This window comes from Plodia interpunctella, chromosome 8, assembly GCF_027563975.2.
Source record: "Plodia interpunctella isolate USDA-ARS_2022_Savannah chromosome 8, ilPloInte3.2, whole genome shotgun sequence".
In the NCBI taxonomy this organism is placed as follows: domain Eukaryota; kingdom Metazoa; phylum Arthropoda; class Insecta; order Lepidoptera; family Pyralidae; genus Plodia; species Plodia interpunctella.
Genome location: NC_071301.1, coordinates 9084280 through 9148359, shown reverse-complemented (window position 1 = coordinate 9148359; position 64080 = coordinate 9084280). Strand labels below are relative to the sequence as shown.

General features: G+C 32.6%; 1 protein-coding gene across 2 annotated transcripts; it reads left to right on the top strand.

Annotated features, from left to right (window-relative positions):
* The first annotated feature begins 4363 nt into the window (after window positions 1-4363).
* Window positions 4364-57136, top strand: mspo (M-spondin). Of its 2 annotated transcripts, none has more exons than XM_053748769.1 (8): window positions 4364-4589; window positions 20083-20351; window positions 47633-47832; window positions 51330-51434; window positions 52088-52267; window positions 52709-52926; window positions 54153-54337; window positions 54695-57136. In XM_053748769.1, exons 2-8 carry the CDS (start codon window positions 20162-20164, stop codon window positions 54904-54906), a joined length of 1290 nt encoding a protein of 429 aa, XP_053604744.1. In that variant the 5' UTR covers window positions 4364-4589; window positions 20083-20161; the 3' UTR covers window positions 54907-57136. The 2 variants fall into 2 exon arrangements, with proteins under 2 accessions (XP_053604744.1, XP_053604745.1); XM_053748770.1 differs by having other exon boundaries at window positions 4364-4616.
* Window positions 57137-64080: the final 6944 nt, after the last annotated feature.

Sequence of the window (64080 nt, the reverse complement as noted above, 5' to 3'; positions counted from 1 at the left end):
GACATTTTGTTTAAGATGGAGAAGCTAATTTTAAAATAAAATTGTATAATAATTTTTAACATGTTTTTAGATTTGGTACCTTGACATCCGACGTCGATAAATAATAATAAGTGTTTGCATAATGTTTAACAATTATTGTGTACTAGCTGCGCCTTGGGGAGCTCCTGTGGGAAATTCGGGATAAAAAGTATGTAGGTATATGTTATTCCAGGTTTTATTCTAACCGTGTCCAAAATTTCTGATTATAATATTAGTAGCATTTGTTTATTCACTAGTATAGTAGAGTGCAGATGTAGCTGATATCCTATCCTATGTCCTATGTGACTGGTGGATTGGTTAGCTTAATTGGTCCCCGATTGTACAATGGCCAAATTATCGTTTGCCTGAACTATAATGTCCGTAAAATTAAAAAGTGAATTGTCTAGACCAGTCTTTATAATAGATAAGTATAACAGTATATGTCAATAGTAAAAATGTAATTTGTATATAGCTATAGAAATTACTTGTTGAATTCAAATTGTCAGTAAAATCGTAATATTTTGATTGAACATTCAAACTTAGAACCTCAATCCGTTCTAATAAAAAGTCAGCCCAACAGTCGAAAAGAAATCTCCAATTCGGTAGAACATAAATCGACATTGGAAGGTCGCATCATACGGTCCATTTCGTTCAGTCGTTCGTTCATTGTGGCTGCGTTTTATTTCGGCTATAAAAAGGCGGGACACGTATCTCACTTATTAATATGTATGAATTTCTGTCGGTTTTATTAAGGCCCGCGAACACGTATTGATAAACTTCTCGTATGTATATGGAGTGCTGAAATTACGAAATGACATGTGTTACGTCATATTGAAATTGTGTGAAGAAAAACAAAGTAACACAAGTCAAAGTAACAGCTTACTTTGTTTTAGTGTTACTTTGTCATTTGACAACTTCGTTCGGGGTTGAGAAGCCGCGAAGCCTGGGGCCCGAGGTCAGCGTAACAAAAAACCTTATAATTTTGAAGATTCAAATATTTTCTCGCACTGGGAATCGAACTCAGGACCTCCAGATAGCGAGCGGAAGTGGTGACCCCTATACGTTGATTATACGTGATGGTCTATACTACCTGTTATATATGAGTCAGATTGATAACAAGTATGATTAGGATTCGAACCTGAGACATTACGATCACAGTCGAGCGTCTTAACCACTGCACTACCACGACTTTTGTACAAAGTCTACCAGGAAGTACAATAGCTTCTAATTCTCCTAATTTCGTAAATGATAGCGGCGTAGAATTAATACTTATGCGTGTCGTGTGCTTCTCTTGATTAATTTAAGGTGAAATTGTCTCTAATAAGGTATTATGAGGAGATGGTACAGACAACAGCACATCAACCTACACAAATTCATCGCTTAGGGTAACTTGATGAGCTGTTGAATATTTGTAGGTATTTTCTGTTAATAATATGTACTGCGATGGAAGACGTGATATAGATTATTAATTACCACCCTTATATTTAGGCCCGTTTCAAATATTTTCTAATTAATACGGCACCCATTTTTCAAGAAATATTTATGGACGCTGCGGCCGCGCTGTCAAAGAGAAAAATTAGTTTTACTATCCTGACTTTAAAATAATTAATCAATTCTATGAATGATTGATTTTGGAAATGATTCTTTTCTCATGAAAATTGACGGATTGTAATGACAGTGCGGCTCCAACGGTCGAAACCACAGAACTTTTTTTTCTATATTGACTTCTGTCAGGTGGAAACATTAGGTACGTAATGACAAGGGAATCTCACTTTCTTCCTCTATAGAATATACGTCTGGTTCAGTCAATTTTATAGTTGTAGAATCAGTATTGTTTACAATTAGTCACTCGACTAATTGAAGTTTATATTGGTTTATTCATTAATTACGTATCTGTTGTTGTTGTTTAATCGTTTGACTCACGATTCTAAAAATGCGTAGGAGTGTACCATGTACAGTTTGCCACAGAGAAATCTGACCCGCCCGGAATTTGAACGCCATCTCTTAGATTCTCTCAGATTTATCTGTGGCAGACTGTACGTACACTCCTCAACAGCGCAACAAGTTGTCCAAATTCATGGCAAATTAGTCCCTATTACAGTGACTTAGAGATGAATGCAGGGCAAAACTGGACATGCTGTAATATACTGCACTTCCTGTATTGCACAGAAAATATGATGTGACTTAATATATTTAACTGTACTTTATCACTACTTGTCTTACTGCTGAGTATTTTGTATATTAAGGGTACCCTTGATATACAAAATACTGCACCAGACAATTTTGACGTTAATTTAACCTGCGCAGATAAACGCAAAATACGCTATCTTAAGGTTTGAAGCAAACGTCAACGTTGAATGGTAGAACCTCTAAGGAAACAATATAAAATTAGTATAAATGAAAATAGCATTGCGATAATTATAAGGTTGCTGTACAAGAATTATCGACCACCTCTGTTTACTGTTCACTTAGCCAGACTGTTCACAGACCAGAGACCACCGATGTAGCAACATCGGAGGTCTCTGGTTCCATTCCCAATCAAGTCAAAATGAAAAATGATAACTTTAGATTGACCTACGTGTGGAATTTCTAAAGTTAGCAAACCTGTCGAACCATTCTTTACAAAAACCGTCTCATCACAGAAATTTCAATTTTTTCACCCCCGATTAAAAATAACACCCACGCGAATTCTCGAATATTCCCCTAATTAATTTGATTAAAAAACAGCATCCCAATTGACATTCATGAACAGAGCATAGAAAGGAACAAGTAATGACGCGCTCGTAAAAATATACGTGTCCCATAATCACACGGTGATCATTATTAGTCGATGGTGTGACAAAATTGCTGACTGGCCCTAGAACTAGGTGTGTTTAATCTAAATTTTTTATTATGTATTTTGTTTAGATTACATTTTTATTACTCCGGGAAACTTGTTTTTGTCATTTTTTGAAAGTAAATTTTATTATTTTGTATTTGTATAGTTTGTTACAGCAAAAGTAGAAATACATTATCTGTGAAAATTTCAACTGTCTATCACAGTTCATGAGATACAGCCTGATGACAGACAGATAGCCATACGAACGGACAGCTATAAAATTCCCGTAAATTTGTTGTTCATTGCAACATAGAAATATGTATAAAAGCTCAATATTTATTCAATTAAGTACCGATAACGCGTAAATTGAGAGTAGGAATAGAATTTCGGAGAATTTCCCGGAAAGCCGGAAACACTTCCCACAGACTGTTTATTTTATGCATTCCGCCCGACTGATTTACAGAATCTGTTAATATTGTGTACAAAACATGGGCGATCACAGATGTTAGGTTTCTATAAAAAATTGGCTTATTATTAACTTATATGTGAAATGGAGAAGGGTATGGCAAACCAATCTATTGGAAGTACCAAGAACGTTGTGTGTGTTTTATTCCACCTAATGACCACCACTCTCAGCCATTAGGAAATTACGACTATGAAGAAGAGATTTTTTTCTAATATTGATATAGGATATAGACAGTTTTTAGTTGATAGCTTTTCGAACTCAAAATTCTTGATTTATCTAATGCTATATATATCAAAATAATTCCCACTCATCCTCGCATGTTCTCGGTTACTTTCTTGGCTGTGACGCTTCCGGTTTCGGGTCACAGTACCAACAATAAATGAAAATGAATATACCTTAAAATTATTGGCATAAAGGTCAATTTCCGTAAAATCATTACTGTATAAAGCCATCCCATTACTCCTAGTTTGCAGATATATTCACCAGTATCTTTTTGTAAACGATACGAATTTCTTTTATCGAATTTGTCAGGACAGCTTTTTAATGGCGGACTTGCCTTAATTTTATTTAGACTTTTAAAAAATGCCTCGTTTTTGTCAGTTTTGAAGTTAATTTATCAGTTCCTTTTATATTATAATTAATAATTTAAAACATTAGCAATTTTTGTAGATAGATATTGAAAATTTTATAGATTTGGAATATTCTTTGATTTAATGAGTAATAATTTAACCGAAATAAACATCCTTTCATTTTGATTGAGCTGAAAAAATGTAATTCCACTACATACATTTATTAGGAATTCTGGAAAAGTTTCTGTAATCATGAATTTAGGAAACACCGATACCAGGCTCACAAAAAGAGCAAGAGCTTCAAAATACCTATTCTTGAAACTAATGAAGGCGATACTTGAATAGAAAACCTCACGCACAGCTTCTGTTATCCCATTACATGTAGCCCAAATAAACATCTAATTCTTTCCTGCGCACCTCTGCACCCTACTCTATCCCGTTCCCACAAATGTATCTATCCTTGTCCAGCTCAATTCGGGTTTGTAGCAAACCACTGAGCTCCTAGTTTCGCCCGAGAGCTCGCGGCGATCGCATGTGTTGATCGCATTCGAATTTCAAAATAATACGATACAGGCGTATTTTTGCCGGAACATTAATGAAAAAATTATGAAAACGCAGGTTTAAAAATCTATTGGGAACACCGAGACGTAGTTAACTGTGTTTTTAATTAAACTTTGTGCATTGAGATACTGAGTGATGTAGAGAGAGCGGCAGTACGGTGAGTGCGTTACAGTGCCAATTTCAGGTAGATATAAGGTGGCTGAAAATTGTAATTTTGAGGCCTTGGGGCGAATATAACTCTTTTATTGTTGCTTCGAGACTTTGAGTGCCCTTCTTTATGTTTCATCTTTATTATTCTGGATTACAAACTTTTTTGTTTGAATTTTTAATCAGGTTTCTCAGGAGAATTTCGCTTTTGTTCGTTGTTTAGTTAATTCCTATTTAATTTAATGTATTTAATATGATTTTCACAATTTTATTTATTAAAAAAACAGTTCTTGTCTGAGTTGAAATTTGGAAATGGGTATTTTACTGTACATATTATAATATTTTCTATTACACAAGATAAGTTTTAATGTTTATGTTTGATTAAATTATTATTATTCTTGTTGAGATTAAAATGTTAAATTTCATAATTTAATATTTTAATCTCAACAAGAAGGTACTATATATTGGCTATAATAATAAAAAATAGTACCTTCCATTCAAGTTCGATTCATATGTTCAAAAATGTTTGTATTTATTTCGAAATTTTAAACAATATAATAAAATTCGACAAACCATTTTCTAGACAAGAATATTCGTTTATATAATAATAGAGCCTTATTATCACAATACTAAAAAGGGTTGAATATTCATAACCCGTACAAATTGCGACGCCCTCATAAACTAAGCAATTACTTATTCAAATTGCACAACATTACTTTGCCAGTATAAATATTACATACCCTTCAGGCTTCATACAATTTCGTAGATGTTTACTCTACGAGCTACGGCTACGATCGTAGCGGTCGTAGCACTCGTAGCAATATCTTTGTGAATTGTTTTTTTTTTTCGTAGCGCTTATCTTATAGAATATCCCAACTATACAAAGTCTCTCTCTCATCTGAACGTATTCCCGGCTGCTTTTGCAGCCATTGAGCATCGGAGCCCAGGATCCCCTTCCCTACTTTTTTGTCCCAATTATCCCAATTATTATTAATGCGAAAGTCAGTTTTTTTGTTACCTCTTCACGTTTTATTTACTCAACTAATCTTCTTGATATTTCTCATACTTATAGTAGGCAGTACGGGGAAAGACATTTTATAAGAAAAAGCACATTTCTCGTGGTCAATTCTCGGAGGCGAAACCGCGGATTGAAGTTTGTCTGTCCCATCCTATACTAATATTATAAATGCGACAGTTTGTGAGGATAGGTGTGTATGTATGTTTATCACTTTTTCACGCAAAATCGACTGGACGCATTGTTATGAAATTTGGCACATGGGTAAAATGTAACCTGGAACTTCCTACGCAAGCACAATATGAAGTAGACAGAGCAAAGTGTCGTGAAAATAGAATAGAAGATTGCCTTGGCCTAAATAAAATACCCAGTTTAGCCCTTTATTTAGCCCTTTATGTACAATCTCCATATGAGAAGACTAAGCAAACTCGCATATTTTGCTTTTATTTCGCCCCCATTAAATATTTTGTTATTTAAAAATTTTACTTTAAATTCCACGAATTTTCAATATTATATTTTTTTTTTCACTTGCTTTTTTGAATATATTGGGAGAAAATTATAGCCATTATTTTTTTTTTAATTAGCTCTCAGGTCCCACTTCTGGGCAAAAGCCTCCCCTATTTGTTTCCATGTTAAATACATTTGATTTGCTGAAATAAGTATATCTATTTATTGAATAATGACCTATTTATTTTTTATAAATCCTATACATATGCTTACACAAATAGATTGTGACATTAATTTTGAATTACGAGTATGTTTAATAAACTAAATACGTAATTTAAAAACTGAGTGAGTGAGTTTGTAGGAACTTCGAAATTGTATGTATCCTCTATTATAGAGACTAGAGAACATAGCATTCTTAATATATGGGAAAATACCGCTATAGCTTCACAGACAAATAGTCACGTCGAAATACAAATCTTGCTTTAAATACCTGGGCTTATCGCATTAATGAAACCATTTTGTGACATGTAAATGACATCGTGAGAGCCGGGACAAAACCAACAGTGAAACAAATGACAGTCACAAATAAAGGTACCTACTGCCGGCGACGTCCAAACAGCAATTAACGAAGTGAAAATATTTTTTCAATTGTGAAATGAACAATTTTGAACGGTTTTAAACAATGATTACAAAGCGTCGAAAGTAGCGTTGTGTTAAAACATATTTTTTTCGTCAAATGAAGTGGAATTTATAGTTATTTCTTATTATTTGAGATATAAAATCAACTTCAAATATAGTTCTGATAACACAGTTTTTGATGACCTTTAGAGTTATTTATTACTAGCCGTTGCTCGCAGCTCCGCTCGCTATAGCCTTTGTATATAAAAATATACAAAGGTTAATAATATAATACTATGTATTGTGTAGTGCTAGAGTAGAGACCATATACCCGTACGAGGACGCAATGAAGACATTTATAATAATTTAAGACGATGTAATTTTCTACACGCAAGACGGGATTGGACAACGATAACTAGAAGATTGGAAGAGGTCTATGTCCAAAATTGAATATAGAATTATAGGTGCTGTTATAAATATATTAATAAATTGATCGTCTATGCTCTATATACCCTGATATAGAAATATAGTTTACTAGCAGCCCGTACCGACTTTGCTCGGATAAAAATATGATAATTTACACACATAAACCTTCCTCAGCAATCACACTATCTAGTGGTGAAAACTGCATGAAAATCCGCGGAGCAGTATTTGAGTTTATCAGCGAATAGACAGACAGATGCGCCAGAGCACTTTGAAAGTCAGTGCCTAAATAAAATTTATACCACGCGTATATGGTATAACAGATCCTATATTTAAATTCAGTCGTAAATAAAAAAATAGTACCATTTTTAAATCTTAAAAGCTTTCAGTAATGTAAAGTTTTAAAGCTTCTTGCAACAAGGTAACATCTGTTAAGCAAAAAATGGACCTGGCTTCGAAGATTAAGATATTTTCTTCAACACTTATCTGTAAAATATACTGTATTCGATAAGGGATATGGTTGGAAATTGCTTGGTGTGGATTTGAAGGATTGGCCAATCCCGCGGCTTGCATAGATGGAGACAAGTCGAGGCATTCTCTGGAGGTTTATGCCCGTCACGATCGCAGCAAACCATAAAGCGCTTTACGTTGAAAATTGAAAGTGACTTTAGCTGTAAAACGTACCCGGCGAACTGCTGAAACGCTCGAGGAAATATCAATTTCAGCGCTTACTCCGCTTTATGTTTATTTTCTTAGGGTAAGTAGGTTATTCGCAGTCAGGTAGCAGTGTGTGCTCAGGATCTTTGAACATTGGGGTGTATGTACAATCGTTACAATCGAGGAATTGTTTTTTTAGGCGCATGAGGCTGATAATCTCTAAAATTTGCATGTACCTACGCGACGAAAATTGCTGCACGATTCTGGAATAATGTTATATGGAGTTATGCATACGTATTTCATTGATCCGGATTATTTTCTCACCTGAACGAAATTTTCTAATTGCAGAATATTAAAAAAATAATATTCCATACTTCCATATGAATGTTATAAGTCTATCTGTTATGCTTTCACACTTAAAACGTCGAAACAATTTCGTTGAAGATTATATTATTCGTATAGTAACTAAAGATTAGAGTTTAAATATTTATTTTTCTCTACCCCCAGAGACCAGAAACTGGCGGTGAAAGTTTAACGCGCCCATTCGCAGGCGAGGTTACAGGAAACAGCTAGTCTCGCAAGCTTCATTTTAACATCAGATTATACTAAACATAGCGAGATCTAAGCATTATTTACGGTCAATTTGTGATCAAAGGGATAAAATATTGTCCCAACATTTAAACTTGTTTGTACATTATAGCATAACCGACTGCACGAAAGCATTATACTCGTAAACGTCACAGTGAGAGTTTCTTTGATAAAGTAAGACGAGACGGGTGCGGAGTGTGGTTCAAATGTCTGGTCCAAGTTACGAAAGATTGACGTTTGAGCTATGGCACTGCTTATAAAATATACAGCGTCCCCCAATCCGTTGTCGGAGCATCTTCCATCTGGATATAGTCTACCATTGCTGAGAGATAAATTAACCTGCTAGATGAATCTGACTGATCTCGTTGGTCAGTTAGACGTATCAATCACTTGTGAAACACAATTATTAACGCAATTTATTTCATGTGATACTAGATTGACTATCAGATACTTTATCAGTAAGTGGTGAAACAGGCCCATATAGTTGACATTGCAGCGGTCCTTTATAGCGGAACCACGTACAGTTTATGTTTATAGTTCTATTCAAGTAGTATCCTGCTAATATTATAAATGCGAAAGTTTGTATGTATGTATGTATGTATGTATGTATGTATGTATGTATGTATGTATGTATGTATGTATGTATGTATGTATGTATGTATGTATGTATGTATGTATGTATGTATGTATGTATGTATGTATGTACATACATACAAACTTTCGCAATACACACATACATACATACATTACATACATACATATGTATGTATGTATATATAGTATATATATATGTATTGTTATGACATTTGATACACGGGTATAACCTGGAATAACACGTAGGGTACTTTTTATCCCCAAATTCCCATGGAAGCGAAGTCCCGGGGCGCAGCTAGTAAAGTAGACATTTAGCATCCCCGCTACCTTCTATGCCCGATGTCTGATTTATCTTAGCCGCACTCAGGAAGATTTATTCGCGGCGTGCCTCTGACACCATTCTTCAAGAAGTTGCACCTGTAAGTGCATAATGCAATCTGCACTTTGTTACGTGAGAAGGAATAAACTATACTGATTTAAGTGCATACTTACGTTTATTATTATATGCATAAATTTACTTCAAATAATACTAAACTTAATATATATATATATAGTGCCAGCTGCTTCTCCTCCCGCGTAGATTGTAAAAGTCAATCAAGGAAATAAATTGGAGATTCTTCTCATAGTCACGTCACGTCTAGCTGTATAGCTAGACGAGTCATCTCGAGAGCGAAGGCTCTAGACAACTTCGCAGTTTGCCAAAAAATATACAAAAACACTTAAAACTTCGATTCTTGTAAATACTCTGTGTTTGCAAAAAAAACCGAATACACGGCATAAATTAATCATGCATTCGAGTGGAGTTTACAAACAAACGAAGATCGAGAGGCGGGAAAAACGTTCTAGAGCTCGCACGAGTGAGCGCAGCGTGAGTCGAGTGGTGGTGAATTCTGTAAAATCGATCAACAACTCGACAATCGCTCATTATATATACTGGGTGAGCCAGCGTTCGCATTGAGCGACTGAACGATGTTCGATGCAATTCTTTTAACTTGCTGCCCGCAGCTCCGACCGCTGTAGCCTATGTTTGACCCTGACAATATTAATTTCATACATTACCAAAATTGGCTTTAGTCGTAAAAATGTGACAGACAGATAGATAGAATTTCCTATTTATAATACTAGTTGTTCGCCGCGAACCTAGACCTCGCGAACTCAATAAATGCTCATTAACATTTTACAAAATTGTGAATATTTCGAAAACGACTTAACCGATTAAACCCACAAACGACTTAACCCCACTAACTAAAAAATTCTATTGACAGCTCCTAAATACATTTTAAATTTCATCAAAATCAGAGCTACTGTTCGAAAGTCGAAAGTTATCGTGTTACAAACATACCTGTACATACAAAAAATCTATCTATTTTTGCCCCAAGTTGAATTGTCGAATTCGTTCGAATAAAAACCTAAGCTGCGCATCGTGTAAAACTTAGAGAACGTGTGGACGCAATGACGGGCTACGTGTTTCATGGTAGCCCCCCTATTTTTGCACACCAAAGGCAAATGATGAGACAATTTTGTAAAATCGAATGTCAGCCCGTCAGCTATTTACAAAGAAAAGAATTCTTATTCTACACTTTCTTAGTTCTTTTTAATTCTTCAAGATAAAAAAATGGCTTTGAAAGTTAGTCAATTTGTAAGTTCCTTGCAGGCAACACTGCACCGTGATTGGTTTTGTAAACGTTAATCGCATCAATTTTCCTTGAAGTGTCTTTTATCGAGCTTGCGTTCTTGGCAACTGTTCCAAGAATAGTGATTAATTAAGGAAAAATTTCTTTATTACTTTCTTTTCTGCATTATTTCTTTCAAAACGTTAAACATTTTTTCTATTAGAAAAGCGCAAAAGTTGAAGCGCACGTTTAAAACTTATCCAAAGAAAGAGTATAAAGCCAACTAAACCAAAATATTGCAATATTCTGATATTCCATATCGTAAAATTATGTGAAAATATATCTCAATATATGAATCTTTCAGCCAAGAGGCTGAGGAACCACGCGCATTAAAATATAAAAAACGATATCCGTGTATGTATTTGTAAATCTATATTTTAGGTACAGAGCATGATGTTATTAACGACGACGCAGATGCAATATACAATCTACTTTTTTATATTTTTTAAATAGCATGTTTAAGTCTCCCACTGCTGGCAAAGACCTCCCCTTTCTGCTTCCAACCTAATATAACAAGATAATAAAACTTTGAACGATTCAAGGTGAAAATTGAAATTAATTATTTTTATAAATAAACATCGTATAAAATGTAAACAGAGTTTTTTTTACAGAAACGATTTAGTAATCAAATACATACAAACACTCTAATCATTTTCCTAAAAATCACAGAAGCCTAAAAGTAAATATAACGCTTCGCGAATGGATCACACCGATATTCCGTTAAAACCCATACAACCTTTGATGTAGGGGGTTTTTAATATACAAAGCCCTTGTATGTTCAACACATGCACCAGTAAGCTTAGAATACACGTGCCGTTTATTTTGACAAAGCCCTCTGCTGCTGGCGTTTCGCTGCCGATATTACGAAATGTGACCATGTCTAAATGAATATATTGGGTATATTATTACTGTTTATTGGTATTTTATTACACTACACACTAAGGTTGCACCGTCAATTTTGAGATTAACTTTAACGTGCACAGAAAGACGCAAAGTACGCCATTTTGTCTAGACTACAGCCACGCGTCGGTTAAAGTCATTGTTAAATATCATAGGGAATATTTTTACGTTGCTATAGTTACAGAGTGCAGAATTAAATTAAAATGTTAACAGCATAATTAGATATCGACAATGACAGTCTTCCATGATATATTGACTTGTGCACCATGGCAACGGGTGATTTGTATTTATGCTGTTCCCGGCACCGGAATACAATAATAAAAATACATATTAAAGAAGAGATCTTCCCTTTACAGAATAAAAAAAAAACAACAAACTTTTTAAAATCCAGGTGTCCCTCGGCAAAGCACGCTAGCTCATCCAAGCGACACTCGCTCGATGTTTGTCCACCCAAAATAGACGTGAAATAGGTCATCGCACGTTGACAAACCACAGTCTCCGTGGACCACATCATATATAACACACAACTAAATCCATTTTAGTCCATATTCCCAAGCAACAAGGCGCTAATTCAATTTCAGAACTGAAAATTCAATTTGTATTCGCTTTGTAGGTTATAATTGTAGTATTGAGGTTTGAGACCAAAGATCAGTCTTCCGTATAGTTTATGTTGAATTCATTCACTTGTTAGCATTATCTATGGCTTGTTTATGGTTTGAGTTTATGACCAAAGTAGATCAGAATCTAATAATATAGTTTTACTGCCTCCTTTACCTCATTGCTTAGAAATCTAGGCCGGGTGATATTTGTAGGATGAAACAAAATGAGTTGTGGTCGACAGGTATAGTTTTTGAAAATAATTTTTTGGAACTTAATTTTTTTTTATATGAGTAACCGAATAAAATCGTTCCTTGATTCAGTATTCTGTACCTAAAGTATTTCAGAATGTTGAAATTGGCTACAATTTCCACTACTTATATTATTGACAGTTCACAATGAAATTTTTAAAATCAAAAATTATTAAAAAATATGACTAACACTGTTCAGCCGTCACTTGGTAACATAGGCTATGTTACTAAGCATAACGTATAGGTTCCTACACAAAAACTTTTTATATCTTGGAACTTACACATCAGTATCTGTCAAGACGCTTACTATATTGAGAAGTGGTAAAAGATATAAATTTGGGTAAATTTCAAAAAGGAATTTTGTATATCCAGGGTCCCATGAATATACAACATTTCTTTTTGAGTTAGTCGTGTGAAGCGAAACCGGGGGCAAAATCTATTATTATTACGTCAGCTAATGATGCATACCAAGATATTTACGCAAATGTAGCTTAATTTTTAGCACGACTTACATTAATTACATGCTAATGTTTTGTTTTTCCGTTGCTAAGGTATTTAAAAATAATTTCGCTCGGCGTCCGCATTAAAGTTTGTGTCTCATAACTCCTGAAATAAACCGGCTTCTTCTCAGGTTAGTATGCCAAAGTACTCCAAGGTTACACTTTTGTAATTCTTTAGAATGCAATGCTCCGCAAAATGTATAACAAAATAAAATTTAAACTGAAATACGACTAATGCAGATTTATTTACGTATCTGATTGGGGGTCAACCAAGTTATGTAGTGTGATTGTTAAATTGGTTACAGGTCACAGGTTCTATTCCCGATTGATGAATATACCTAATGATACCAAACTTTTAAAGCTTTTCAAGCGCAGCACTCGTGTAAACTGAATATATGTTGGGAGGATGTATATCCTTCGTTGATGTTATTGTATACCCTTTTTGGGAATGTTATTGTTGCCTATCAGCTGCCAAGGCTATATATCCCTTAGTCGCTTCCTACAACATCCACGATAGAATATGTAGTCCTCAAGTGACCACCCTAGCCCTACCACACGATACGTTTAAAACAGTGATAATGATCTTGGAAACTAAAGAATGAATATAAATGAATTATAACCTAAGTTCTTGCTTCTCAACCGTTCTCTGAGTTATTCATAATACACTTTCAGAGTTAATGAATATCTAGGCGAGTCACAGGCGTGTTCACGTACCTACATAATATAACAAGGCAGATTAATAGTTGGCAACACTTAACTGTTTTAAAAGGCAAATTTAGAATTCATTCTGACTTGAAGTTAAATCTAACTGTAATTAAGAAAACAATACACACACAACAAAGTACATATAAGTACCTTACAAAATACCTATACTATGTTTGTCCGGGACAGTAATTACTATGGCTCAATTCCCGCTTGATTCCATATTTTTTTCATTTCATGATTATTTTCAAAATTAGAACAGAATAACCAAAACGTACCGTTTCATTATTTCAAAACAAGTTTCATTTTAATTTTAATTAATCCTATATATTTATGTCCGTCATTTCATATTTAGCCGTAATCAAATTGCCCTGTCCGGTACACTATCCCTAACATTAAAGTTTAATTTATCCCGGCTGTCGATACACAATCAAATCGGCTCCCGGATACATGACAAGGCTTTTACGACAGATGATGTAGGGCCGACGGTAGTTAATGACTTTTCCGTTATTAATAATGTCCGGCTTTTACTTAGAATTTGTGTTACAATGTATATGGTGAATTACATACATTTTAACAACCAATCACTGATAATATGACTCTTATATCATATACTAGCGACACACCTTGGTTTCGCACGGGTGTTTCACACATATAAACTTTCTTCTTAAAACATTCTATCTCACAAAGTACGCCATTTTGTAGAAATGGCAGGTGGCATGCCGATTAAAATCAACGTCAAATTTGACGGTGCAACTCACCGTTATTCGATTAAAAAAGAATGCGTACTGTTAGCATTTTACACTGCATAGTTTACAAGGAACTTATGAAGAAACGGCGGATTAAAAAAATAATATCTACGTGCAATCAGCGTATCTAATAAATTTATAGGCATTTTTTTCAAATGTACAGCACTAAGGCTTATGAAAAAATCAAACGGCTCCCAGCGTTTGTGAATTTCTCAACGCAATCTTCAGCTTGTAATGAAGTTTTAATAATTCAGATCTTCTCAAACTGTTCTCCAAGTTAGCTCCGTGGTCTCTTGATGATTTTAATTGGTGGAATTTATGAACTGTTTGGTTATTTGATGAGATTATTTCGTTGAATATTTTCCTGATTGATTGATGAATTTCTATAACTACTTTCTTTTCTGAAGATGTATGTATGTATGTATGTATGTATGTGTGTATATGTGTAGCTTCATCAAAAATGCTATAGAGAATTGGGATTGAATTCATTCATCTCTTTCATTCCACAATAAAAAATAAAGTAACAATAGTACTTGTTAACATTTTGAGTATAGCACTATTTAAATTGAGATCTAATATAATAACATGTCCTTTTAGATCACATAAAAAGCTTATATATGTGTGTATGTAAGTGTATATATGTATGTGTGTATGTATGCATGTATGTATGTATGTGTGTATGTGTGTGTATGTGTGTGTATGTGTGTATGCGGGCACAAGCTAGTAATAAAATATTGTTGAATAAAAGTTTTAAAATTCTGGAAGCGATTTCCATAATTTTATTAAACAAACTGAATTTATATGTGTTAACGTCTACATTACGAACCGGTACAAATGCGCCGGTTAAATACAATTGTTTATCTATTGTCTCTATTCTATGCGATCGATTCGGTACTCGACTATCCCCTTGCTATTTAAAAACTATAATAATATTTCGTCCCTATTGTCCTTTTCGGTCTCGTAGTAGTAATTGACAAAGTTTTTAGAGCAGTTTAGGCATTTTCATGGCTTATGCCATTTATTTTGTTGTGTTTCAGTCCACAAAGGCCCTTTGATGATAAGGACAAAGATTTCCATTTTATTTTTTGAAAGGTTCTTTCGAGAGCCCCGAAAAGTATTTTGGTTAACGGCAATCTTTTCTAGTGAAAAAGAAAAGATTGCGTTGGCGGTTAATATTTAATATTTTTGCCTGTAGAAAATAATAATGGTTTGGGAAAGTTAAAATAAAAAAAAAAGAACCTATTGCTGATGTGTTCTTTAGGCATGAATTTACTCTTAAAGTAAATATTTTTATTTTAAATTACACTCCGCTAAGAATGTTATAAACGAATTGTGGGTAAATAGAAACAAACGATAAACACAAGTTCTCGATACTTTATAGCGCTTTGGCAAACAAAAAATCACCCCAAGAGCCATAAACTTTCAAGAGCGTTATGCAAACCATACAAATGATAGCGATAAAACAATAACTTAATAGAATTATCGGTCCTTGGGGCCCGGGGCGTTGAAAAACAAGGGGAAACTTGTTCGAATTCGAGTACGCGACGGCCATTCGATTGTATAATTGTTAAACCGATAGTTCTCGATTCGATTTCGAAACGTGTTCGAACTTTCGAACGGACACGAAATAGTTTGTTTTAATTGAAAAAATAACTGGTTGAAATTAATGTCAGTTATATTCTAAATTTATGGAAATTGTTTTTAATAATAATCATCGAACCAGCCAGCGCTAAACGCTGGCTATTATATTTTTTTCCATTGAGTTGAATACTTACTTTGCCTGTTGTTTAACAATTTCTTTAAGAATGCTACATTATTCAAAAATATTTGCAACATATTTTAATGCAAAAAAAAATATTACTTTTTAAAAACTAACAAAGATTTTGGTTCTTATTATGTTATTATTCTATGTTTTTGAGAGACAAGGTATCAATAAAAAAATAATCAAATCTAAACAAAACAGTATGTGTTTTATAACCCAACAAGACATAATTCAAACGAAGCTATTTGAAGCAATTTGTCACACTAAAAATTCAAGCGGTGTCCTTTCGCCCTTTCCGAGCTTCTGAACGGCGCGGCAGTTTGGTAAACTTACTGGGGCTTATTACCCTGATTACCTGAGGAACAGTCTCGCGATATGATTCCATTGAGAACTTCGCTTTTCACGGAAATTTTCTAGAGCATTCGCTGCGTCAATAACTTTTAGGCTTGATTGTTTTCGGTATTTGCGTTTTACGTTAAATTTTTTCGTGAATTCATTTCTTTATGCATGAGATATGCTGCTGCATGAGATTTAAAAAAAATATCGCAAAACCTTGTCATGGTTTCAGTGCGGAATTCATGTATAAACATTTTTAAAGGCGTGCTTAGGTATAATTATATTATTTATTTAACGCTAGCTGCGCCCCGGGGCTTCGCTCCCGTGAGATTTACCATGTATTATTCCAGGTTATATCCTACCAATGTACCAAATTTCATAACAATCTGTCCAGTAAATTTTGCAAATAATGATAATAATAATATTAATGTGTACAATTAAATACATAGAAAATATTCTTAGAAATTTTCATGCAAATTTAGTAAAAATTACCTAGAAAACTATGTTAGCAACCCTTCAATCAACGATTAAATATATTTCGTTTCCATGACGTCGGCGTTTTATACCCCTTTGAAATATCGGCAAAATATTGGTAAAAACCGTCTGTAACCCGTCAGAGCATGAGGGGAGAAGATATTTATGATGTCCGTAAGGGGTCAGATATACCCCTATACTATGAAAGGATAGACGAGTAGGTGAATTTCTATATGTTTGCATCAGCTACTACACACATTTTTCTAGTTAAATTGATTGAGGTATATTCATAAACTTTTATGAATGAAACTTTTAATAAAGTGAATAAAGTGTTATGTTTGACGAAAATAGGGTAGAATATGATGTTGAATATAAAAATCACAAGCGCGCATGAATTTACAGATTAAAAAAAATGGTTTCAAATTATTTCCTTTCACATACTTGGTTGTCTGGAAGAAATACTTTTCTATAAAAGTCTGCCTTTGTACCCGTCTCTCTTTTTACTGCCTTCCTTTTCACGTGATTTTATTGTGCAACAAAGAATTTACAAAGAAACATACAAAAAAATATTGTGGAAATTCTGCGAAAAAGAAAACAATTTTGCACTACCTGTTTCATGCCAGGCCCTTGAAAATTTTAACTATATTTTCCTACTGCAATTCGCGATAGAATGTTGAGAGTTACTCTCAAAACCTGAGCTTAGTTTTCATCTGGGTCATCGCTGGCTGGACCAGTTCATTACGAGAAAGAAACTTTTCAGAAACTACTTGAAAAACTCATTTTAATAATTATTTTATTTGGGTACAATCTGGAATAAAATTTCGACGTTTGATGCGTTTTTGATCTGGGTTTTTATACCATACTTCCTATATTGTTCTAGTACAGTCAATTGCATATAAAGCTATTAAAATTAATTGCAAATTTGAGTCTATAATCGCCACATAGAGATCTATGCAGGATATAATTTGCTATCAAACTATATACCTTTACTCAAACTTAAAACGTGTAATCTTAGAAACTATTTAAGTTATATTTTTGTATATATCATAGTGTTTACTCGTATCAATTTATAACAATGCTTTAATTCTGTAGGTAGTTTTGATATCACAACTATTTCCGTTAACGAGTCGAGCTTTTATTGGCTCCGTTTCCATGTCTATTTAAGTATTTTTCTGAAGCAGTTGGTCTACATTTTTCTTAAATAAAACATAAAATAAAATTTCGCCCAGACCTTCATCAACCCGAGCACAGGAAATTGTGTAAAATATCTGTCTATACATTACATTCTGTCACAACAGCGAAGTTTAATCACGCGTGAGCGACGAGTATTGCGTTCCATGCGACGGCCACTTTTAACTGCGACTTTAATGAATGGTCGTCAGTTTGCTGAAACAATAAAAGCAAAATATGTTCGATTTTTAAATATAGCAACTATAAAAAACTTCTAGCAAATAGCTTGCAGCCTGGGTTACAAATTAAGTTTGACATCGACGTGTGTCTACGTATGTTAAAACGGCATACAATTGCGCGTAAACGCGATGGAGGAGGACGGAGTAATGGGGCCAGGCCCTAAATACTCAAGAAATACAATGATACTCAAAATCCATGCAAATTTTGACTTTATTACCGTTGCATAGAGTTCTTTACAGGATTAACTTAAGTTGCGGTTGATATGTACCGTTGTCCACCTAAATTTTCCGCAATATGTCCCCAAAACTCGTTTGAAGTACCCAAAAATAAAACAAGAGAATCCGGCGGAAGCTATCTTTACGCATGTGGCTTTCTCTTCCGTCAGTAACACCTGAAGTTCTAAACATAGACATTTCAAACGAGTCGCCCCATAGTCCCCGTCGACTTTGGACATGATTCAACAATCCTGTCTTGTTGACGGAGGGACTAAGTGTCCGGCTAAAACTGGACTTTTTGGAAACAAGAGTGATCAATTTAACAATTACAACCAATCATGTAATATGTTGATCTCACTTTTGTTAGCCTGATCAAAATGCCTTCAAACATAAACGCGATCGAGTTTGAATTGAAAACTCTAATAATTTAAAAGCGTTTAATTAACTTGCAATGTACGTTAACGTAACTAGGTTTGTTCGGGTAGAAACTTGCATATCAATTTTCAAGCAGATATCTTCAGCTAATTGAATTGAAATTTCGTTGTTTAATTTTAATGACGATTCATTATTATTGCATGACTAAATATTGCAACCAGGATTAGCTCATGACGACCTCCTGTTGTACTCCAATTTACTGCATGAGCAAATTTTTTTTGTCACGTGTTGAATGCAATAAGCTTTATTTAACGAGAATACTGTATCAAAAATGATATATTATAAAAACAACGTATTTTTCATTTAAAATCCTATCTAACTGCACACTAGCGCCATCATCACATTTTTATCAATTTCATTTATTTATCGCTAAGAAATAAAATGAATTTATAAAAATGTGTGCAGCTAGATACGCCCTTAAAATTGTTGGACAAAAACTGGACGTAAAATTTTTGACACAGACTTTTCCCAATCTGTCTCAATTCAAACGATATCTCACCTCAAAGGCACCAAAATAGTTCGGTCATTGCCCCCGTGGCGTCACAGACTAAATTATAAAGACGTAATAGAATACATGGTGAGACTGATGAAGTCTGCCAGACTATGTTATTTGATATTGTTCAGCCAGGCTAGCTAGCCGGGATTTCGGTTATAAACTACTGGTTAGAACCGATATCTATTATCCTAAGAGGATTAATAGTATTAATGCTGTGTCTACACTTGACCAATCTAAGAATTTTATAGGTACATAATATGTTCATATAATTTCGAGAAGTGGGCTCTCAGACTGGCAATAAGAATTATGTGCGGGTGATATAGTTTTATTGCTATGATAACTTCGCGTAGCTTGTACCTGTAGTAAGAAACATGAAGCTCTATATATATATAGGTATAGGTACTAGTGGTACTCTATATATATATATATAGGTACTAGTGGAGCCCGCACTGCTAAGAACTTTTTTCGGTTTCTTCCTAAGCGTTTTTCCGGTTTCTTCCTAAGCCATAGAGCGTTGGAGCCCAGATTCCGCAAAGAAAACTACCTATATCTATCACTGTGGTATTGTGTCTTTATAGGGGTGAGGTTCAAGCTCGAACAAACAACTTGTCACATGTCTTTCAAGAATAACATTGATTAATCTATTGTTCATTTGTTGCAGATATCACCGAAAGTGACATGTTGTGACAGCACGAAATAACGTCATGAGCTAGTGTTGTGCCGGAGTCGACATCGATAAAATGGCGCGTTTGCTGATCGCGCTGGTGTTACCGGCGCTAGTCGCCGCGCTGTCACCCGGTGACACTGACACGTGTAATCCGGACAAAATGACGGTGTATCGAATGGTTTTGCACACGTACTGGACGAGGGAGAAATTCCCGAAGCACTACCCTGATTGGCGGCCGCCGGCGCAGTGGTCGAAGGTTTATGGTGAGTGACTTTTTTAAACATTTAATCTGTCTTCTTAACTTTTTTTTAATACATTTGCTTGTATTTTATACATTTCAATACCTGTAATGCAAGTTTACATTTCATTTCAAACGTTGAGTCTTGAACGCAGCTAATCATCATCAAAAATTTCGATAGTCAAAGCACGTTTAACAAATTATAATTGCAAAATTGGCCCTGTATTTGATTCTAAGGAACTTGAAAGTTTGGCTCAACGAATAAATTTGCTTCATTGTGTGAATTTACTTGCAATAACAGCATTGAATAAATTGTTTTGGTATAAATTTACACTTTAAGTAGTTCAGAAAGTTCGTTTTATCAGAAAACGTGTGCCAGCGCAAACTTATTATGAACAGGATTTCGATGTAGTGTAAAACTTTTGGGAAATAATAACTTTTAGCGACTGCTTTCTTCAAGTTTTGCAATATAGTTTCAACTTTATTATTGAGAACGGTACAAATGTTGAAACTGCTGAATATTATATTTTGAGCATTATTTGTCGATACTATGTTCGACAAGATGAAAAACTCCTAGAATTTGCTAGGTTACCACCAGATACGCAATAAATTCTCTTGTAATATAACAGATCTAAAATTTTGTTTAAAGCCGTTTATTCTTAACCATTTTTATTTGAGTATCTACTCGATTGAGGACTCATTTTGTATGCACTTCATACAGTTACTCTTATTAATGTCCTCTTCAAATTGTATCAAAATGTGTCGAGTTAAAATGTATGTAACATAATATCATTCACACAAGTGAAGTTTACCCTTACGGCTATATGTTGGTGAACTTGGCATACCAAGTTATAGAATATCAAAGTTTCATTGGAGTTCTATATGCATCCACATGAGTTCTATAGTTCCTGACACATTTCAAGAATAGTTCTGGCGTTTATCAATAAAAAAAAATTTTTGAAAAAATGATATGCTAAGTTCCGGTAGCATATCATTTTCTAAAAAACTAATATTAAATAATCAAAATCGATAAACACGGGATATATAAATAGTTCCTCATACATATTATAAATAGTTCTGCATTATTAAAGTAAAAAAAAAATATCAAAGTTTATATATATATCGACGACATGCTACTATAAAAAAAAATAATATTTTGCTCAATGCTTACTATATTGATAGTAATCATATAAAAAATAGTTTCAAAAATGAAATTAAATGAATAAATAAATATATCACCAAAAAAGAAAAACGCCATGTAACAAAATAGCAGCATAGTAAATAAGAAGGTTATTTGGAGAAATGCCGAAATAACACAAATATATCAAAATGTTTTGGATCGACGATAAACGTCATTTCAAGAGTAGTAAAATATTGAAAAACACAATCAGCATTTTTCTCCGAGCTCTATTCCCAGAAAAAATAGTAGTTAGTATATCACACTTGAATATTAGAAAATTAGAAATTTTACTAGATGATATTCGAAAAATCTTAAAAAAATGTTCTGGTTACCCAAGAACCTAGAACTCCGCGGATTATAAAACAACACTAATATATCAATAAATAAGAATAAGAATTTCAACCAGAACTCTTTAAAAAATATCAGCATATCACACTTGAATATTGGAAAGTTAGAAATTAAACTAGATGATATTCGAAAATTCTTAAAAATATGTTCTGGTTAACCAGGAACCTAGAACTCCGCGGATTATAAAACAACACTAGTATATCAACAAACAACAACAAGTATTTCAACCAGAACTCTAAAAAAAACATCAGCATATCACACTTGAATATTGGAATGTTAGAAATTTTACTACTATTTTTTTAGATGATATTCAAAAATTCTTAAAAATATGTTCTGGTTACCCAGGAACCTAGAACTCCTCGGATTATAAAACAACACTAGTATATCAACAAACAACAACAAGTATTTCAACCAGAACTCTAAAAAAAACATCAGCATATCACACTTGAATATTGGAATGTTAGAAATTTTACTACTATTTTTTTGGATGATATTCAAAAATTCTTAAAAATATGTTCTGGTTACCCAGGAACCTAGAACTCCTCGGATTATAAAACAACACTAGTATATTAACAAATAACAATAAGTATTTCAACCAGAACTCTTTAAAAAATATCAGCATATCACACTTGAATATTGGAAAGTTAGAAATTTTACTAGATGATATTCGAAAAATCTTAAAAAAATGTTCTGCTTACCCAGGAACCTAGAACTCCGCGGATTATAAAACAACACTAGTATATCAATAATTATCAACAAGAATTTCAACCAGAACTCTTTAAAAAATATCAGCATATCACACTTGAATATTGGAAAGTTAGAAATTTTACTAGATGATATTCGAAAAATCTTAAAAAAATGTTCTGCTTACCCAGGAACCTAGAACTCCGCGGATTATAAAACAACACTAGTATATCAATAATTATCAACAAGAATTTCAACCAGAACTCTTTAAAAAATATCAGCATATCACACTTGAATATTGGAAAGTTAGAAATTTTACTAGATGATATTCGAAAAATCTTAAAAAAATGTTCTGCTTACCCAGGAACCTAGAACTCCGCGGATTATAAAACAACACTAGTATATCAACAAAGAACAACAAGTATTTCAACCAGAACTCTAAAAAAAACATCAGCATATCACACTTGAATATTGGAAAGTTAGAAATTTTACTACTATTTTTTTAGATGATATTCAAAAATTCTTAAAAATATGTTCTGGTTACCCAGGAACCTAGAACTCCGCGGATTATAAAACAACACTAGTATATCAACAAACAACAACAAGTATTTCAACCAGAACTCTAAAAAAAACATCAGCATATCACACTTGAATATTGGAAAGTTAGAAATTTTACTACTATTTTTTTAGATGATATTCAAAAATTCTTAAAAATATGTTCTGGTTACCCAGGAACCTAGAACTCCGCGGATTATAAAACAACACTAGTATATTAACAAATAACAATAAGTATTTCAACCAGAACTCTTTAAAAAATATCAGCATATCACACCTGAATATTGGAAAGTTAGAAATTTTACTAGATGATATTCGAAAAATCTTAAAAAAATGTTCTGCTTACCCAGGAACCTAGAACTCCGCGGATTATAAAACAACACTAGTATATCAATAATTATCAACAAGAATTTCAACCAGAACTCTTTAAAAAATATCAGCATATCACACTTGAATATTGGAAAGTTAGAAATTTTACTAGATGATATTCGAAAAATCTTAAAAAAATGTTCTGCTTACCCAGGAACCTAGAACTCCGCGGATTATAAAACAACACTAGTATATCAATAATTATCAACAAGAATTTCAACCAGAACTCTTTAAAAAATATCAGCATATCACACTTGAATATTGGAAAGTTAGAAATATTACTAGATGATATTCGAAAATTCTTAAAAATATGTTCTGGTTACCCAGGAACCTAGAACTCCGCGGATTATAAAACAACACTAGTATATCAACAAAGAACAACAAGTATTTCAACCAGAACTCTAAAAAAAACATCAGCATATCACACTTGAATATTGGAAAGTTAGAAATTTTACTACTATTTTTTTAGATGATATACAAAAATTCTTAAAAATATGTTCTGGTTACCCAGGAACCTAGAACTCCGCGGATTATAAAACAAAACTAGTATATCAACAAAGAACAACAAGTATTTCAACCAGAACTCTAAAAAAAACATCAGCATATCACACTTGAATATTGGAAAGTTAGAAATTTTACTAGATGATATTCGAAAAATCTTAAAAAAATGTTCTGGTTACCCAAGAACCTAGAACTCCGCGGATTATAAAACAACACTAATATATCAATAAATAAGAATAAGAATTTCAATCAGAACTCTTTAAAAAAATCAGCATATCACACTTGAATATTGGAAAGTTAGAAATTTTACTAGATGATATTCGAAAATTCTTAAAAATATGTTCTGGTTACCCAGGAACCTAGAACTCCGCGGATTATAAAACAACACTAGTATATCAATAAATACCAACAAGTATTTCAACCAGAACTCTAAAAAAAACATCAGCATATCACACTTGAATATTGGAAAGTTAGAAATTTTACTAGATGATATTCGAAAAATCTTAAAAAAATGTTGTGGTTATCCAGGAACCTAGAACTCCGCGGATTATAAAACAACACTAGTATATCAACAAAGAACAACAAGTATTTCAACCAGAACTCTAAAAAAAACATCAGCATATCACACTTGAATATTGGAAAGTTAGAAATTTTACTACTATTTTTTTAGATGATATTCAAAAATTCTTAAAAATATGTTCTGGTTACCCAGGAACCTAGAACTCCGCGGATTATAAAATAACACTAGTATATCAACAAACAACAATAAGTATTTCAACCAAAACTCTAAAAAAAACATCAGCACACTTGAATATTGGAAAGTTAGAAATTTTACTAGATGATATTCGAAAAATCTTAAAAAAATGTTGTGGTTACCCAGGAACCTAGAACTCCGCGGATTATAAAACAACACTAGTATATCAACAAAGAACAATAAGTATTTCAACCAGAACTCTTTAAAAAATATCAGCATATCACACTTGAATATTGGAAAGTTAGAAATTTTACTAGATGATATTCGAAAATTCTTAAAAATATGTTCTGGTTACCCAGGAACCTAGAACTCCGCGGATTATAAAACAACACTAGTATATCAACAAAGAACAATAAGTATTTCAATCAGAACTCTTAAAAAAATATCAGCATATCACACTTGAATATTGGAAAGTTAGAAATTTTACTAGATGATATTCGAAAATTCTTAAAAATATGTTCTGGTTACCCAGGAACCTAGAACTCCGCGGATTATAAAACAACACTAGTATATCAATAAATAACAACAAGTATTGCAACCAGAACTCTAAAAAAAACATCAGCATATCACACTTGAATATTGGAAAGTTAGAAATTTTACTAGATGATATTCGAAAATTCTTAAAAATATGTTCTGGTTACCTAGGAACCTAGAACTCCGCGGATTATAAAACAACACTAGTATATTAACAAAGAACAATAAGTATTTCAACCAGAACTCTTTAAAAAATATCAGCATATCACACTTGAATATTGGAAAGTTAGAAATTTTACTAGATGATATTCGAAAAATCTTAAAAAAATGTTCTGGTTACCTAGGAACCTAGAACTCCGCGGATTATAAAACAACACTAGTATATTAACAAAGAACAATAAGTATTTCAACCAGAACTCTTTAAAAAATATCAGCATATCACACTTGAATATTGGAAAGTTAGAAATTTTACTAGATGATATTCGAAAAATCTTAAAAAAATGTTCTGGTTACCTAGGAACCTAGAACTCCGCGGATTATAAAACAACACTAGTATATTAACAAAGAACAATAAGTATTTCAACCAGAACTCTTTAAAAAATATCAGCATATCACACTTGAATATTGGAAAGTTAGAAATTTTACTAGATGATATTCGAAAAATCTTAAAAAAATGTTCTGGTTACCCAGGAACCTAGAACTCCGCGGATTATAAAACAACACTAGTATATCAACAAAGAACAACAAGTATTTCAACCAGAACTCTAAAAAAAACATCAGCATATCACACTTGAATATTGGAAAGATAGAAATTTTACTACTATTTTTTTAGATGATATTCAAAAATTCTTAAAAATATGTTTGGTTACCCAGGAACCTAGAACTCCGCGGATTATAAAACAACACTAGTATATCAATAAATAACAACAAGTATTTCAATCAGAACTCTTTAAAAAATATCAGCATATCACACTTGAATATTGGAAAGTTAGAAATTTTACTAGATGATATTCGAAAAATTTTAAAAAAAATGTTCTGGTTACCCAGGAACCTAGAACTCCGCGGATTATAAAACAACACTAGTATATCAATAACTATCAACAAGAATTTCAACCAGAACTCTTTAAAAAATATCAGCATATCACACTTGAATATTGGAAAGTTAGAAATTTTACTAGATGATATTCGAAAAATCTTAAAAAAATGTTGTGGTTACCCAGGTACCTAGAACTCCGCGGATTATAAAACAACACTAGTATATCAATAATTATCAACAAGAATTTCAACCAGAACTCTTTAAAAAATATCAGCATATCACACTTGAATATTGGAAAGTTAGAAATTTTACTAGATGATATTCGAAAAATCTTAAAAAAATGTTGTGGTTACCCAGGTACCTAGAACTCCGCGGATTATAAAACAACACTAGTATATCAACAAAGAACAACAAGTATTTCAACCAGAACTCTTTAAAAAATATTAGCATATCACACTTGAATATTGGAAAGTTAGAAATTTTACTAGATGATATTCGAAAAATCTTAAAAAAATGTTCTGGTTACCCAGGAACCTAGAACTCCGCGGATTATAAAACAACACTAGTATATCAATAACTATCAACAAGAATTTCAACCAGAACTCTTTAAAAAATATCAGCATATCACACTTGAATATTGGAAAGTTAGAAATTTTACTAGATGATATTCGAAAAATCTTAAAAAAATGTTGTGGTTACCCAGGTACCTAGAACTCCGCGGATTATAAAACAACACTAGTATATCAATAACTATCAACAAGAATTTCAACCAGAACTCTTTAAAAAATATCAGCATATCACACTTGAATATTGGAAAGTTAGAAATTTTACTAGATGATATTCGAAAAATCTTAAAAAAATGTTGTGGATACCCAGGTACCTAGAACTCCGCGGATTATAAAACAACACTAGTATATCAACAAAGAACAACAAGTATTTCAACCAGAACTCTTTAAAAAATATTAGCATATCACACTTGAATATTGGAAAGTTAGAAATTTTACTAGATGATATTCGAAAAATCTTAAAAAAATGTTCTGGTTACCCAGGAACCTAGAACTCCGCGGATTATAAAACAACACTAGTATATCAATAACTATCAACAAGAATTTCAACCAGAACTCTTTAAAAAATATCAGCATATCACACTTGAATATTGGAAAGTTAGAAATTTTACTAGATGATATTCGAAAAATCTTAAAAAAATGTTGTGGTTACCCAGGTACCTAGAACTCCGCGGATTATAAAACAACACTAGTATATCAATAATTATCAACAAGAATTTCAACCAGAACTCTTTAAAAAATATCAGCATATCACACTTGAATATTGGAAAGTTAGAAATTTTACTAGATGATATTCGAAAAATCTTAAAAAAATGTTGTGGTTACCCAGGTACCTAGAACTCCGCGGATTATAAAACAACACTAGTATATCAACAAACAACAACAAGTATTTCAACCAGAACTCTAAAAAAAAACATCAGCATATCACACTTGAATATTGGAAAGTTAGAAATTTTACTAGATGATATTCGAAAATTCTTAAAAATATGTTCTGGTTACCTAGGAACCTAGAACTCCGCGGATTATAAAACAACACTAGTATATTAACAAAGAACAATAAGTATTTCAACCAGAACTCTTTAAAAAATATCAGCATATCACACTTGAATATTGGAAAGTTAGAAATTTTACTAGATGATATTCGAAAAATCTTAAAAAAATGTTCTGGTTACCTAGGAACCTAGAACTCCGCGGATTATAAAACAACACTAGTATATTAACAAAGAACAATAAGTATTTCAACCAGAACTCTTTAAAAAATATCAGCATATCACACTTGAATATTGGAAAGTTAGAAATTTTACTAGATGATATTCGAAAATTCTTAAAAATATGTTCTGGTTACCCAGGAACCTAGAACTCCGCGGATTATAAAACAACACTAGTATATCAATAAATAACAACAAGTATTGCAACCAGAACTCTAAAAAAAACATCAGCATATCACACTTGAATATTGGAAAGTTAGAAATTTTACTAGATGATATTCGAAAATTCTTAAAAATATGTTCTGGTTACCTAGGAACCTAGAACTCCGCGGATTATAAAACAACACTAGTATATTAACAAAGAACAATAAGTATTTCAACCAGAACTCTTTAAAAAATATCAGCATATCACACTTGAATATTGGAAAGTTAGAAATTTTACTAGATGATATTCGAAAAATCTTAAAAAAATGTTCTGGTTACCCAGGAACCTAGAACTCCGCGGATTATAAAACAACACTAGTATATCAACAAAGAACAACAAGTATTTCAACCAGAACTCTAAAAAAAACATCAGCATATCACACTTGAATATTGGAAAGATAGAAATTTTACTACTATTTTTTTAGATGATATTCAAAAATTCTTAAAAATATGTTTGGTTACCCAGGAACCTAGAACTCCGCGGATTATAAAACAACACTAGTATATCAATAAATAACAACAAGTATTTCAATCAGAACTCTTTAAAAAATATCAGCATATCACACTTGAATATTGGAAAGTTAGAAATTTTACTAGATGATATTCGAAAAATCTTAAAAAAATGTTCTGGTTACCCAGGAACCTAGAACTCCGCGGATTATAAAACAACACTAGTATATCAATAACTATCAACAAGAATTTCAACCAGAACTCTTTAAAAAATATCAGCATATCACACTTGAATATTGGAAAGTTAGAAATTTTACTAGATGATATTCGAAAAATCTTAAAAAAATGTTGTGGATACCCAGGTACCTAGAACTCCGCGGATTATAAAACAACACTAGTATATCAACAAAGAACAACAAGTATTTCAACCAGAACTCTTTAAAAAATATTAGCATATCACACTTGAATATTGGAAAGTTAGAAATTTTACTAGATGATATTCGAAAAATCTTAAAAAAATGTTCTGGTTACCCAGGAACCTAGAACTCCGCGGATTATAAAACAACACTAGTATATCAATAACTATCAACAAGAATTTCAACCAGAACTCTTTAAAAAATATCAGCATATCACACTTGAATATTGGAAAGTTAGAAATTTTACTAGATGATATTCGAAAAATCTTAAAAAAATGTTGTGGTTACCCAGGTACCTAGAACTCCGCGGATTATAAAACAACACTAGTATATCAACAAAGAACAACAAGTATTTCAACCTGAACTCTAAAAAAAACATCAGCATATCACACTTGAATATTGGAAAGTTAGAAATTTTACTACTATTTTTTTAGATGATATTCAAAAATTCTTAAAAATATGTTCTGGTTATCCAGGAACCTAGAACTCCGCGGATTATAAAACAACACTAGTATATCAACAAAAAACAACAAGTATTTCAACCAGAACTCTTTAAAAAACATCAGCATATCACACTTGAATATTGGAAAGTTAGAAATTTTACTAGATGATATTCGAAAATTCTTAAAAATATGTTCTGGTTACCCAGGAACCTAGAACTCCGCGGATTATAAAACAACACTAGTATATCAACAAACAACAACAAGTATTTCAACCAGAACTCTAAAAAAAACATCAGCATATCACACTTGAATATTGGAAAGTTAGAAATTTTACTAGATGATATTCGAAAATTCTTAAAAATATGTTCTGGTTACCTAGGAACCTAGAACTCCGCGGATTATAAAACAACACTAGTATATTAACAAAGAACAATAAGTATTTCAACCAGAACTCTTTAAAAAATATCAGCATATCACACTTGAATATTGGAAAGTTAGAAATTTTACTAGATGATATTCGAAAAATCTTAAAAAAATGTTCTGGTTACCTAGGAACCTAGAACTCCGCGGATTATAAAACAACACTAGTATATTAACAAAGAACAATAAGTATTTCAACCAGAACTCTTTAAAAAATATCAGCATATCACACTTGAATATTGGAAAGTTAGAAATTTTACTAGATGATATTCGAAAAATCTTAAAAAAATGTTCTGGTTACCCAGGAACCTAGAACTCCGCGGATTATAAAACAACACTAGTATATCAATAATTATCAACAAGAATTTCAACCAGAACTCTTTAAAAAATATCAGCATATCACACTTGAATATTGGAAAGTTAGAAATTTTACTAGATTATATTCGAAAAATCTTAAAAAAATGTTCTGGTTACCCAGGAACCTAGAACTCCGCGGATTATAAAACAACACTAGTATATCAACAAAGAACAACAAGTATTTCAACCAGAACTCTAAAAAAAACATCAGCATATCACACTGGAATATTGGAAAGATAGAAATTTTACTACTATTTTTTTAGATGATATTCAAAAATTCTTAAAAATATGTTTGGTTACCCAGGAACCTAGAACTCCGCGGATTATAAAACAACACTAGTATATCAATAAATAACAACAAGTATTTCAATCAGAACTCTTAAAAAAATATCTGCATATCACACTTGAATATTGGAAAGTTAGAAATTTTACTAGATGATATTCGAAAATTCTTAAAAATATGTTCTGGTTACCCAGGAACCTAGAACTCCGCGGATTATAAAACAACACTAGTATATCAATAAATAACAACAAGTATTTCAATCAGAACTCTTAAAAAAATATCTGCATATCACACTTGAATATTGGAAAGTTAGAAATTTTACTAGATGATATTCGAAAAATCTTAAAAAAATGTTCTGCTTACCCAGGAACCTAGAACTCCGCGGATTATAAAACAACACTAGTATATCAATAATTATCAACAAGAATTTCAACCAGAACTCTTTAAAAAATATCAGCATATCACACTTGAATATTGGAAAGTTAGAAATATTACTAGATGATATTCGAAAATTCTTAAAAATATGTTCTGGTTACCCAGGAACCTAGAACTCCGCGGATTATAAAACAACACTAGTATATCAACAAACAACAATAAGTATTTCAACCAGAACTCTAAAAAAAACATCAGCATATCACACTTGAATATTGGAAAGTTAGAAATTTTACTAGATGATATTCGAAAAATCTTAAAAAAAAAGTTCTGGTTACCCAGGAACCTAGAACTCCGCGGATTATAAAACAACACTAGTATATCAACAAAGAACAACAAGTATTTCAACCAGAACTCTAAAAAAAACATCAGCATATCACACTTGAATATTGGAATGTTAGAAATTTTACTAAAATTTTACTAAAAAAATAGTAGTAAAATTGAAATACTTGTTGTTGTTTGTTGATATACTAGTGTTGTTTTATAATCCGCGGAGTTCTAGGTTCCTGGGTAACCAGAACATATTTTTAAGAATTTTCGAATATCATCTAGTAAAATTTCTAACTTTCCAATATTCAAGTGTGATATGCAGATATTTTTTAAAGAGTTCTGGTTGAAATTCTTGTTGATAATTATTGATTTACTAGTGTTGTTTTATAATCCGCGGAGTTCTAGGTTCCTGGGTAACCACAACATTTTTTTAAGATTTTTCGAATATCATCTAGTAAAATTTCTAACTTTCCAATATTCAAGTGTGATATGCTGATGTTTTTTTTAGAGTTCTGGTTGAAATACTTGTTGTTGTTTGTTGATATACTAGTGTTGTTTTATAATCCGCGGAGTTCTAGGTTCCTAGGTAACCAGAACATATTTTTAAGAATTTTCGAATATCATCTAGTAAAATTTCTAACTTTCCAATATTCAAGTGTGATATGCTGATGTTTTTTTTAGAGTTCTGGTTGAAATACTTGTTGTTTTTTGTTGATATACTAGTGTTGTTTTATAATCCGCGGAGTTCTAGGTTCCTGGGTAACCAGAACATTTTTTTAAGATTTTTCGAATATCATCTAGTAAAATTTCTAACTTTCCAATATTCAAGTGTGATATGCTGATGTTTTTTTAAGAGTTCTGGTTGAAATTCTTGTTGTTTTTTATTGATATACTAGTGTTGTTTTATAATCCGCGGAGTTCTAGGTTCCTGGGTAACCACAACATTTTTTTAAGATTTTTCGAATATCATCTAGTAAAATTTCTAACTTTCCAATATTCAAGTGTGATATGCTGATATTTTTTAAAGAGTTCTGGTTGAAATACTTGTTGTTATTTATTGATATACTAGTGTTGTTTTATAATCCGCGGAGTTCTAGATTCCTGGGTAACCAGAACATATTTTTAAGAATTTTTGAATATCATCTAAAAAAATAGTAGTAAAATTTCTAACTTTCCAATATTCAAGTGTGATATGCTGATATTTTTATAAAAGTTCTGGTTGAAATACTTATTGTTATTTATTCAACTACTAATGTCGTTTTATAATCCGTGGAGTTCTAGGTTCCTGGGTAACCAGAACATTTTTTTAAGGTTTTTCGAATATCATCTAGTAAAATTTCTAACTTTCCAATATTCAAGTGTGATATGCTGATGTTTTTTTTAGAGTTCTGGTTGAAATACTTGTTGTTCTTTGTTGATATACTAGTGTTGTTTTATAATCCGCGGAGTTCTAGGTTCCTGGGTAACCAGAACATTTTTTTAAGATTTTTCGAATATAATCTAGTAAAATTTCTAACTTTCCAATATTCAAGTGTGATATGCTGATATTTTTTAAAGAGTTCTGGTTGAAATTCTTGTTGATAATTATTGATATACTAGTGTTGTTTTATAATCCGCGGAGTTCTAGGTTCCTGGGTAACCAGAACATTTTTTTAAGATTTTTCGAATATCATCTAGTAAAATTTCTAACTTTCCAATATTCAAGTGTGATATGCTGATATTTTTTAAAGAGTTCTGGTTGAAATACTTATTGTTCTTTGTTAATATACTAGTGTTGTTTTATAATCCGCGGAGTTCTAGGTTCCTAGGTAACCAGAACATTTTTTTAAGATTTTTCGAATATCATCTAGTAAAATTTCTAACTTTCCAATATTCAAGTGTGATATGCTGATATTTTTTAAAGAGTTCTGGTTGAAATACTTATTGTTCTTTGTTAATATACTAGTGTTGTTTTATAATCCGCGGAGTTCTAGGTTCCTAGGTAACCAGAACATATTTTTAAGAATTTTCGAATATCATCTAGTAAAATTTCTAACTTTCCAATATTCAAGTGTGATATGCTGATGTTTTTTTTAGAGTTCTGGTTGAAATACTTGTTGTTGTTTGTTGATATACTAGTGTTGTTTTATAATCCGCGGAGTTCTAGGTTCCTGGGTAACCAGAACATATTTTTAAGAATTTTCGAATATCATCTAGTAAAATTTCTAACTTTCCAATATTCAAGTGTGATATGCTGATGTTTTTTAAAGATTATAAAACAACACTAGTATATCAACAAAGAACAACAAGTATTTCAACCAGAACTCTAAAAAAAACATCAGCATATCACACTGGAATATTGGAAAGATAGAAATTTTACTACTATTTTTTTAGATGATATTCAAAAATTCTTAAAAATATGTTTGGTTACCCAGGAACCTAGAACTCCGCGGATTATAAAACAACACTAGTATATCAATAAATAACAACAAGTATTTCAATCAGAACTCTTAAAAAAATATCTGCATATCACACTTGAATATTGGAAAGTTAGAAATTTTACTAGATGATATTCGAAAATTCTTAAAAATATGTTCTGGTTACCCAGGAACCTAGAACTCCGCGGATTATAAAACAACACTAGTATATCAATAAATAACAACAAGTATTTCAATCAGAACTCTTAAAAAAATATCTGCATATCACACTTGAATATTGGAAAGTTAGAAATTTTACTAGATGATATTCGAAAAATCTTAAAAAAATGTTCTGCTTACCCAGGAACCTAGAACTCCGCGGATTATAAAACAACACTAGTATATCAATAATTATCAACAAGAATTTCAACCAGAACTCTTTAAAAAATATCAGCATATCACACTTGAATATTGGAAAGTTAGAAATATTACTAGATGATATTCGAAAATTCTTAAAAATATGTTCTGGTTACCCAGGAACCTAGAACTCCGCGGATTATAAAACAACACTAGTATATCAACAAACAACAATAAGTATTTCAACCAGAACTCTAAAAAAAACATCAGCATATCACACTTGAATATTGGAAAGTTAGAAATTTTACTAGATGATATTCGAAAAATCTTAAAAAAATGTTCTGGTTACCCAGGAACCTGGAACTCCGCGGATTATAAAACAACACTAGTATATCAACAAAAAACAACAAGTATTTCAACCAGAACTCTAAAAAAAACATCAGCATATCACACTTGAATATTGGAAACTTAGAAATTTTACTAGATGATATTCAAAAATTCTTAAAAATATGTTTGGTTACCCAGGAACCTAGAACTCCGCGGATTATAAAACAACACTAGTATATCAATAAATAACAACAAGTATTTCAATCAGAACTCTTAAAAAAACATCAGCATATCACACTGGAATATTGGAAAGATAGAAATTTTACTACTATTTTTTTAGATGATATTCAAAAATTCTTAAAAATATGTTTGGTTACCCAGGAACCTAGAACTCCGCGGATTATAAAACAACACTAGTATATCAATAAATAACAACAAGTATTTCAATCAGAACTCTTAAAAAAATATCTGCATATCACACTTGAATATTGGAAAGTTAGAAATTTTACTAGATGATATTCGAAAATTCTTAAAAATATGTTCTGGTTACCCAGGAACCTAGAACTCCGCGGATTATAAAACAACACTAGTATATCAACAAAGAACAACAAGTATTTCAACCAGAACTCTAAAAAAAACATCAGCATATCACACTTGAATATTGGAATGTTAGAAATTTTACTAAAATTTTACTAAAAAAATAGTAGTAAAATTGAAATACTTGTTGTTGTTTGTTGATATACTAGTGTTGTTTTATAATCCGCGGAGTTCTAGGTTCCTGGGCAACCACAACATTTTTTTAAGATTTTTCGAATATCATCTAGTAAAATTTCTAACTTTCCAATATTCAAGTGTGATATGCTGATATTTTTTAAAGAGTTCTGGTTGAAATACTTATTGTTCTTTGTTAATATACTAGTGTTGTTTTATAATCCGCGGAGTTCTAGGTTCCTGGGTAAGCAGAACATTTTTTTAAGATTTTTCGAATATCATCTAGTAAAATTTCTAACTTTCCAATATTCAAGTGTGATATGCTGATATTTTTTAAAGAGTTCTGGTTGAAATACTTATTGTTCTTTGTTAATATACTAGTGTTGTTTTATAATCCGCGGAGTTCTAGGTTCCTAGGTAACCAGAACATATTTTTAAGAATTTTCGAATATCATCTAGTAAAATTTCTAACTTTCCAATATTCAAGTGTGATATGCTGATGTTTTTTTTAGAGTTCTGGTTGAAATACTTGTTGTTTTTTGTTGATATACTAGTGTTGTTTTATAATCCGCGGAGTTCTAGGTTCCTGGGTAACCAGAACATTTTTTTAAGATTTTTCGAATATCATCTAGTAAAATTTCTAACTTTCCAATATTCAAGTGTGATATGCTGATGTTTTTTTAAGAGTTCTGGTTGAAATTCTTGTTGTTTTTTATTGATATACTAGTGTTGTTTTATAATCCGCGGAGTTCTAGGTTCCTGGGTAACCAGAACATTTTTTTAAGAATTTTCGAATATCATCTAGTAAAATTTCTAACTTTCCAATATTCAAGTGTGATATGCTGATATTTTTATAAAAGTTCTGGTTGAAATACTTATTGTTATTTATTCAAATACTAATGACGTTTTATAATCCGTGGAGTTCTAGGTTCCTGGGTAACCAGAACATTTTTTTAAGAATTTTCGAATATCATCTAGTAAAATTTCTAACTTTCCAATATTCAAGTGTGATATGCTGATGTTTTTTTTAGAGTTCTGGTTGAAATACTTGTTGTTTTTTGTTGATATACTAGTGTTGTTTTATAATCCGCGGAGTTCCAGGTTCCTGGGTAACCAGAACATTTTTTTAAGATTTTTCGAATATCATCTAGTAAAATTTCTAAGTTTCCAATATTCAAGTGTGATATGCTGATGTTTTTTTTAGAGTTCTGGTTGAAATACTTGTTGTTTTTTGTTGATATACTAGTGTTGTTTTATAATCCGCGGAGTTCTAGGTTCCTGGGCAACCACAACATTTTTTTAAGATTTTTCGAATATCATCTAGTAAAATTTCTAACTTTCCAATATTCAAGTGTGATATGCTGATATTTTTTAAAGAGTTCTGGTTGAAATTCTTGTTGATAATTATTGATATACTAGTGTTGTTTTATAATCCGCGGAGTTCTAGGTTCCTGGGTAACCAGAACATTTTTTTAAGATTTTTCGAATATCATCTAGTAAAATTTCTAACTTTCCAATATTCAAGTGTGATATGCTGCTGTTTTCTTTAGAGTTCTGGTTGAAATACTTGTTGTTTTTTGTTGATATACTAGTGTTGTTTTATAATCCGCGGAGTTCTAGGTTCCTGGGTAACCAGAACATTTTTTTAAGATTTTTCGAATATCATCTAGTAAAATTTCTAACTTTCCAATATTCAAGTGTGATATGCTGATGTTTTTTTTAGAGTTCTGGTTGAAATACTTGTTGTTTCTTGTTGATATACTAGTGTTGTTTTATAATCCGCGGAGTTCTAGGTTCCTGGGCAACCACAACATTTTTTTAAGATTTTTCGAATATCATCTAGTAAAATTTCTAACTTTCCAATATTCAAGTGTGATATGCTGATATTTTTTAAAGAGTTCTGGTTGAAATACTTGTTGTTATTTATTGATATACTAGTGTTGTTTTATAATCCGCGGAGTTCTAGATTCCTGGGTAACCAGAACATATTTTTAAGAATTTTTGAATATCATCTAAAAAAATAGTAGTAAAATTTCTAACTTTCCAATATTCAAGTGTGATATGCTGATATTTTTATAAAAGTTCTGGTTGAAATACTTATTGTTATTTATTCAAATACTAATGTCGTTTTATAATCCGTGGAGTTCTAGGTTCCTGGGTAACCAGAACATTTTTTTAAGGTTTTTCGAATATCATCTAGTAAAATTTCTAACTTTCCAATATTCAAGTGTGATATGCTGATATTTTTTAAAGAGTTCTGGTTGAAATTCTTGTTGATATTTATTGATATACTAGTGTTGTTTTATAATCCGCGGAGTTCTAGGTTCCTGGGTAACCAGAACATATTTTTAAGATTTTTCGAATATCATCTAGTAAAATTTCTAACTTTCCAATATTCGAGTGTGATATACTAACTACTATTGTTTCTGGGAATAGAGCTCGGAGAAAAATGCTGATTGTGTTTTTCAATATTTTACTACTCTTGAAATGACGTTTATCGTCGATCCGAAACATTTTGATATATTTTTGTTATTTCGGCATTTCTCCAAATAACCTTCTTATTTACTATGCTGCTATTTTGTTACATGGCGTTTTTCTTTTTTGGTGATATATTTATTTATTCATTTAATTTCATTTTTGAAACTATCTTTTATATGATTGCTATCAATATAGTAAGCTTTGAGCAAAATATTATTTTTTCTTATAGTAGCATGTCGTCGATATATATATAAACTTTGATATTTTTTTTTACTTTAATAATGCAGAACTATTTATAATATGTATGAGGAACTATTTATATATCCCGTGTTTATCGATTTTGATTATTTAATATTAGTTTTTTAGAAAATGATATGCTACCGGAACTTAGCATATCATTTTTTCAAAAATTTTTTTTTATTGATAAACGCCAGAACTATTCTTGAAATGTATCAGGAACTATAGAACTCATGTGGATGCATATAGAACTCCAATGAAACTTTGATATTCTATAACTTGGTATGCCAAGTTCACAGACACTACGGCTATAACGTACCTAATTACTTCGAACGATACCATCTGTATTTCAATGCAAAAGTTATGATTCATTTCGCAGACGCAAGTCGCGACGTGATAAATGCAGCCGATATGCACAAGGCTAAATGTCAATGACACGCGATAATGCAGTTCGTGTTGTTCAGTTTAATGAGTACAAGCCATGAAATTTATTTGTATTCATGCTTTCGTCGAAGCATCGTATGTTCATATTTTTTTTATCATTTTTGTAATATTTAGCTGTCCTTTATGTATTCAGAATTTAATGTATGGTAGGAGATGGATCGATACAAAGAACGCTGTGGGAGTGATAAAGTACCTACCTACTTTTTTTTTAAACGTCAAATTCGTCTCGTTAAGTAGAAGAATATTTATTGTATGTATTCAATTTTATATACAAGCCACATACAGTATCACAACTACAAAATAAATAAATGGACAACACCCAATGGCCCACACTTGGCACAAAGCTTGAATCGTAGGTCCGATAGATAGATACCAATACAGAATCTATAGCACAACACTAAAAATATATACGACACAGTCACCTTTAATATAACGATAGAAATAATCGATTAGCGCTAGTACCTAATCATACCTAGAAAGACAAGAAATAAAATGTTACGTCATGAAGTACCCCGTATCAAAAATAAATCCCTAGCAATTTATTAAACGCCTGTGTTGCGTGACTAATGGTATAATTTAACGAACATGTAAATTATTAATCATGATACAAACGCAAATATAGCACCTGTTATCGTGAAAAATGGCTAGAATTTATCACGTTAATTGTAAATAGACATGTGACTAATATTACACAGAAAGTAAGTGCCAAATATCAATTCTGTCAAGCGCCGTGCGCCGTACGCGATTTTTGGATGACAGCCAAAGACGCGCGTTAAAATAGACACTTATCGATAGTGACGGGAACTTGAGTATGACAACACTATTATTGTTCCGGGAATTCCGGCATGGGGACAAAGCAATCAATGTCTTTGAGAAAACGTTGGAAAGAATTTTATTTTAGTTGGTTTGACGTTGTTTTTTGGTGTGCGAGGAAATAGTTTAAAAGACTGCCTGGGTTTGGTTTTGTTGTAAAATAAAATTGACATTGTATTATGATATATTAATTTTACTGAATATCAAACGAATCTCTTAATACTTTTTCTTGTCCTAAATCTTAAGAGATGAGTCTCAGACATAGTTATGAAATGACATTAAGAAAGATCATTTTCCATCTTGACCTAACCGGGGATCGAACCCGAAACCTCCGATGTGGCAGTTCGATATCACGACTTTCAGGGACAAAGGTCATCAATCCAAATTGGAACCTCAATGGCGAAATACCTAAATATAGTCTATATTTTTAAAATGCATATAACCAAAATTTACTTGTTTTTAATTACGAATTTGATAATGCCTATTTCAAAGGGTCGTTAATACATTTTGCGAAAGATAAATTAGCAGCGATCTCTTGGCAGAAAATCTCATAAAATCTAATGAACGCTTTGAACTTTCGACCAAAATCACTTTGGTTACCGCAAGGAAATTTTCAGTTGCCTTTAGGAGTAAATGTATTATTATATTTTAATATTATGGTTTAATTGTGGCTGTTTATGAAATGAGGTAGACATTTATTGTCTAATAATTAAAATGTTTACTTAATTTTCGAAAATGTTCATTTGTACAAACGACTTGTAATATTAATATATTTTTAATTATTTAAATTATTGTCGACCTCGGTGGCGCAGTAGTAAAGTTCTTGCCACTGAACCGAGAGGTCCCGGGTTCGATCCCCGGTCGGGTCATGATGGAAAATGATCTTTTTTTGATTGGCCCGGGTCTTGGATGTTTATCTATATATGTATTTGTTTTAAAATATAGTATCGTTGAGTTAGTATTCCATAACACAAGTCTGAAACTTACTTTGGGGTTAGCTCAATCTGGCCTAACATATTATAGATTTGGCCTAACATATTATATATATTATATTAATGTTAGAAAATGAAATAAGTAATTTGCGATACATTTAATTTACAGGTGTTTTTGCTCATTATCTTCTCCTCAATTCATATTAAATTATATGATTCTATGTTTTATAATGGTCAAAATATAATCTTTTTAAACACACAGATACACAAGTCCAACTTACACTTAAATGCTTTTTAAATCTAAAGCAATGCAAAGAAACAGAATCTAAAGAAAAACAAATATCACTTAAAATAACAGAGAAAAATGTTCGCTCTTATCCATGTTTTCCACAAAGAAAAATAATCAGCAATAGTCAAGAGTAGACACTCGTAGTTCGTCGAGAAAAATTGTTTACTCCCAAGGAAAGCCCAACTTGTCGACATTGTGCCTGATAAAGTTATCTATCAGTTACTGTTTGCTTGCAGAGACGAATCTCGTTTGCCGGCGAGCAATAAATAAGGACACCTTTCTCACGACTGCTATTTGTCATTGTGATGCAAACAGAGATTTTTTCCGGTTTTTGTTTTGCTTGATGTGTCAAGTTGTTGACTGTTTGAGCCACTCTAAGCTTAGATAAGAGATTGGTAAAGCATGAAAGTCAGAAATATACCTATCGGGTTATACATTGACTCATCATTTTCTTATTAATTTGATTATTTATTTTCATCAGCTGCAAATTGCTACTCTCCGTCTAGTTCAACTAATGAAGTGACCTAAAGGACTTTGGACTACTGAAAGCTGCTTTCAGTAGTCCAAAATCTGTAAAGCACTATCAGTGCTTTATTATTTCCACTTGTGTTCAACGCTTAGGCAGACACAGGACTGCTATGCCAATTGTAACATTGTTTGATGTCTCCTCAAGTTAGCAGATACTTGCTCGCTTTTATTAGGTACTATCTATTAGGCCATGTAATCTGGGCAATTACTGTATGATATATTATCACAACTATTGACTGATTTTCGTTATATCGATCAATATGATATATTATCACAATTTCCACAACTATTCTCTGATTTTCGTTATATCGTTCAAATAGAGGCATGGAAATGCGAAGTACAAATCAATCGAAACTTTAACGGAGATTTTATCAATGAAATCGATTATCGCGATTAATTGAGCGTGTTTCCTTGAAAAATGCGGCCAGCAGTAGGCGGAACTTCTGGGAACAATGGCTCGAGCGGCTGAACTGAAATAAAACTGAATCACTCTTCCTGGCAAATGTGTCTTTATCTGTCTCGCATTGCATGTTTGTCAGTGTCTATCAGGGTTACAGTCGCACGAAATAAGTAATTTTCTCTCATCTGAGCGGTTTCCCGATTCCATCCTTGGCCATTAAGCGTCGGAGCTCAAGGTCCTATTAATAAAAAAATCGTAATAAATATTTTCACCTGGAAAACTTGAAAACTGTGGAAATGGCTATAGCCATTAAAACAAACTTAGGGATTATTCTCATAGATGATGTGCTAGTAATGTGTTACTGATTTTGAATTTCAATTCTAGAAATAAGCCCACTATCTATCTAGCTCTGCTAATCGTGGTATACAAGTTTCGAGACTCTCGGCTATGTCACTGTCAACCCTAAGACGTATAAAGACGTGATATGTATTTGATTTTACGCTTCGATTTTATTTGTTAAAGTTGTTTTTTAGGTACTTAAGTCTAATTTAGTTTTTATTTTAATTAGTTTTTTTAATGTGTAAATAAGTTGATATTCGTCCGTCATCATTATTGTGTGATACAAACAAATTGATTTGACATACCATGTTGTCTTTTGTTTTAAATCAATAATTTAAATGAGTGATCAGTAATAAGATAAAAGCCTTAGTTAAATATATAAAGGGGTAAAAACTTTTAATAATAAAAGAACATACGCAAACAGCGTAAATCAATATTGTGTTAACGGTTGATATCAAAACTTCGTGAAAGCACTCGAGTAAACTTCCAAAGGGCCTTTTCTACACGTCACGGTGTTCGTCATCCTTCATCAGAAAAAAATTATATTTGAACTTGTTTGGCTGGATGGATGGATGATGTAATTTTCAATGCAACATTTGTATTTGTTTAGCTTTTGTATTAAGTATATATTAATATTTTTTTATTGTTATGCATGTGTATTATGTGGAAACAAATAAATTAATTTATTAATTTCTTCTAACAAAAGCGAGTAGACATGTTTTTTTACTCTATTAAATCAAAATATTTTACAAAAGAATTATACTTAAATGCATTGTGATGTGTATGAGTGCATTCTAGTAAAATTGCATTGTAAGGAATAATATCAAATATGGTATTATGCGTTATGTGCGCGTATGTACGCGTGTGACGTGAACGTGTGTTCACGTCGCTGGTAAGACTATGCACTACGCATTTGGTCTTTTCCGACCTGTAGACAACAGGGACTTTTACACAGTGTGTTATAGCCTTTAGCGTGCGTCCTCAAACTTAGTCAATAATACAGACACAGACAATTCTATTTAGGTTAATGGAGTAATAGGAATAATCCTGTTTATAATGGTTATGGAGTCCCCGTAGACTCCCCTGTGCGATTGCCTTTTGTTTCTGTTTGGAACACCATAACGGGAACTACTGAAGCAATATCTGCAAATGCTTATTGAAGTGTAAAAACTAATAAGCCATAAGAAAAAAATAGAGGTTTTGTCTAATACTTTTGCAACTACGTACAGTCTGTAAGGAGTGAAATAAATTGTGAACCGGTGTGCATGTTTCCCCACATGTTTTCCTCCACCGGAATCAAGTGATGGTATAAGACAAACTATTTAAATGAGTCAGACGGTATAAAAGCTCTTGTGGCAAGAGTAGGATTCGAACCTGAACCACAAACTCCTCTGACTTAGAAATTATGTATGTATTTTTATTATTCATTCTATTTACACCTATACTCAGGCTGACTTGCTTCTGATGAGGCCATTCAAGAAGTCCCATTTTCCAAGAAGGCCATTCAACTCTACCGTCGATCTAGTTTAGTAATTATCTTCATCCATAATTTTTTTCACCCTATATTCCGTTTTAAGTTCCTAAGATTTGACGACCTCGGTGGCGCAGTGGTAAAGTGGTTGCCTCTGAACCGAGAGGTCCCGAATTCGATCCCCGGTCGGGTCATGATGTCTGATGATGACGATGAATGATTTTTCTGATTGGCCCGGGTCTTGGGAAGTTTATCTATATATGTATTTGTTATAAAATATAGTATTGTTGAGTTACTCCCATAACACAAGTCTCGAACTTACTTTGGGACTAGCTCAATCTGTGTGATTTGTCCTAATATATTTATTTATTGAAGAAGAAAGTTCCATAAAAGTTGATTGTAGGCTCTGCTGTTCTGAACTGAAGTTTAATCAAATCTTGATCAAAATCGTCTTTATATGTTAGCACAAATTTCCGATTTGTTTTACTATACACACCATATACAAATCAATACAAAATGACTAAATCCATGTATCCAGTAAAGGCCGACAGCCTCAATAACAAATCATCCTCAATCCCCAATGTACCATGAACCGCTTGCCAAGTCATGCATTGAGCCTATGCGGTGGTAATACGGGTGAATTTGCTATGATTTTGGATAGGTTGATGTGCCGAGACTGTACTGTAGACATCAAAGGATCTGAGCTGGTAGAAATAAGGTTATTTTCTTAGGATTCAGATAAAACATGATTGATGGTGTGCGTATTCGTATTTCCCCTGAGCCGTGACGGCGTGAATTATTGTATAAGTGTTTTGTTGACTGTAGTCCGCGATATGAAGGCAATTACTGTTTCACGTTGTGTCAGAATATTCTTTCATTTGTAATCACGTTTTTATTTGTAAGCTGTTTCATTTAGTTTTATCTTAAAACCGGTATTCGTTTTGTAATCGACTCTTTCATTTTGGAATCGAATAGAATATTGAAATTAAAACTGGAGTTTTCAAATCCTAGAGAGTCAATGCCAACATTCAAAATTCAAGTAAAAAGTTTTGTCTCTATTTACTTTTATCACATTTTCACATTTAATAACAAATGAAAGAATTAAATAGAATGTAAATGAGGTAGATGATGAAACAGAAATAAGCAATTAAGTTCGGGCTTCATTAAGATTCCAAAGAGAATCTATGCTAATTAATAACAGGATTAAAATTAATACTGTCAAACAATCTATTGCGCTTGTGAAAAAATAAAAGTTCTTCCTTAGTCCGGCCCTGGAAAAACAAAACCATTAGTTGAAGGTGGGCCTGTTCCTAATTACTATCGTTAGCCGAGATATACGACCTTATATACTACGTCTAAAAATATTTAACATTCGGTCAGTGTTCGACCTTATTACTAAGCGCAACACGAAGTAAAAATTCGCCTGCTTTCCGAAGACTTAGTTGGCGAATTTTATATGTCAATGTAAGATAACAGATTTAAGTCTCTATTCTTGAAATGATAAGGTTGATGTTTGTGTAATATGTTAACATATGAGCAGGAGACATTTTTTGCTGTCTAGGGAGAGTCCTAGTAAGTAGAATTAATTGGCCAGATAAAATTGTTTCTGTGATTTAAATTAAGTATTACTTATAGCAGATTATTATTTTCTGGACACACGCAAAGATCCCGAAATTGTTATCAGAAAAGTCTTATTATTTTAGTACGTCTTATATTTTGTCACTAAAATATATATATATAGTGAAAAATAGTACATAACAAAACCACTCACGGCCTATACATATATATTTTATTCTATAGGTAGGTTGAGTTTGCGTTTCTGAGCGTTTTCCCCGTTACTTTTTCAGTTGTTAAGCGTCAGAACCCAAGGTCCCCTAAACGTGGCATCTTAAATCTCGCAATTATTTTTCCGAAATAATGTACACTCGAACGTCTCACATCCAGCCTTTATTTACGTTATGAGATTTGGTACCTACACTAGATTTAAAAAATTAATCTATCAATAAATTCCCCAAATACCTGTCACATAACGAGAGGAGAAGTTATGACTGTTCTGCAACGTAGCCAGCTGGCACCGGCCGAGTTCACTACCCTACCGTGACTCACGGTTATGTAAACAAAATCGCAGTTTTTTGCCAATTTATTCGATAACGATACAAAAAAAATACTCATGATCTTCAAGTTCGTTGAAATGAGGTCATTTTCGGTGTTTTTTTAAGGATTCGCTCTTAAAACTGGTTCAGAAGGGAATGTTTTCAGCGAGTCAAAACATGCGGCTCATAAGAGAACGAGATATTACAAAAATAAACAATATATGTAAATAAAAAATCACTTTATTGCCACATTTAATATTACATAGTTTAAATAATATGTTAAACTGCGCAATATTAAATTTGGCAATTAAAATTATTTATTTTATTTTAAGCGATTTACTTTATAATTAATAAGACAAAGGAATGTCTCAGCTTCTCTTATCTCCAACAAAAAAATGTTATTATTGTTAATTTTTTTTGTTATCACAATGTTCTATTGATTTTTGTTTTAGATGTATATAGATTTAAATTCAATTATGAAACGTCTAGGCAACGTTATTCTTTATTTTTTTGATTTTAAATTAAATCGGTAAACAAACAAAGATATATTCACGTATTCTTGGGATGTCTCGTTTGAAGACTAGGTAATTTGCTTTATTTCCTTTACAAAAGTCACCTTCCTAGCAGAACTAACAAGCGTAAGCAGAAATTGAACCAACAAAAGCGACGTACCGTACATTTTTCCAGTTTCAATCGTTTACAAAAGTTCAACTACGTTAGCTCGATTCAGCTCCCTGAAAATATTTTCTGTGCCTCGTAGACAATTAAGAAAGTTGCACACTTTATTTTTAAAGTTGCCGGGACCTGGGACTTTAAATAGGAGGATAATTAAAAACGCTTTAGTCTCCCAAGTCGCGAGTTTCGCATTGAATGTAAACAAACGATTCCATTTTCAATTCATAGTCCTTACTTAGTTCGTTGCATTTGTATATAATAAAGACATTTATTCAGAAATGAAATTTATGTTGTATTTCAATTCATTTAATTCATGCAATTTTTCACGTAAATTATACACTATAAAGTAATTTCTCAATGAGCTACAAACTACTAGCATTTTGGAACGACCACTGCTGAAAAGAAATGCCGAAAGAAACTCATCAAAACAGCGTTGACCATGACGAGTTATAATTTTATGAGTTTATAATTTTATAAAAACCTTTTCACTTTAATGTATGTTTTAGAAGTCCGATTGTGACTGTAACAAATATAAATAAGCAAGATAAATTACCTTATATACCTTATATACCTATACATACCTTTTTGAAATTACAATAGTATTGCTTTACACTATCTTTGAAAATATTCTTAAGATAGACAGACTTCTTTGCTAGACTTTATCTGGATAGATAACTAGCGGCCCGCCCCGACTTCGCACGGCTAAAACCATAATATAAAAAAGTAGCCTATATCACTCCGGAACGTTTTGTCTATCTCTGTGCCAAATTTCATTAAAATCCTAGTAGTTTTTGAGTTTATTCATTACAAACAAAACAAAAAATCTTTCTCTCTAAAAATATTATTAGCATGGATAGAACTAAAAATGCTATTGTCAGGATTGAATAGTTAACAAGCTGAACTAAAAAGAGACGAATTTATAGACAGTCCCCAATTTTCCACTACATATTTAATAAATTGATCAAAGCCGTGAATTCGCTGCTTCACCATTCATTTCATTGGCTCTCACCCAATTTGTGAATGAAACATTTTTCCACAAGCGACCGGGTTACGAGAAATAATACGCCAGTTATGTAGCAAAAATAGCTTCGATTACACGTGATTACGATTTGTCATAATATATTATTAATATTCGTGATATTCTTATACGAATCAAAATAAAAAATGAATTGTATTAGGATTCTAAATCCGTTTTCATGGTGCCAAACAAATAATTTATTTCCTGTCGTAATTAATTCGGGTCCCATATTTTGATTATTAATAATGTGTCCATTTGCTACTTCTATTAAATCTCATGTTACTTTGCCACAAGGTTTTCTTGTCACCAGAGAGATCTTATGGCATCTTATCGCCTGACAAAATCCCGTGTCCGTGCTGTAAACGGTTGAGGAGTTCCCTCGTTTGGAGCCTATGTGGGCTGCATCTTCAGGTCATGCTTATCATAATAATGCATTGTCATGGAAACTGAAGCGACGTGGGAAATTTTAACTCTGTAGCTCAACTGGAAAAACTCTGTTGGAAGTAGGAAAAATCTAACTTGCAAGATTTGATTTTTAAACAGACAACGGGATAAGTCTAAATAAAAGCTTGTAATGAAGACCTTTGCCCAAAATTGGGACACGTCACCTATAATATTGATAACAATATATATACGGAATACTATATATACAGCTTTCGGGGTATACAGATCTATATGCGAAAATCGAACGTCCACGCCACGTTTATCGTTACAGTCAACAGCACATCAACCTATTCAAACTACACAAATTAATTGCAAACTCGCACCATAGATGGTGCGCCATATGCAGGGTGACGCGTGCAGGGTAAATTAAAGTGTAAATAAAATTCTTATATCTTTGTCCACAGGAGTTTCCCACGACCGATCATACGTCCTCTTCCGACTAGGTCGCCGGGTGTCACCCGCCGTCCGTCAGTTCGCAGAGACCGGCCGGTCGGACACCCTGGGCTCGGCCCCGGGCACCATGGACGTGTTTGGAGCCCCACCCGTGGGGCAGGGTGCGGGCCGCACTGAGGCAGAGTTTTTTGTCGATGGAAATCATTCTAGGGTGAGTAGTCACAAGTAATTTTAGGCCATGACCGGACTTAATTATATAGTGGTGTGCCATAAAATAAAACTGAGCAATAGAGTTCTTCATTGCTAGAAAGCAATGATGGTAAATAGTTATCATTTATGCTATTTATTCTCCAATATTTATTTTGTTAAATCCATATTATTAAGTTCCTATATATTTTTCTTCTTTACTCAACATTTCACATGTGAAATTTATCATAAATGTTGATGGATACGATCCTAGTTATTATGAAATCATTTTCACCCGATAGTATATCTATTTTAGTGTATCTATTTTAATTGCACTCTTGCTCCAAAAGTGTAATATTCTACAATAAATAAAGTTAGAATAAATCATAGATAACATTTTAAACGAAACAAAAGTATCTAAAAAGCGCTGCTAGCGCTTTTTCGATACTTTTGGTTCGTGATTTATTTCAAGATTTAAGGACGGTACAGTCAACCACATGTCAAATTAACAGCATTGATCTTAATGGCAAGATAATGGGGGCCAATTTGCAATGAGTTTAGGAATTATGATGTGCTGTTGTCTATACATTAAGAATTTGCCCTGGTTTTATTCCACCCGTGTTTCAAATTAACTGCATATATTCTTAGTTCTTTGAAAAAAAATCTTATTCTGATATATTCATAATTCTATAACTTTGACTTTCTGAGTTGGCATTATTTTATTTTCATGCTCTCTCCATGGTACTGAACAACTTTTCGTATGGAAGCAACTTCGAATCGCGAAAAAAAATTAAGCTGATCCATACATTTTCCACAAGTTAGGTATTTAATTTTGTATAGAACAGCTGTTTTTTTTTCGCGATTTCGGAGCTACCCTTATACTAAAAGTTGTTCAGAATTATGGACTGAGCACGTAGACAAAATATTGCTAATGTATTAAAAGTCTCCCTGTATAAGTATTCTATAATTTTGACTCTTTTTTTGACTTTGATTTTCTGAAGACAAACTTACCCCATTCTTCACCTTCACTAATTGGTACTTACATAATATTCTTATATATAAGGGTATGTAGTAATACCTCATACATTTATGATTATAGCCAATGTCGTTATTTAAAACAAAACTGATGAAAATTTTCGCTGAACACCCAAAAGTTACAAAATATAGCCCACCAGAAAAACAATTTCGTGTTCTGCAGCTACACGATTGCTGGCGTTGTTTTTCTCCCGGCAAACAATTGGCAAAAATATCGTATTTCATCGTTAATTAAACGCAAGAGGCAAACAACAATTACGATACGTCAGACTTTCGTGCCGGGCTGAAAACAAAGTTGTATTTGCTATTCGCCGTATTTGGTTCCGTACGATTTTAACATTCTTTGCCATTAAGATAGAACTAGCTTTTTCTATTTTTAAACTTTCGCGTTGCATAATACAGTTAGTCGCCCAGTGACCACGGACCTTTGTAACAAGGTTTCGGACCTTGTTACAAAGGTCCGTAAATAAAAAAGAAAAAAAAAAAAGAAACGTCTGAGAAATAAAAAAAATATGTGCGCGTTTAATATCTGTTGTTTAGTATATAACTAGCTTTTTAGGCCCGCGGCTTCGCCTGCGTAAATTACCCCCGGGAACAGTTACTTTTCCGGGATGAAAGGTACCCTACATCCTTCTGCACACAAACTACATGTATGCAAAATTTTAGGAAGATTGGTTGAGTAGATACAGCGTGAAGAGGCAACAAACTTATTTTCGCATTTATAATATTAGTTACGAAGTCTACTTCTTCCTATTTAAGAGCTAGACTTTCTGAATATAAAATTGACATTAAATAAATTTTTAACTTCTCATATCAAGTCCAATTTTCTGATTAGTCTATTGGCATAATATATAAAAAAGCGCGATTTAAAAATACATTTTTAAATCGGCCTGGTAGTCGGTTCTACAGTATAGCACATTCAAAGAAGCAAATATAAAAACCCGAGTGTTGTGTGTCCCAAACGCAATGCGAAGTTTTGTCCTCTCGTATTATTAGACGTGTAAAATTTATATTATCTGCTACAGTGTAACTGTAAATCAATGTATCTCACAATTTAGTTAACCCACCTGCGGGCCGGTTATAATTAACTGTCAGATGCATTTGCGCGTCAAACGTCTGGCACAATCGGAAACGAAATGAAGTTAGCAGAAAAGTTATATTTGGATCCGAAATTCAACATTTAAACTGACAAAAACGAACCGAGGAAAAATGTTGTCCGGGATCTAGGATTTATTTTTGGAGCCTATCAAATAGTCAATAAAAACGGTCTTTTAAATTCGTCAAAATCATAAATTAATACTTTCAAAACCAAATTAAGTACTCCTTCAACATTTCCCTCAGGAGCTAATAATAATATATCAAAACTTAGACAAGCCTTAATTTTTTATTCGTAAAAACTAAAAACATTTCGTGGTAATGAAATACTGAAAGTATTAATTTTCTTCAAAGCAAAGTCAAGAAATCTAATCGTTTATGAAACTCGTTAATTTTCTTATAAAAATGTAAAATTCTTCAAAGATTTAATGACTTTAATAACGATCAAAGCGGACGTGTAAAAAATATAAGTTATTCCGACAGAAGAGCAGCTTGGCTTAGGTGACCTAATTTCCTTTAAAAGCCAGTCGGCTGACACTAGCTACGTAACTATGAAAAAGTTTATAGCTTATAGGCAGAGGTAAACCGATCGGTTAAGTTTCCGCAAACCTGCTTTGGCGCCACCATCATATTTTTACAAATTATGTTACACTAGATAAAGGATTTTATTAAAACGTATTACAGCTATACATATTGCACACAGTTGCCATAAAGGTATCGGACTGCTGATTCCGCGGTTCCGCTTTCCTCTGGTAGCAGTGGCAAACCTAAAATTACTTGATAGCCGTATTGGCTAAGGGGAAAATGCGTGACAATGGTCTAAACACTAACTAAGGTTAAGTAAAAAAAGCATAAGAAAAATATAATCATGAAAGCTCTCAGTGTAGAGGGAGAGAGGAGAACCATCAAGGAAGCTATATCCATGGGAGAGAAAAAATAATCTATGTTTTTATTTCGCTCTGACCAGCATAATAACCATGGACAAAATCTTGTGATACAAAATGTAATCTTATGTAACTATTATTACTCTAATTGTTTGATCATGCCCCGGTGGTCATTCCCATGGGAATTTTATTAATACATACAATTATCAAACACAACAGTCCCTGTAATTTTGTAATACTTAAAACGCTGTTAGTTAAATCAATAAAGTAGGTAAGTAAACTTATTGCTTCACAAATTGGTACTTACCATTTGTCACAATTCTGGCGACCATATTTAAAACGATAAAAGGGAAATGTGAAGCTGAAACTGAGCTGAAGAGGTCGAGAGGAACGAAGCGCCGATATTAGCCTCCGATATTCGAATTTCGTTTTAAATATGGTGGATATTTAAAACGATAGAAGGGAATGTGGTTCTACAGGTTTAATAACATTTGTCTCTTTGTTCCAGGTTTCTGTGATGGCGCGAATGATCCCGTCTCCAGATTGGTTCATAGGGGTGGACGGCTTTGACCTCTGCGTCGACGGGAACTGGCTCGATAGCATTACCGTTGAGGTATTTATAAAAAAAAATTCTATTCTTTGTTGTAAACGCGAATATTGGCGAGAACGTATCTTGTAAAATAACATGGTCTCTATTACATATACGTAAAAAGAACTGACTTTGCAATTCACGTTTCATTATCGAATCTTTTCGCAGTGAATCGCAACAACCCAATCACATTACGGCATGGCTGTCGTCGCCGTCACTATTCCGCATTGTGATTGGTAAGCCACGTCTTATTGCGAAAAGATTCGAAAGATAAATGCTCCTATTCTATAATAATTTTGTCAATGGAAATACGATTACTATCTCGCAAATATTGGTACATTTCTTTGAAATCACCTAAACATATTCAGGTATTTTTTATTTTTATCAGATTTTCTTCATTGAGTTATTTTAACCCGAACAAATAACACATAAAAAGAACTCAGAAGCACTAAATAAAATACCACAATCTTCTAGCGCCACCTGAGTACTCAATTGATCTGTCGGCAGCCACATATAAAACCATTGAGTTAGCTCATTTTTGTGAAGACATAATTTGACCTGTTCTCGTTGTCAAATGCCATCGACACGCAATGAACAAGGATAGAATAGAAGGACAATACAGTAGGGCTAATTTTAAAATTGAAGAAATTGAAATAGAATTATTTGTTATTTCCTAGGTGGAACCTCTTGACGCCGGAACAGACAATGGATTCACGTTCACAGCTCCCAACTGGCCTACCGCACCACAAGGGGTGGCGTACAGAATCACCTCTAAGTATCCGTCACATCCAGCAGGTTCATTCTTCTACCCGCATCTGAGAAGATTACCGCCGATTGCCACGTTTCAATTCATAAAGGTAACAATCATCCATTTGTCAAAGAACTTACTGGATATTTATTATTCATCATCTAAAGATGTACCTATGAATTTTATTGCATATAGGAGTGCTAGGTATTATTATCCTGTACTTCAATGTCAATTTATAATTAATAACTAGCTGTGGCTTTATTCACATGTGAATTTCAGAATAAAAAATTAACTTTAATAATAACTTTATTGTATGAAAAATAAATAAGTGCTGTAGCTAAATAAATTAATCCTATTTCATCGAATCTGTCCATAGATGTTGTGTGATTGAGTTTACATCCTGAAGCACACTCACAGACATTCGAACTTTTGCATTTATAATTGGATTAGATAAATATTTATATAGAAGCTTACACTTGACATCAGATACAGGCTATAGTACAACTATAGTATTGAGATATGACTATCCTAATTAGACGTTTTCCTCTAGCTCCGAGAATATGAGCTCTCGGAAGTGTTCCACCGCGCCAGTGACGACCGGCGTTATGATGTCATTCAGCTTGACAAGCTCAGCCACAACAGCATAGATGTGCTTGACGGCAACCGAGCATTGTCCATAGCTGAAGAGGTCGAGAGGAACGAAGCGCCGAAGATTTATGCTGATGGCGCCTTGACGACTCCTGACAGCTCTTACTCGTATTATACACTGTAAGTACTGTATTAATTCAATAACTTACTTCGCTGTTTCAGAGATTCAAAGGGGAACTTAGCCTCCGATATTCGAATTATCCACTATTTCCTATTTAACTAAATCAGCATGTAATTTAAACGTTCTAACTTTAGCCACCCCTTGCTCGGGGACAAACAATTTATCTCGGACCTACTCCAAGTCATAATTATATAGCTGACGATACATTTTATAATTTTGCTTGTACAGTGTTGCATTTATTTCCAGCTTTTATTATTTTTAGATCTTCAAGTTTTTCTTTAATAAATAGTAGTGTACCTGTGTAATATTGTAGTGTGTTTAAAATTTTAACAAATCACATGTGTATCTTCCTTTCTTACTGCAAATAGAGACAAAATATTCATCCTGACCGGTTGATAAGCGTCATATAATGATCGATGAATAGTTGTTTGCACTCTTAAAGGGCGAATTCATTTTAACGACATGCCCACTCAACAGAACTATTAAGCCCAAATAGGTTAACATCGTGATCTAACGACATATTTTATAGTTATTACTGAATATGTTTTCTAGACTTGTTTTAAATCGCCAAGGACATTATTAAAAATATAGTTTACAAAACATTGTTTGTTTATTTTCGTGGGAACTTCAATAACAATCTAAATAGATGTCTTCTGTTTTTATAGATGATTGCATTTGTTTATCGTTGACTATTTTTTCAAACCCTCAAATAGCTTTTTTGTGCATGAATTATATACTTTTTACTTTCTACTTTTGTTACCTTTTCCGCTTTGTATTACTAAAAACTCTATTTTAACATTTTCGTATGACGATGTCCTTAGATAGCTATGGATCCGGGAATGGGAAATGACTGTAGGTAAGAATTTCTGGTGCTGCATCTCATCACAAATTAAAATAAGCCATAATTTAATTTTAATTTTCTTTTTTGGTTATTTCTAAAAAACTTAAACTTATGATTTGTTATTAAAATAACACATATTTGTACAAATATTATCACAGTGACGATATAACCACCAAAAAACAGCGGAAAATGACTGTCCCCTTTCGCGAATCGATGGCACATTCAACCTAATAAAATTCATTGTAAATTCTCACTATTTACCAACGCATATTTTACCGCTTAAGTTGAGATGTGATGGACTCGACCATCCTTATTAGAGGGTTCTGATAGTGATATCATTAAAGAATATAGATTTTTTTGTAAATTTTGAATCTTAACCTGTAGGACGAATACGACCGCCAATACGACAGAGGAACCACGATCCGCCAATGAGCTGCCCACTTCAGGTCCGACTGCCAGTGAAAGATCAGCGATGCGAAGTCTGGCGAGGCGATACCGGGCGCGAAGGCGACGCAAGCTGCGCGCTGATAATGCTGATCCAGCTGAGAGGAGGAAGCGGAAAAGAGCAAGTAAGATCATGTTCTTTTCTTTGTTGATAAAGATTTCAATGAGAAAATAATGATTAAAGAGATAGCACCTCCGTATTTGCCAACAGAACATTTTGTAGAAATGTTTCAAAACATACTTATTCCATTTCTGAAACACGATATGCTGTCTATTTTATTGCGACGTTTGGTTTCTGACCTAGAATATGATCACTCCATATTTTTACCGTCGATATTGTGGTTAATCTATAAAATGTACCTGACCTTCACGGCTCTAAATGAAACTGGAAACACACTCAAATGAGAGAGAGAGAGAGTTATCACTAAGTAGTGAAGACCCATCAAAACCCTTCAATGTTTTTAACAGCTTCTTTCTTTTAGGACTTCTAGACTGCCGCGTCTCAGACTGGGGAGAATGGAGCACATGCCGTAGTGACGGTGGTTGTGTAGGATCAGTTGTGCGTACGCGCAGAATAATCCGTCGCCAACGCCCTGGTGGCGCTCCCTGCCCACCCACCATGCAATCAAGATGGTGCGCGACCAACTGCACCGCGCAACAGAAGCACGAAGACTGGCGGAATAATCTTACGTAATTCCTTTTTCAAATTTCAAACGGTTATATTTATTTCTCTTTTCATTTTTTTCTCTTTATTATAGGCCAGTACTTTACAAGCTCTTTTCATTTTCTATAGAATACTTTTAGCATCTTTGTCTGTCCGTCCAATATCAGTTTGTTTCCGAATTTCGTTGATCCTTATCGTTTGGGTGTAAATTTGTGGTGTGTAAAGATAATCAATAAAATTGTTGTAAAAATAAATTTAGTAAAAGATGACTGTCGATGTTTGGATTAGATAGACTTTTATTATTTATCGCTGTATCTAAGGGAGCTTCTTCAAAGTTGTTTTCATTTCTTTGTCAATTGTTAGGACTAAGGATGGAGCGAGCTGAAGTGTAAAAATTTGATTTGCTTGCAAATTAATTTTGCTTAAATCTCAAATTTTCTTCAGAAAACTCAAAATACTTGTAATCTTTTTCTTACATACATAAGATCGATAACTTATTATCCTTAATTAGTTTGTCCCACTTGATTAACCAGCTAAATGCTTTCACTTATTAGAAAATAGAGATATTTAATTTTTTTTTCAATTAGAAACTTAAATGCATATATTTTCTGCTCTAGTACAAAATAAAGTGGTGTCTTATGGTGTAAAATTTAATTATAACTAGTTTTAGTTGTACTGCAACTTACTTTATTACAGAATAAACTTCTTTAGTTGTTTTTTTTTTAATTCCGAAATCTATAGTGAAACGCATTCTTGCAATATTTTGTAATATCTTCCACGCGATACAATATGATATTTTTTCACTTTCTGTCGTAGCCCATACACTAACTGTTCTTGTGAAAGTATAATAGTTAAACATACATATCGTTTAGTTAAGATTTAAAGTGACAGAAACTCAATAACGATGTAGTTTTTTTTTTTTAGTCGATGTTGAATCCAAAGAAACAAGTTTTATTTTTATTAATTAAGTGTACATCTAATGCATAGTTAAGTCATGGTTAAGTCAGTATTTAAGATGTAGTGAGAGCCTTCTGTAATTTCTATTCTGTGACACTTCAATAATAAACATGGATTTTTATTTTTACTTGCCTACTTCTCTAGCTCAGTGACCCTCTAAGTGGATTTTAGCATCCAAAATGAGAGAATGCCATATAATCAGATTTTCCAGTCGCCTAAATGCTGCGCGATGGTGCGCAAGTCGACAGTTTTTAACTCACGCATATGAAGCTCCACAGTTTAGGTCCTCGCATCCTTAAAAACCCACAATAAAATGTGCAACACGTAAACAATCATTACATTTAATTTGCATAAACAAACACAGATAAATATTTGACGCACAACAATAGAAATGAAATATCTTGTACAGTCGATAGCACATCATGTTACCTAAATTCATTGCAAATTCGCCGCTATTACATGGTGGCTTGCCGTCGACTGTACACTGCTTTAAAATTTATCAACTACTACTTATATTTTACGAAACTTTAGTCAATTGACAATGTTCAAATTCACATAAAACTAGAGTTTGTTTGCCAATAAATAATTTAAATCTTTCGAGAAATAAATGGTGATTTTAAAGTTTGTCACATCCGCTTATGCCAAAGAACTCAAATCTTTTTACGATGAGACTATTAAATGAAAGATCAATTCACGTATATCCATAAAGCATAAGTAATTTTGATTTAGGTACGATCAGATTTGTTTTGAAACATAAATTGATTTTATTTGAAAAGCATGCGGAATAAATTTTAGTGTCTTTAACATTTCTTCATATTTATGAATAAAAATACATATAATAAAATTAACACTATATCCATAGTAAATTTAACACTATCATTATCTGTCTATCGACCTGATTCAGGGATGGGTTTGCGCCCGGGCATAAACTACGCGTCGTTTTTGCCCGGTGCAAACCCAGTTCGGTGTGCTCCTGGGCGTATCTTAAATATCTGTTCCGGTTTTGTCCTCGGCTAAACCCGAGGCCTACGAAAACCTTTTCATCGTAATATATATTACAAAGTTAACACTTTCGATATATTACAAAGTTAATGCTTGATGTGGAATATGGATGAACTGATCTTGATACTTATTTAGGATTTACAACGTCAAAATATTAGGCTAATGAAATTAAAGCTATAGATGGAACTGTAAAATAGCTAATTTAAAGCGAAATGTTAACCTTAGCGTAACTGATTGGAGTATGTGTATTTTTTACAATGTAAATTATTCTGATTTCAGTAATAAAACATCTTAAATAACATTATTTGAGTTTAATTTTCATTATTATACAGCTCTAAAACATACATGTACCACACACGTTTGAACTTAATGTACCTTTAAAACCATACGTACAACCTTATGTTAAATATATGATAAATGGTTTGAGTTGAGTTTTAGTTTGGAATCGTGCAAAAATCAGCTGATCCGTACATTTTTCTCAAGTTAGGTGTTTGAATTAGTATGGAATAGCTATTTTTTCGCGATTCCGGGGTTCTCATACGAAAATGGTTTCATCTCATCTCTCGTCGCCAGTAATTAAAAAGTCACACTGTATACGGCGGGCTTCAAGCCATAGCCATACGCAAAACCCGCGAAGCCCGCGAAGTAATCGCTGTTTTCTGTTATCTCTAATTATCCTGTTTCTAATAAACATTGAAGTGGGATCAATTAAAATGCAAAAGCAATATTGTAAATTAATTTCCACAAAGTGTTCTTACTTACGAAATATCGATGAATGAATGAGTAGATGAAAATGTACGTAAATGTGTGAAATCAGTCTATTTCAGATCACGTAGAGAGAGGAAAAGTTGCTGTTTTTTTTTTTAATAAAGAGATAAAATTAGTAAAATATTATTATGAGTAATTCTTATTACGCTTTCGATTTTCTTTTAATTTTCAATAAAAAAATGTTCAGTCCAATATTTCAGTCTTATTACAAAACACACTGCAATTTAAAAACACTATGTTTTTTGTTCTTTGTATTCATTGAAGCTTGGCACGATGCAATTTTAATACAAAAACAAGATATTTTATGTGAAAGTACATAAAAACTGTCCCACGAGACAAATCGTGTGACATTAAAAGAAGCAGATCACGCTAGCCCACACGAAAAATAAAAACAAGAGCGATTTATTTTCCTTACTTTTTTACGACGTCGTCCTAATTTCTTTAAAAAAGTATTCACAAAATGAGTCAACTGGGAACGTGATTATTCGAACCATTTTGTACGGAGGATCAAAATAAAGATTGCCTTTGAGGAAAATTACATTAAGGAGGTCACACGTCGTGTATACTTGCAAATAGGACGACATGGTTAGAAAATTGAAAAAAAAAAAATGAGTACTCTGGAAAAAATAAATAAATATTCAAGTAGAACTTTATATGCCTAGGTAATAACAAAAAGGTGTTATGTTTGTGTGTTCAAATTTCGGAAGGTAAAATAAATTGGAATTAACGAAGTGTTTTTAATATTTCAGAAAATGGCGAGCAATACAAAAAATAGTGACATGTCATTTTTTTACGATAGATAAAAATAATGTACTGTAATTTGATTTTCATAAAGAACTTTTAATATAATATTCACGGTTGCCGATCAACTACAGCCCGATTTCCATGTAACTTCTTCCTGCGCTATATTAAATTGTGGAATAAAATTCCCACAGAAGTGTTCTCTAATAGGTTCGACATTGGGACCTTCAAGAAAAGAGTCTATCGCTTTCTCAAAAAGTCGGCAACCCATCGGTGATCCGTATCGAGTTGCTGGTTTATTGGGCAGCGGTGCTTGCATACCATCAGGTAAAGCGCATACTCGGCCACTATGCTAGAAAACAACATATTTTAATCTTTTTAAAACATTTACCTCATAATATTGTTAAAGGGATCTATAGTGATGCTCATTAAGCTTTCTAATTTGACAGCTACATCGTCTACTCTAAGCTAGATTGACAGTTGAAGGGTTCCAAATACAATTATGGTGGCTGAACCCTAATTATCTTGTCAATCATGTTTAGAGCATAATATATGGTTATGGAATTGAATTATATTTCAAAAACTATCTGCAACCTGATAATTCGTCCGTGTGGGAATTGAACATGAAATATATTTTGGGTAATAAAAACCTAATATATTACTCAAGCGTGATAATATCAAAGTTGATACAAACTAACGTAGGAAATAGAAATTATTATGGAGAATAGGAGTCACGTATTTGTCATGAAGAAGGTCTACTACTAAACTAAAACTAGTCGACTTTTCCGTCGAGTCGAGTGACTCGTATTTTCGTTAAAAATCATACTTTTTAAAATAATATACCTTTGTTACGTACCTACTTGACCAATTTTTGATGTGCATTTGTTTATAGACGTTGGGAAAACATACGCCTGATATATTTAAATACTAGATAAATTATTGTTTGAAAACCAATAGCCAATCATAGAAGGATATCATTTCGAAACTTTCTCTATTTTAACGGCTTAACCACAGATAGCATAAAAAGCGCAGAACCGCAATATCCTGGGCTTTTACTATAATTTATTTGCTTGCCGGACTAAATGTGAGTTTTAAGGCAGACCAAAAACGACTTTTAATGACGACTTAAAGACTACATAGTAATTATATAAAATTTACCATAAATTTGAAACTCCTTGATTTGACTAAAATATTTCTAAAATATATAGACAAAATATATAGAGCTTGCATCAGGTATGAAGCATGCCTGTTTACCTGCTTGGTTATGATTAAATATTGAATATTACCAATTAAAAGATAAGTTGTTTAATTGGAAATCACATTTCCGTCTAGTATGAACAATTATTTTATGTCAATGTCTTACCTAACCGTAAACTAAAGCAAGGCGAATCCAAGTTTCGCGTATCGGCGGAAGTTTTCACTCGTGCGCCCCGCTATGAATAATGTGGTTCGATCGAACGGAAGCGGCTTCCGGCGAACGTTCGGCCTCGTCTGTGGCCCGCCTTTATCTTTTTGCTTTGACCGAATGCGCCCGAACTTTGATCGGTTCAAAATTCTAAGTTTGTTTCGCAGTTTTATAGTTTTAATTCTAGTGGCCTGGCTCATTACTAGTTCCTTGGCCTAGATGAAGCTGATTGAATGTTTTTTTTTTTTAATGTGCCAGCATTCTATGTTTCGTTGACATTTTTATTCACGATCTTGGAATAATTCGCATGCAAGTTTTTGTAATAAATTTAACTTATTTTCTAAAGTATATATATAGTATATTCATAGGTTTTAGATAAAATTGTAATATGTCTTTATCAGAAAATACGAGCATTTCACTGATTTTATTGTAGTGTAGGTCAGAGTGTTAAATAAATCTCAATGTAATCAATTAATAACCAATATAACATTAATCATAAATATTTCTAGAAATTAATTTAAAATTGGAAGCCAAGTGGAAAATATTCAATCGAAGCATTTATCAATTGAAATGCAAGTGGCATTTGAGTTTTATTCAGTTATCGTTGAAAATTGACACGAAAAAAAAATATTTTGGAGAACGAGAGACGTGTGTCATCTCCCTTTTACATTATTCCTAACTTTTTTTTACCTACCTACATATTCTATATATATGTAATTATGTAGCAACGATGCGTTTTGTATAACCAATACGCATTAATTCTGATAAAAAATGGTCCATATAATCTTGATAATGGAAATTTACAGGTGTATACTCAAACACAAGCCTATATGTAATTACAATTACAATAGTTTATTTGTGTAGCGTAAACAGCAAATTATTTTTATTGGAAAATGAACTCGCATTATTCGGTTTTAATATACTAATTAACTAATATTTTCGTTCGCCAGATGTGAAATTTTCACGTAATTAGTAACAATGAGTGCAAACCACAGATTACAATATTTGGCCAAAATTAATGGACTTATGTTGAATTTGACGATTACGTAAATACTTTACGTAATTAATTGTCCCTTTAAGCGCTCATTTTTGTAAACGGCATTATTTTTGATATACCCACATGTTTTTCAGAGCCTACTTAAATTTGTAATCTAATAATAAAACTGTAAGTTAGTATGTTATGTCTGTACATATAGAAGATATTAAAGGAAAATAATTATGGAGGGTTTTCATGGGACTACCAGAAGTCAAAGCAATTTTTTTTTTTAATTTTTGTCTGCCTGTCTTTCCGTCTGTTTGTATGTTTGCTCGTGCATCGTGCAAACACTAATGGATGGAGTGGAAAAACGCTCAGATGTGAGAAAGAGCCATTTAATATTTCATTAATCAAAACCCTAAGTAAAAATCGTAGTGAATGGCACATTTAATTATAAATCATCTTTAAACCCTTTCAAATACACTTGAGTGGCCCCGAAGAGTTTCGAAAACGAATGACACTGATCGCAGGAAATTAAAGATGTTATCTTGTAACGAACTCGGTAATGTAAAGCGGAACAAAAACGAAACCGCGCCATTCGGCATCAGAATTCGGAAATACGAGACCAGACCTTTCTTCGTGGATATAGTCAATTGTTAGTTCACAATTATTATACAATATAGGTATATATAGTCCAATTTAATACATACTATCTACTATTAAGAGAAATAGGTAAGCATTTGTGAGTTCGTATGTTTGAGGTGGGTAATCTCCGAAACTACCGAACCGATTTCAAAAATTCTTTCACCATTAGAAAGGTTGCTATAGATTATATTTTATCTCAGAATTCCCACGGAAGCGAAGCCTGGGGCAACATCTAGTAACTTATATGTCTTCATAATAAATGTCTTAAAATTATTAATTTTCCTTTTTTTTTAAACAAGAGTATCTTTGCTATGAATTCTTGTCAGTGACAAATCATAGATTTGACATTAACGAGGTTAAGCTGTAGCCGCCATGCCGGGCACTTAATTTATATGTACGCAAAAAGGATTATTGTGACTGAAAATAATTATGTGATGTGTATGGTTAACAATAAAACCAGCTCGCTAAATAATTTAAATTGAGACTTTTAATTAGTTGGAGGAAGCTTCCACAATGTAAATATTATAAGAATAGAAAGCAGTAGTCCAGTGGTTGGGATCGTCCCACTTGAGATCTAAAGGTGACAGGTTAAGATTCAAATTAAAATAATTTATTTAGAAATTAGACCTTCACAAGCACTTTTTCTCGACAATTTTATTATTTATAGTTATTTCTCACAAGCTACAAACTACTGGCATTTCGGAACGACCACTACTGAGAAGAAATGCCGAAAGAAACTCATTTGAACAGTGTTGGTCCCTATCATGCCAGATCGGCTTACCATTATTGTTTCTTACAATGTTTTTTTCTAATAATATATAAAAGTACATAATGTACATAGTCACAGACACACGATTCTATGACAGCTGAGTTTGTATACCAAACGTGTGTCAACCGGCACAAGGGTTGACTGTTTAGTTCACTGGGTAAACAATATAAATAATTATACACGGATCGACTGCTTGGTTTCAATCATTTATTCTTGACAGACATAGATACAGACAGACTTGACAGACATATTTTATCATGTTCCAATATAGTTCCTTTGTTCATAATTTTTCTTTAATTTTTTCTTCTTTCTTGACAGACTGGATATACAATTAGAAAAATACTTAGTATAAAGCTGTGATCGAACATAATTACTATTGAAACAGTTCTACATGCAATGACATTGGATGCAAATTGTCTAACATTGTCATTACTTTGTCCATTATTATTATTGCAATTTGTTTCGTAATATCGTATTACATGAAGGAATTTGACGACCTCGGTGGCGCAGTGGTAAAGTGCTTGCCTCTGAACCGAGAGGTCATGATGGAAAATGATATTTTTTTGATTGGCCCGGGTCTTGGATGTTTATCTATATATGTATTTGTTATAAAATATAGTATCGTTGAGTTAGTATCCCATAATACAAGTCTCGACCTTACTTTGGGGGTAGCTCAATCTGTGCGATTTGTTCTAATATATTAATATATATTATATATATTAATACATAGCATACATACTTGGTCGACTGGAAGAAATCCCTTTCTGGGATAAGTCCGCCTTTGTACGTGATCTTTCTTTATTTCACCGCTTTCTTTGTATGTGTTTTCTTCGTGCAATAAAGAGTTTACAAACAAACAAACATAGCAATAATATTGGACAAGGAATTTCATGAGTATAATACTGGGAATTACACTCATGCAATTCCTTTCTTTTCTTTGTCGTCATTTGTTTGATTAAATAGCTTTTAATCAGAACAAACAAATCTTCTATTGCTTTAAAAAACACAAGATCGAGAATCAAATGGAAGTATTATAAATCGCGATAAAAATAAGCGCGCGCTGTCAACTTCTGTAAAATAACAAATAATGCATTTTGATAAATACAAATTGGCTTACAAATATGACAGGGCTGGGGCATTACGCACAATTTGAGGGGGATGAGGGGGATGCGGCAAAACGGAAGGGAACAATTTAGGGGTGAAAACTGAATATATTATGGAATAGAATTTTTAACAAACAGAAATTTTAGCACCGAGGCTCATTATTTTGCAGTTTAACCTAAGAGATGGCAGCTTGAATACAATAAATCGGGGATTTTGTTAAGCTGTGGTAAATGTTGCAACTTTATATTTTAACTTAGATCCAGGCCAATACTAAACTAAGGCAAATTATGTAAAATAGTAAATAGTTCACAATAATCCAATAAAAAGAAAACTAATTGTAAATAACTAATATACACTAATATAATATTAACTAATAGTTTTAACAAATTTCAATAAATATATTATAATAGATTTGGTCAAAAACTATTAAGTTTTTGACCAAATCTATTAACTTATGATATTGTTGTAACATTTTATTACGTATAAGATGTTTTATTATAAGATTTTTTACTTGAAATTTAATTTAACTTTATTGCACAAAAAACAAATTGTTAAAGTACAACAGTTGGACCTAAAGCTGAAAGCATTATTTATCAGTAAACCAGTGTCCACACAGATAATGCAATCTGGGTGAAAAAAAAAATTACAAAGTCCTATAATGTAATCAAAAGTGACATACACGTGTTTCTATTTAAAAATTCCAAAAATAATTTCCTTGAAAACGCATTTGAATTTGTTATCTTCCACTTTGAACTTCGTTTAACGCAAGTACTTCCAGAAATTAATCTTGAAAGTGGTAACATTTCCCATTAGGGGTAATGAAAGAAGCCTTCTAAA

Excerpts from the sequence above, each read along its gene's own strand:
- mspo (XM_053748769.1), top strand. The coding sequence starts at position 20,162 with ATGGCGCGTTTGCTGATCGCGCTGGTGTTACCGGCGCTAGTCGCCGCG. Across the intron at positions 51,435-52,087 it reads TCGATAGCATTACCGTTGAG|GTGGAACCTCTTGACGCCGG; the intron begins GTATTTATAAAA and ends GTTATTTCCTAG. Across the intron at positions 52,268-52,708 it reads CCACGTTTCAATTCATAAAG|CTCCGAGAATATGAGCTCTC; the intron begins GTAACAATCATC and ends GTTTTCCTCTAG.